This window comes from Bos taurus, chromosome 5 (genome assembly GCF_002263795.3).
Source record: "Bos taurus isolate L1 Dominette 01449 registration number 42190680 breed Hereford chromosome 5, ARS-UCD2.0, whole genome shotgun sequence".
Lineage (NCBI taxonomy): Eukaryota > Metazoa > Chordata > Mammalia > Artiodactyla > Bovidae > Bos > Bos taurus.
This window is the reverse complement of record NC_037332.1, coordinates 74,315,317-74,386,196: the sequence shown is the minus strand read 5'-3', so window position 1 is coordinate 74,386,196 and position 70,880 is coordinate 74,315,317. Positions and strand designations below refer to the sequence as shown.

Sequence of the window (70,880 nt, the reverse complement as noted above, 5' to 3'; positions counted from 1 at the left end):
GCAGGGTGTGGAGAACATGACCACCACAGGACCCTCCACCCAGGGCCCTCCAGCCCAGCATGAGGGGATCCCATCAGGGAAGAAAGAAATGTCCCCCCCTCCCACTCAGGGGACCTCTGCTAGGGACACAGCCCCTTCAGTTTGTGTCCTCGGGGCCCACTCTCCTCACTCTAGTCCTGGCCCTGCTGCCCAAACCTGCCTAGTAGTCCTCCAGCCTGGACTCTCTGCTCCACCCTGACCCTGGGTCTGACCCTGGTCCAGGCCTCCCTGGTCCTTATGATTGTACTTGGTTCTCCACGTCTAAACCTGCAGTTCACTCTGAGGCCATCACCATAGTCCATCAGATTGAACTGCTATTCCCACTGAACACAGGACAGATCTGAGACTCCAAGATAAGCCCAGAGCCCCAGAGCCGGGTAGGAGTAGAGCCAGGACCCCACCAGCTCCATCCAGTTCCTCTCCAGCCTCTCTATCTTATCAGCCAGCAGGATCCTGCAGGGTTGATACAGTTCCTAATCAAAGGGCTCAAGTCAGAATCCCTGGGAATGCAAAATAATGTTGATGTCAGGATTTCCTGACTTTTCACAAAGGAAGTTCTACTTGGTTCTCGTCTCCTGGAAGGAGGCCATTGGCCCCTGATTCTTCCCAACAAGGTTATTTTAAAAGTTAATACTAATTTAGCACATACTCTGTGTCAGCCATTATGCAAAGCACTTTGCATGCATGATCTCAGTGTCCTCTCAATAAAACTGAACAGATGAAGAAAGTAATGGCAAGGAGATCAGGAACTTGTCCAAGGCCACGTAACCTGCTCCCTCCTTACAGGTTTCATCTCTTCTTAGTCTGAGGCCATTCATGGGCAGTGAATGACATGGAGGAAACATTCTTCTTGGATTCTTGAGAAGGAACATTCTCAGCCCCACCACACCATAGCGTCCTGCCAGGAGGAGGTGTGCCTGCCAGGAGGAAACCAGCCCTGGGCCTGAGGATCTGGGAGACCTTCCTGGTGCACTGTGCTCTTTACCTGGACAAACTGACCTCAGCCACAAAACTCTCCCAGGCTTTGTCTTGAGCAAGCAGTTGTTGCAGTTTTTCCCTTGCTCTGTTGAGCAAAAATATTCTGAGCGCTAGACAGAAAAAAAAGAAAATTGGAGAAATTATGGTGGAAGGTAAATGGTACTGAGGATCAAGTGATTAAAGTTCATCTTTCGAGCAGCGATGACCTCGAGTACTCTTGGTGGAATCACCTGGGGTTACAGATGGAACTGTTTCCCCCACCCCACCCCTCAATTCATATGTTGAAGCTTTACCCCCCTGGTGACTGTATTTGAAGATAGGGCCTTTAAAGTGGTAATTATGGTAAAATGAGTCATAAGTATGGGGCCCTAATCCAATAAGACTGGTGTCCTTATTAGAAGAGACACCAGATCTCTCTCTCTCTCCTTCTCTCTTTTCGGCAACATGAAGTGTTCTTAGTTTTCCTCTTTTTCCTGGGTCTCTGAGGGAGAAAGGAACCTAGGGCTCACATGGAGGGAAGCCAGAACACTGAATCTGTGTACTGATTGATTGGGGAGGGGGTGGGCAGGGTAATAACTGAGCACCTGGGGATCTGCAGGGATATTTGCGATCAAAAGGACCCGCATGAGGCAATGACTTGGTAAGCAGGTGCTTATCTACGGGAGCACTGTACAGGTGCCCTCACACAGCTAGGGGAAGGGGTGATTCTGGGGGAGGGGAGAAATTTCCAGCTGGAACTAACATATTCCAGGTAGAGGGGACAGTACCACACCTAAGCAGACCTACTGTGTGGCAGGCACTGGCCCAAGCCATGAACATACATTACATTTCATCCTCATAACAATAAAGGGATATATTATTCCCATTTTATAGGTGAGGTCAGATAACTGTGCTCCAGGTCACACAGGTGGGAGGAAGAAAAGACCAGATGGGGGTTCAGGATCTGCTGACCCTTGCAGAGCAGCTGGGTGGGTAGCAGGGAAAGAGCTGGAGGAAAGGTCTCTGTGTTGATGCCCTAGGGTCTGGGAGCAGGAGGAGGCTCAGACCAAGGGAGAGGGCAGGAGAAGCTCCAGGGACCCTGGGGGACCTCCTCTCCCTGCCCCGTCTGGCCTTCAGGACTTCCTCTGCTGTCCCCCTCCCCATGGGCTGTCCTGGCCTCACTTCTGAGTCACTTGCTATAGGGCAGTGGGTGAGGAAGTGAGCACCTTGAAAGTGGCTCCCCAAGGAGAGGACTGGGAAAGAGTATCTGTGGACACACCCCCATTGGGGGAACTTCACGCGGCCCCTCTGGGGGGCTCCAAGATGCATATCCATCCCCTTCTTGGTTCTTGATTCCTCTGTATGTTAACTCTGCCTGGAACCACCACCCTCAATTCTAGGTCACAAGTAGGAACCATCCAGAGAAGAGGCAGCCAATTACCTGGCGGGTAGATGTTAAAGCTCGTGGTGGCAGCAGCAGGGTTTCAGAGATGTCCCTTCAGCTCTTTGAATCAGGCTTGAAGGAGGTGTGGCTTCACCCTTGGGGATGAGAAAACAGATGGTGGGCTCCATCACCAGTGAGCAGTGGCTGCAGAGAGCAGTGAGGGGCAATGTGGGTGGGTTCCCCTGGGACGGCCACAGCCACCAGTGCCACCAGGGACTTAATCCAGCATGGTTCGCTGTCTCCCGGGCTCTGCTGGCCACTAGTTAAGAAAAGGCAATGGCACCCCACTCCAGTACTCTTGCCTGGAAAATCCATGGACAGAGGAGCCTGGTAGGCTGCAGTCCATGGGGTCGCTAAGAGTCGGACACGACTGAGCGACTTCACTTTCACTTTTCTCTTTCATGCATTGGAGAAGGAAATGGCAACCCACTCCAGTGTTCTTGCCTGGAGAATCCCAGGGACAGCGGAGCCTGGTGGGCTGCCGTCTATGGGGTTGCACAGAGTCGGACACGACTGAAGCGACTTAGCATAGCATAGCATAGCATAGCATAGCACTCATCTCCCACCAGATCTCTCCAAGTCAGAGTCCTGTTGGGGCACAAGGAAAAGGTAATCAGAGAGGAGACAGCCATCTGTGAAGTCATAGGAGCAATAAAATCAAAGACAAGAACAGATAGAAGGAATACTCTGGAAATTCCATGAGGTTGGGAACATTTTCTTTATTCTTCAGTAATAACTAATACTGATCCAGAGTCTATGACATGCAGGCTCCTGAAATTCACCTGAACTTCAGTTAGTCCAAGTTTTCATGTTGGTGCCAGAGCCTGGACTTGAACTAAAGTCTTTCTCATCCAAATCCCAGGTTTGTGATGACTATGCTCTACTCCCTTTAATGTGGGCTTCCCAGGTGACCCAGTGGTAAACAATCTGCATGCCAATGCAGAAGACCCAAGAGACTCAGATTGGATACCTGAGTTGAGAACTTAGATCCCCTGGAGGAGGAATTGGAACCCACTCCAGTATTCTTGCCGGGACAGAGGAGCCTGGTGGGCTACAGTCCACAGTTCACAAAAAAGGACTGAGCTTGCACTCCCTTTAATATAGAAAAATTTTGTTTGTGGATAGCTGTTAGTTGGCAAGTGACTCGTTTTATTCCCAAATGATATCTTCCTTCCTTGAAGGCTTGAGCCTCTACCTTGATAAAGTTCCTGCTTTATCAGGAACACAGCTCCCACAGCCCACACCCTCCTTGTTTCTGCAAGAGCCTTTATGCCACAAGGGCCTGGAGTCCGCCCAGCCCTGCCCTGGATGCTCTGAACCTAGATGGGGCCAAGTCCTCTCTACGGTCCTCTACTGACTGTTGAACTTTAGCTTGTTTCTAATTCTTTACATAAATAATAGTGCAAGCAACACTCTTCTTATATAAAACTTTGCTTGCATTTTTGTTTTCTATGTCAGATCTTATTATTCCCAAATTAAATGAAAGGGAATATACTTCCTCAAGGGCAATGAGGTCCTTGTTTCATCTACTCTGATCTCTAATTTTCTTCAGTCTCCTTTCTAGAAAGTTCTGTGTGTGTTTCACTGGGAATGGGACTTAATCTTCACCACTCTCTTGAAGGTTTGTACCTTCATCTTGCTTGATGGAAGGAAAACCCAACTGGCTCACAGGCCCCAGAGAAGGAAAGGAGGCTCTCAAGGAAAAATTACCAAGATGGAGATAGGAGAAACAACAGGGGAGCTAAACCAACAAGAAACAGAAGTCAAGAAAAAAAATTAACAACAAAATATATTTAAAAACAGACTTCTCCAGTTAGCATTTAGAATGAAATAGCTACCAGTTAACTCCAATCCTTTGTACTGTGTCTCTGCTCCTGGAGTTCTCTTTAAGCTGTACATCTGGAAACTCTGGCAGCAGCACAAGACATAAATCTCCTAAGAGAGAGATATTATTAAATCTTTTGGTGGTCATTTTTTTCTCAACACAAATGGACAAATTCTTAAGCTCTGTTACCCATTTTGGTTTCCCTGGGGCTCAGTCAGAAAAGAATCCACCTGTAATGAGGGAGACATGGGTTTGATCCCTGGGTTGGGAAGATCCCCTGGAGGAGGGCATGGTAACTCACTCCAGTATTCTTGCTTGGCAAACCCCCATGGACAGAGGAGCCTGGTGGGCTGCAGTCCGTGGGATCTCAAAGAGTGGGACCCTGTCTCTTCTCTGCTACTCCTCCTGTCCAGGACAAGCAGGGCACCCTCTGCCCTCCTGGATACAGCCTGGCTAAAATATGAGGCATTCAGTTCAGTTCAGGTGCTCAGTCATGTCTGACTCTTTGCAACCCCATGAATTGCAGCATGCCAGGCCTCCCTGTCCATCAGCAACTCCCGGAGTTCACTCAAACTTATGTCCATCATGTCGGTGATGCCATCCAGCCATCTCATCCTCTGTCATTCCCTTCTCCTCCTGCCCCCAATCCCTCCCAGCATCAGAGTTTTTTCCAATGAGTCAACTATTCCCATGAGGTGGCCAAAGTATTAGAGTTCCAGCTTTAGCATCAGTCCTTCCAAAGAACACCCAGGACTGATCTTTAGAATGGACTGGTTGGATCTCCTTGCAGTCCAAGGGACTCTCAAGAGTCTTCTCCAACACCACAGTTCAAAAGCATCAATTCTTTGGCACTCAGCTTTCTTCATAGTCCAAATCTCACATCCATACATGACCACTGGAAAAACCATAGCCTTGACTAGACGGACGTTTGTTGGCAAAGTAATGTCTCTGCTTTTGAATATGCTATCTAGGTTGGTCATAACTTTCCTTCCAAGGAGTAAGTGTCTTTTAATTTCATGGTTGCAATCACCATCTGCAGTGGTTTTGGAGCCCCAAAAGATAAAGTCTGCCACTGTTTCCCCATCTACTTGCCATGAAGTGATGGGCCCAGATGCCATGATCTTAGTTTTCTGAATGTTGAGCTTTAAGCCAACTTTTTCACTTTCCACTTTCACTTTCATCAAGAGGCTTTTTAGTTCCTCTTCACTTTCTGCCATAAGAGTGGTGTCATCTGCATATCTGAGGTTATTGATATTTCTCCCAGCAATCTTGATTCCAGCTTGTGTTTCTTCCAGTCCAGGGTTTCTCATGATATACTCTGCATATAAGTTAAATAAGCAGGGTGACAATATACAGCCTTGACATACTCCTTTTCCTATTTGGAACCAGTGTGTTGTTCCATGTCCTGTTCTAACTGTTGTTTCCTGACCTGCATATAGATTTCTCAAGAGGCAGGTCAGGTGGTCTGGTATTCCCATCTCTTTCAGAATTTTCCACAGTTTCTTGTGATCCACACAGTCAAAGGCTTTGACATAGTCAATAAAGCAGAAATAGATGTTTTTCTGGAACTCTCTTGCTTTTTCCATGATCCATTGGATGTTGGTAATTTGATCTCTGGTTCCTCTGCCTTTTCTAAAACCAGCTTGAACATTTGGAAGTTCACGGTTCACGTATTGCTGAAGCCTGGCTTGGAGAATTTTGAGCATTACTTTACTAGCATGTGAGATGAGTGCAATTGTCAGGTAGTTTGAGCATTCTTTAGCATTGCCTTTCTTTGGGATTGGAATGAAAACTGACCTTTTCCAGTCCTGTGGACACTGCTGAGTTTTCCAAATGTGCTGGCATATTGAGTGCAGCACTTTCACAGCATCATCTTTCAGGGTTTGAAATAGCTCAACTGGAAATCCATCACCTCCACTAGCTTTGTTCGTAGTGATGCTTTCTAAGGCCCACTTGATTTCACATTCCAGGATGTCTGGCTCTAGGTGAGCGATCACAACATCGTGATTATCTGGGTTGTGAAGCTCTTTTTTGTACAGTTCTTCTGTGTATTCTTGCCACCTCTTCTTAATATCTTCTGCTTCTGTTAGGTCCATACCATTTCTGTCCTTTATCGAGCCCATCTTTGCATGAAATGTTCCCTTGGTATCTCTAATTTTCTTCAAGAGATCTCTAGTCTTTCCCATTCTGTTATTTTCCTCTATTTCTTTGCACTGATGGCTGAGGAAGGGTTTCTTATCTCTCCTTGCTATTCTTTGGAACTCTGCATTCAAATGCTTATATCTTTCCTTTTCTCCTTTGCTTTTCGCTTCTCTTCTTTTCACAGCTGTTTGTAAGGCCTCCCCAGACAGCTATTTTGCTTTTTTTGCATTTCTTTTCCAAGGGGATGGTCTTGATCGCTGTCTCCTGTACAATGTCATGAACCTCCGTCCATAGTTCATCAGGCACTCTATCTATCAGATCTAGTCCCTTAAATCTATTTCTCACTTCCACTGTATAGTCATAAGGGATTTGATTTAGGTCATACCTGAATGGTCTGGTGGTTTTCCCTACTTTCTTCAATTTAAGTCTGAATTTGACAATAAGGAGTTCATGATCTGAGCCACAGTCAGCTCCCAGTCTTGTTTTTGCTGAGCCTTTCCATCTTTGGCTACAAAGAATAAAATCAATCTGATTTTGGTGTTGACCCTCTGGTGATGTCCATGAGTAGAGTCTTCTCTTGTGTTGTTGAAAGAGGGTGTTTGCTATGACCAGTGAGTTCTCTTGGCAAAACTCTATTAGCCTTTGCCCTGCTTCATTCTGTACTCCTAGGCCAAATTTGCCTGTTACCCCAGGTGTTTCTTGACTTCCTACTTTTGCATTCCAGTCCCCTATAATGAAAAGGACATCGTTTTTGGTCTTAGTTCTAAAAGGTCTTGTAGGTCTTCATAGAACGGTTCAACTTCAGCTTCTTCAGCATTATTGGTTGGGGCATAGCCTTGGATTACTGTGATATTGAGTGGTTTGCTTGGAAACGAACAGAGATCATTCTGTCGTTTTTGAGACTCAATCCAAGTACTGCATTTCGGACTGTTTTGTTGACCATGATGGCTACTCCATTTCTTCTATGGAATTCTTGCCCACAGTAGTAGATATAATGGTCATCTGAGTTAAATTCACCCATTCCAGTCCATTTTAGTTCACAGATTCCTAGAATGTCGACGTTCACTCTTGCCATCTCCTGTTTGACCACTTTCAATTTGCCTTGATTCATGGACCTGACATTCCAGGTTCCTATGCAGTATTGCTCTTTACAGCATCTGACCTTGCTTCTATCACCAGTCACATCCACAACTGGGTGTTGTTTTTGCTCTGGCTCCATTTCTTCATTCTTTCTGGAGTTATTTCTCCACTGATCTCCAGTAACATATTGGACACCTACCAACCTGGGGAGTTCCTCTTTCAGTATCCTATCATACTGCACCACGGTGGCTGCACAGGAGCAGGAGGGCCAAGAGGAGCTACTCCAAGTTCAAGGTCTGGAGGAGCTGCCATGAGGAGATACCCCTCGTCCAAGGTAAGGAGCAGCAGTGGTGCTTTGCTGGAGCAGCCATGAAGAGATACCCCACATCCAAGGTAAAAGAAACCCAAGTAAGACAGTAGGTGTTGCGAGAGGGCATCAGAGGGCAGACACACTGAAACCATAATCACAGAAAATTAGTCAGTCTAATCACATGGACCACAGCCTTGTCTAACTCAATGAAACTAAGCCATGCTGTGTGCGGCCACCCAAGACAGGAGGGTCGTGGTGGAGAGGTCTGATAGAATGTGGTCCACTGGAGAAGGGAATGGCAAACCACTTCAGTATTCTTGCCTTGAGAACCCCATGAACAGTATATGAGGTGTAGGGACCCCTTATGGGGTCATAAAACAACCAGCTTCTCAAAGACACAGCACAATCCCTGTTTTACCTGCAGTGCAGTAATTCCATATGTTTTCCTTGTCTGTCTGGATGAAAAGCTCTTTCTGACAGACAGTATTATCAGATTTCTGAGTGTATTCCCTTTATAGGCATCCCCTGCTTTCCAAAGGATTAGCCTCTGCCAATAAACTGTGACGTGAGACCTAGATTGTCTATGCTCTATGCCATTTTGATTTGCGAAATTTTCATAGGAAAATTTCGGTGGCATTTCGGTGTACATTCAGGTGGCAGGAAACACCTGTATTCCCTCATGTCTCCTTACTCCAGCTATGATATTATTACATGAGGAGACGAAGAGAGAATTGTGGAAAAACACAGGACTTATCTAAAATCTGATACATGCCTGACCCTTGATTCAGACATTCCAAAGCCTGGGACAGGCTTCTCCAAAGTCCTCCTGTTTCCCAGAAACATCCTTTCCAGGAAGTGGCCTATTAGAGACTAACAGAGAATGCCCCATATTGTAATCCAGGGCCAAGCGTGGCTGTGGGGCCCAGCTCCCTCCAGCCTCTTGCTCTCTGTTCCCTTACTGCTGCTGGGGACTTTGAGGGAAGAGAGTGGAGTCATACCCTGACTGCCATGAAGGCTGGTTTGAAGACACAAGAAAAGGTGTGCTCCTTTTTGACTGAGCACTGGAGTGGGTTGCCTTGTCCTTCATCAGGGGATCTTCCCGACCCAGGAATTGAATCCATGTCTCTCATGTCTCCTGCATTCACAGGCGAGTTCTTTACCAAGAGCGCCACCTGGGAAGACCTTGACTGAGAAAAGTAACTATTAAATATGCCCTGCTTGAAAGAGAAGGAGAAAAGGAGAAAGGGGAAGGAGGAGGAGGAAGAGGAAGAAAGAAAAAGCTTCTAATCAATCAATCACCAAGTCCCAAAGAGATCTAAATGTAAGCCAGAAAGAAAACACTACGAAGGCCCTAGAAAAAAAAATGTTAAAAATAAGATTGACTGAGGAAACCTTTCTAGTCAAGACACAAATCCCATAAGCCATAAAGAAAAGTCTGATTTATTTGTCGTCTAAATATTAAAAGATGCAAAAGACACCATAAACCAGGTCAGATTACAAGGAGAGACCAGCAGACACTGTTTGCAATATCTAGAGTCAACAAGGGGGAAATCCACAAGACAGAGCCTAAAACCCACAGAAGAAGACTGAAACCAGTTTTTAAAATTTGAGTAACAGGGACTTCCCTGGTGGTTCAGTGGTTAAATCGCCTTGCAATGTAGGGCACACGAGTTTGCTCTCTGGTCAAGGAACTAAGATCCCACATGCTGTGGAGCAACTCACCCCATTTGTTTCAACTAGGACCTGACACACTAAAAAAAAAAAAATATATATATATATATATATATATATATATATATATATAAAATTTGAGTAAGAAACTGAAGAAACAATTCCAGGGGAGGTGACTTGCCCAGGGTCACACGGCTTTCCATGGGCAGAGTGGAGGCCCACTCTGACTTTCTGACATGGATATGTGAGAGGGGGAGCATGGTTTTAGTAACCCAAAAGTTTCCAGCATTGTCCTTGCCTGTAAAACACATACATCAAAGCCTGTGTCACTCCTGTTACACTGATGTGTTCACAGCTTGACTTTTTGTCTTAAAATTATAAAACCGAGATCATAATGTAGGCATTGTGTAGCAAGCCCTGCATCTCCCCACTTGCTCTCCTGTTCCTCTCCTCTCAGGCCTCAGATGCCCCCGCAGAGACTGGCACTGAGCAGGCATTCAAGAGACAAGGTGATGATAAACCTGGATTCCTTGTATTTCAAGAGGAACCCTTTCCTCCATCAGCTGCAGTGCAGCACCTGCGGGCAGCCTCAAGGTGGCCAGGCCACAGCAGGAGAGGCTCTGACTCCTCTTTCCTCCTCCACCCCCTCTGTTTCTTCCAGTTTCCCAAAGGGCTGAGCACCTTCAACATACATCTTCTGGGGTGTCAGCTCTCATCTCAGGAGCCCATCTTCCAAGTGGAGCCCACCTGAGCAGGTGTCGCCCTCCCTCTGCACTGTCCAGGGGCCCAGGGGTGGGAGGAAGCTGCCAAGCACACCTGCCTCCACATGCAGGCTCTGCCCCTGCTTAACCTGCTGCCTTGGCCATGATCTCACCTCTCTGCACTTCCATTCCTTCTTCTGTCAACTAGTGACAATCATCCTTTTCTCAGATGGTTGTGAAGATGGGGAGATGGGTGGGGGTCCTACGTCCCTGCTTACCCAGGAATCTTCTCTGGCTGAGTGTGAACAAGATCCAGTTGTTCTCAGCATTGCAGGTGTAGCCACAAGCTGTGTGTCTCTGCAATAAACCACACATTTTGTGGGTCCAGATAAACCCGGAGAACCGAAAAGGGAAATTGAACACTCTCAATTCTGAGTCACTTGCATCAAATATTCTGCTCACCAGGCCCCACCCTGGGCTTTTCCCACCCTTCCACTGCTCCCCTTAGAGAAACAAGCCCAGTCTTGACATTCTAGGTCATTCTTGGCTCAGTTCATCTGGCTCTGTGCTCCTTGAAAAAAGACCTGCCACCAACACACTATGAGGCCCTTGGCCTCAGCCCACAGGCTTCTTCCCAGCCCCCTCTGCCTTCTCTACCCACCCACACTCACTAGCCTGCTTGCCTTATTCACCTTCATGCCACCAGCATGTGACCCAATCCCAGAAAATGCCACCTGCTCACTGCATACTAGTCATACTTCTGCTGCTGAGTGTCACATCCATGTGGAATCTAGGCACTTACTTACAGAGGACCTTCTGCTAGGGTCACCTGCTGCAACCACCTGGAAGATGGTGTTCATGCAGCGAAGCCCAAATCTGACATCACATCCTCTGAGAAGCCCTCTAGGACCTTCCTCTGTAGAGTCCACAGTCCCCTGCTCTGCTCCCATGATACTTGGGTGAGGGGCCCAAGGCCACTCCTCTGACACTCTGTCCATGCCCCTCCCACCCCTTTTGATCAGATCCCTCTTGACTTAGCCCTGCTGGGGGGGATGGAACTAGTGTCTATGGTCCCAGTAGCCCACAGGAGGAGCCCTGGCCTTGGTGGTCACTGCCATTAGGTGGACGCAGCAGTTCATGGGGAGGGCTGAGAGCACGCTGCCTTTTTCTCCCCTGGCTTATCTCCATCTGACAACTTGATATTTTCTCTCCAAATGGAGGACTTTTATCAGAAAACCACTGTCCTGGCGACTCAGAGAAGTCTACAACAGAGAGCTGGCCCTGCCTCCGTTTGGTTCCTGAGCAAAGAGCCTCTGTGGACGGGGCTGAGCAAGTGCCAGGCGCTGTGCCTGCACCGTCTACGCCTTTCCTGTTGAATCTCACATCAGCTCTAGGAGTGTTGGCTCTGTTTTACAAAGAAATGGAGAAGAAAATGTAACTCAGCCTGAGAGTCTTGCAACTCAACTGCTGTTGGACTTTTTCTTTTTTGCCCCCAAGCAGAAGAGGCTGCAATGGGCCTATGCCCTTCACCGAGGCCAGCCTGACCTTCCATTGGGTTGCTTCATTCTAGAAGATATCCCTTGGCCATCATGGTCACCTCCTCCCAGGTTTTGAGGGACAGACAGAAGAGTGATGGGTGTTATTCCCTGAGGACCACACACTGCAATTTGGTCTTACAATCACCCATAACAAAGGCCAGGAATTTGATCTAATTTTGCAGATAAGGCAGCCATGGTCCGGGGAGAGGCGGGGGCTTTCGTCAAGCAACTCAGAAAACCACTGTTGTTGGGCAGAAGAATATCAGCAGCTCATGTCCTGCAAACGTCCATCTATCCAAACATCACACTCTCACGCTTTCACCCCAGCACTCAGGGCTCAGGCTGGAAGCACTGACACAGAGGGGTCAAGGGGCAAACGTGCAGCTGCCCCTCCTGCTGTCCTGCACAAGCCTGCCCCTGACCCCACAGGAGCTGTCAAGACTTAAGGTTGCCTTCTCCCTGGAGCTCGGGATCCTCTAGGGACAAGCAGCTCTGGGTGTCTCCCCTACAGGAGGGACACAGGGAGGAAAGGCGGTGGCCAGGGGCTTTCCTGGAAGGAAAATCTAAGCACAGTCACCCCTCCCTCCTGCTCACTTTAAAACTCTGGCAGAAATCCAGGAAGCAGGGGGGCAGGGAAAGGCACGTGGCCTCCCCGGGGAACACTTGCCAACATGAGGGTGCCCAGGCCCCACTTCCTCAGTGCCCTCTGCTACAGGAGAGTTGGGGGTCCCGAGCAAGGTGTGGGGGTCCCGGGACTCACTTCCTGGCAGGTAGCCCCTGCAGCAGTCCTGGAAGCCAATGATGACGTCCGTGATCTTCAGGTCCCACTCCTCCTCCAGGTGGGCCAGCATGCTGGCCTGGAAGAAAACCTTGCTCTGGCCAATGTGGTATACATTGCTACAGAGCTTCGATCCAGGGGATGAGAGCTGGCTGCTGACCATGGGGCCACCATGGAGCCCTGGAGCAAGGCCAAGGCTAGGGGAGGGGCCAGGAGCAGGGGTTGGCCCTGATGATCAGTGGGCAGCCTCCTCCTGGTGAAGGCAGAGTGGGAGTAGGGGGGTGCCAAGAGGGGGCAGGTAGGGGCCAGCAAGGGGCAGGTAAAGAGTCAGACTTGCAGAGAAATGCAGAAACTCAGCCCTGAAGGACCTTACCTGTGGACGTCTCTGCCCAAATGCATTTCTCACAAAGGTGGCAGTGGACATGGAGGCTCAGGTAACATTGCTTGAGGTGACTAGAGAAACAGGATTGCTTTTTTAAAAGAGGCAGTTCAAAGTCAAGAGTGACCTAACATACTTAGGAGCCAGATGAGCAAAGCGCAGGAGGATAAGTGTTGCCAGGCCTGATGTGGAAGCAGAGGGCGAGAACCACACGAGGCATGTGAATAGCACTGTGTCAAGAGAAGGGTTCCCCATCAATGGGGAGGCAAAGGGCAGCCTTGTTCATCAAGGAAAGGGAAACAGCTTATCTGAGATCTCAGAGATATAAAGTAAAATAGAAGCCCAGGTCTGACTCTAAAGTTGGGATCTTCACCATCCTGATTTATGTCCAAGGGGAAGGGGGTGGGAGGGGGGCTGAAACACCGAGGTCCAAGTTCTCCCTCCCCGTAAGGGCCTGCTTCCCTAGGATAGAGGTCATGGGGCACCCTGGACCCTGGAGAGCCTGTGGAAGGACAGGAGGAGCGAAGGGTATGATTCTATCAGAAGAGCACTTGGCCATTTGCAATTCATTTACTTTTTTATCATGTGATTCTTCTGAAGAGGGGCAGAGTTACTATTTTATTATGTAGATAGGGAAACAGGCAAAGGCAGGGATGCGACTTCTTCCAGATCACACAACAGGTCAGCGAAAGAAGTAAGGCTCAAAAATCATTTCAGACAAGCTCCTGACAAGCAGACTCTCCTGCAGGCAACAACCACACACTCTAGACCTGGTACAAAGTACAAAACACAAAAGTGCAGAGTGCAGAACCGCCACGTGAGGGCTCAGGAGAAGCAGAACAGGAAGACTTTGAGGAGAGTCAACATAGATTGAATGATGGGCAAAGGATGAGACAGTCATTTTTTGTGGATTTCCCTTGAAGGCAGCTGCAGTTCTTGGATGGATAGAAGTGACTGAGATTCTGATAAGTCTGCTACTCTTCTGGCCTGAAAAAACCCCAAGGACAGAGCCCAGAATTGCCAGCAATCCTCAGCCTTCCCCAGCATCAGGCTCTTTTCCAGTGACTCGCCTCTTCACATCAGGTGGCCAAAACATTCATTCCGCAAGAACCCCATGAACACGAACAGTCCGAACCGGATGAGAAGGTGGTGCACTTACTGTCGCGTGTGGGTTGCTTGGACCCAGAACAGGGTGAGGAGAGTCATTTTGTTGGTCGGAGAAGAGGGCACGTGTGCATCCAGGAAGCACTCAATCTGGAGCCTCTTGACCTGAGACTTTCCCGCAGGGTCCAGGTCCTTATTACCCGTTCATCCTTCTCATCCTTCAGCCTGACCTACTGGTCCAAGAATACAGTCTCCCAAGCCAAGCTCTCCTGTGTCCTGGGATTTTGACTCTGAGATTCTAGGTGCCAGGACCTAAGCCCCGCTGCTGGCAAGGGCCTCAGGGGACAGACCGTGAGCTCCTGGAGGGGGCCCAGACCTGCTTCCTGTCCTTCCTGAACTGTGCAGGTTTGGGGGCTTCTTTCCTTTCTCTGACCTGCCCCGGTTCCCTCCAGTGGGCCCTCTTCTGTGCTCACTTAGCCAGATGCAGTTTCTGTTGCTCAGAACCACAGGAATCTCACCTGAGACAGGGGTCATGATGGGATGGGAGCCTGTTAGGTGCTCACATGCTCCACAAGGAAACAGAAAGTTGGTGCCCCATGGAGCAGGCCCGTGAGGGTGAGAGCAACACCCAGATGCTCCCCTTTCCTCCCTGGACTGGAGGAGCCTGAGGCCATTCCATGAAGGCTCCTCAGAAGATCGTGGCAGGTGCAAGCCCAGATGGGTGACCAGGTCAGAGCATGGCCTTGTATGGGCCTTCCCTCCTTCCTGCCCACTCTCCCCAGCCCCTCAGTCCTGCCTCCGGAGATGGATTGAGCCTGGCGTCCACCTCTGCCTTCGAGGGACCACAGGCTCCAACAGAATACTTTGGGCTGCCTGTTTTATTGAATGCAAGTCCATATTCCCAACACACAGTGAGGCCAAACAATACCAAAATGTTGGAGTTTGGAACCGAAGAAGATTCATTGCAAGGCCATGCAAAGAAACGGGTGGCTCGTGCCTTAAAATCCCAAGCTCCCCAAAGCTCTCAGCAAAGCCCTTTTATGAGAAAAGTAAGCGAGGGACCTGGTTAGTTGTTGCAACCTTCTTGGTGTCAGAACCTTTTCTTGATGTCAGGTCATGATATTCCTGTGAACCTCCAGCAAAACAAATTATTCTCTTTTATGATAAGAAATAGCAAGGTCCCAAAGCTCAGTCTTCACCCTCTGAGGTCCAGGCTCTGGCCAAGAGGAGAGGGGAGGCTCCTGCAGGAGTCCTGGTGAAACATGAAGGAAACCTGGGTGAGGTGTGTGCTCTCTCTCTGCCCCTCTGTTTACAGCTGACCCTCTCTCACACCTACACACAAGCCCTCTGCTCTCAATCATCCTTGGGTGCCCGATGTCCATCCTGGTCCCTGGGGCTGGAGGAGAAGTATCCCCATACTCAACCCAAGTCAGATGACACGGGCACCCCCGTGCATCCCATGGGGCCTGGGGGCTCCAGGGTCTGAGGGAAACTACTGGATGGGAGCCCAGTGGGCAGGCAGGAGAAGCCATGGAGGATGTGTGCCCTGAGATCCTGGGAGACATGCTCCTGGGGAAGGAGGTCAGGCATCTGGAGCCCAGCTGAGCCCCTCAGTCAATGCAAGGAAGCCTCAGTGAATCAGCTCGTATTTATTGAACCAGAGTCTGGAGAACAAAAGGTGGGGAGAGACAAAGGAACCTGAAATGTCTTACCCAGCCCCACCCACAGCTGAAGAAGAAACCGAGGGTCTGAGAGGCTGCGTCTCTTCACCTCAGGCTGGTTGATCACCTTGACACACCACAAAGTTCTGTTGTTGCCTTCTGGTGTCATTGTTTCTTTCTTTTGTAATTTTTTTTTTTTTTAATCAACCTCTGTTTCACACAGCATTTGGAATTTCATAGGAACTTCATTAGTCACTCAGTGTATCCTGGTCCCAAATATCACAGGCATCTCGACAAATGTTCCACCCACTGAGTATTCATCGCTGCCACCACCACCACCACCACCACCATCTTCATCAAGAAGTCACTGCCTAACTAAGATAAACCTGCTGGGATCAAAGGTGCATTGATGCTGGAGAAGGAGGGCTAGAGACCACCACCAGGGGGAGACTCTTCTTGCTGGGACAGCAAACCCTGGGGAGGGCGATAGAGGAGCCCAGGCTACTTCTCCTGGATCCCAGCTATGGTTCCTCTTTGACTTTCTCCCATTTTAAAGCCTTTCATATTCCTGGCCTCTCGTTGTTAGTTGCCGTGCAACAAGGGAACTCTTACCCCAATGTGTTCTTTAGTCCAAAATAAGTGGTTTCTCCCTTCCCGTCAATCACTAGTCCCCCTCCTCCTTAGTCTAGGCCCCAGGCTCCTTCCTTCTCTCTCCCCTCTTCCACCTGTATGTATTCCTCCCCTGCTGTGCTCAGCTGCAGAAATGCCAGATTCCTAACACCCAGCTCCATCAGTGTTGTCTCCCCTCCCTTCCCCTCTAACAAGGTGCTCTCAACCTTGGTCTCACGTGTGTCCCTGGTTCCTGTACTGCTCTGGGGGTGGGGCATCGGGCCTTACTTCAGCCTCTCATAGGTCTGTATGACCTGCTTAAACTTCTCCTCCAGCTCCTTGGCCAGCTGCCTCAGCTTCTCAGCCAAAGCTGTCTTTACCCTCTCATGTAAGTGCATTGCCTCTTTTATCAGGAAGCCCACACCCACTAGAAGGGAGAGTCCTGCAAAGCTTCCAGCAATGATCCGGGCCTTTTTGGTCATTGCCAGAGCCATGCCTTTGAAAGCTTCACTCACCTCCTTGCTGGTTTGGACAGAGACTTGCCCAGTGCTCGTGAAGCTTTTAGCATGGGCTGCTGAGAGTTGTCTTTCACCAGCTTTGCAGCATGGACATTGTTCCTAACCCCTTTCATGGATTTGTAGACTCAATGGCACCCCACTCCAGTACTTTGCCTGGAAAATCCCATGGATCGAGGAGCCTGGTAGGCTGCAGTCCATGGGGTCGCTAAGAGTTGGATACGACTGAGCGACTTCCCTTTCACTTTTCGTTTTCATGCATTGGAGAAGGAAATGGCAACCCACTCCAGTGTTCTTGCCTGGAGAATCCCAGGGACAGGGGAGCCTGGTGGCTGCCATCTGTGGGATCACACAGAGTCGTCGGACACGACTGAAGTGACTTAGCAGCAGCACCAGCCGTAGAAAAAGCGATCCCTAGTGCACACAGACATTGAGCTCCCACAGACACCTTTCTTTGATGCTAGTTGACAACAGCCCACTGGCTTCCATTTCCTCTGATGACCTACTAAAGTGTTCCACGATGCTGGTGGACACAGAGGTCACCGCAGCTGCTGCTCCCAGCCCTAACCCAGTGGTTGAGAGCGCCACCTGGCCCCTGCTGTCCAGGGTGCCAGAGCCAGGCCAAGGGTGTTCAGAGCACCAGACACAGTGCCGGTAGAGCTGGCCACCACCTTGAAGATGGTACAGTCCCTGTGCGACTTGTCAACCCTGTCTGCAGGTGCGTAGAGCTTTCTTATGCTCTCTTCCAGCTCTTTTTTTACCGAGGAAACTCTTTTAAAAACCTCTCCCTGTCTAGCAGGTCCTGTTGGAATCTCTCTTGGTCTTCCATAGCCAAGTCTGTCTTCAACTCATTCAGAAATTCATGCAATGCCTCCACTTCTTCCCTGTAACAAGGAACATCAAGGGATTAAGAAAAAGACTTTGTTTGTCTGTAAAATAAGCTGAATGGATCTATTCCGCATAAATCACAGAGATTTTATTATAAATCACAAGGGAAGAATTTTTGCAAATGTAAATTATTTTCAACATTAAACACATGTTTGTACCTCATGGATAATCCATTATTCAATCATGAAATAAACAAGCAAAAGCCATTTTAAGATAGTCTTAAGAGAGGTATTTGATAAAAATGCTCAGAGGCAGGTCAACAGCGTCACTTCCAAAGGACTTGTGGGTGGAAAGTCCACAGAGAAACTAACACAAGTGGGATTGGGGGAGAAAACCTTCATTCAAGGGCCTTAGTGTGCAGTGAGGAGTCAACCTGCTCTTTGCCCTTGGCAACTGGGAAGTGGCCCCTAAGCTCCTGGAATATTCTGGCTGATAGGAGTGTGCTTGACTGCTTGGCAACTGGACAGTTTGACAAAGTGACATACAATGGTGGCTTCGGGTCATGTAATATCTGCACTGCCCTCCAGAGGAGCTGGACACTAGGGCATTAGTCTGACCTCTGGGAGTACTCAGAGACAACAGGCCAGGGTATTAGTAATTTGTTTTTAATTTTTTAGCTTGGAAATGGTCACAGTAATAGACAAATAAAGCATCACGATAATAAATAAAAGACAGAGGCCTGGTCCTATTCTCATTCAACATCACAAAAGGGCTTTTGTTGTCGTGCATTTAAAATTCTTTAACTCCGAATTAACTTACTGGCAACTAACAGAAAAGAAAGACTATGACCATACGAAGAGAGGCACAAATTGAGCACTGCAGACATTGCACGGATAAGCAAAATACACAGTACACATACCCAGAGCTTTCTAGAAATCGCATCCTATGACAGCTCCCCAACTTATTTGATGCTATATTTCAGGCAAAATGAACATTTTAAAAAACATCACGATCTGTTTTGAGCAGGGTGAGCACCCCTGGGCAGTGCTCTGTGCGCCCTGCTGCACACTGAATCCAGGGCAGTTACTCGTCCTGAGGACAATGGAGGCTTCATGTGTGAAACCCACCCAGACACTGTCTGGGAGCTGACGGAACCTGAATTCCGCTCTGCAATAAACCGTAACTGGAATCCTGACATCCTTCAGTGCCCAGCACCCTGACCTCTCGGGGGTCACCAGCCTAACTCACACCTTACCTGGCGACAGCGTCACATACCTGCACCCTAAGGCTGTGTGCAACTTTATGGAAACTCTAAAGACTCAAGAGACTTGAGGAAACACCCATCTGAATGGCTGAACCTGAATAAACTGGCACTTGCACAGCTGGTGGAGGAAGTGTTTTCCTCTTTGGTGGGGATGTGTGAGGCTCCTCAGAATCCCTCAAATGACACACAATCGCAGCCACTCACTGTGACCCTGGAGGGCTCCCTGAGCCACATGGCCTTCCACTGTCAGGGCGGCTCCACGTAGACTAGAAGAGGGTCCCAGATGGAGGGAGAAGCCAGGTCCCAGGCAGCGTTTGCAGACACAGTCACCCAGGGCCCTCTAGCCCAGTTTGAGGAGATCCTGTCAGGGAGGGAAGAAATGTTCCCCTCCCACTCAGGGGACCTCTGCCAGGGTCACAGCCCCTTCAGTTTGTGTCCTCGGGGCCCACTCTCCTCACTCTAGTCCTGGTCCTGCTGCCTAAGCCTGCCTACTAGTCCCCCAGCCTGAACCCTCTGCTCCACTCTGACCCCTGGAGGAGGCCTGCCAGGAGAAAGCTAGCCTGAGGTGGGGGGATGATGCACCCATGTAGGTTACCTGGACAAACGGGCCTCAATCACAAAATTCTCCTGGGTTTTGCCTTAGTGAGCAGGTTTTGCAGCTCTTTGTTGCTTACTCTCTTCTGGATATACTCAGTGGTATCCTCAAAAAAGCTTTTACCCTAGCTGGATAAAAGACTAAGATGAGAAGAAATTATGGTGTAATGTAAATGGTAAATGGTACTGAGCATGAAGTGGTTAAAGTTAATCTTCCTGAGCAGCAGTCACCTGGGGGCACTCGTGATGGATTCACCTGGGGTTATGGGTGGACTGTGTCCAACCGCCCCAATCATATGTTGAAGCCACAGCCTCACCCCCACCTCAATGAGTCTATTTGAAGATAAGGTCTTTAAGGTGGAAATTACAGTGAAATGAGGTCATAAGTGTGGGGCCCTAATCCAAGAAGATTTGTGTCCTTATTTGAAGAGGAAGAGATACCAGCTCACTCTCTCTCTGTCTATCCTGCAGCATGAAGGGTTGTTAATTTTTTTCTTTTTCCTGTTTTAGTAAGAGTGAAAGGAACCCAGGTCTCATATGGAGGGAAACCAGAGCACAAAATCTGTGTGTTTTTGATTGGGGTGTGGGTGAGTGGAGTAAATAATAGAGCACTTGGGTATCTACAGGGGTGTTTGAGATCAGTAGAGCCAGTACCTCCCTGAGGTATCAGACCTGGTAAGCACATGCTTATATATGAGATCCCTGGGCGGGTGTGGTGACACAGCATGGAAGGAGAAGTGATTCTGGGGGAGGGGGAGTTTTCCACCTGCATCTAACACAGTCTAGGTAGAGGGGACAGTTCCACACTCAGCAGGACCTACTGTGTGGCCCAGGCCACAGAGCACATTACATTTCATCCTCATAACAATATAGGGAAATATTCTTCTCATTTTATAGGTGAGGTCAGATAACTGTGATCCAGGTCACACAAAGGGGAGGCGACAAAGGCCAGACTGGGGTTCAGTTCAGGGGTGCTGATCTTTGCAGAGCAGCTGGGCAGGCAGCAGGGCGAGAGTTGGAAGAAACAGCCTCTGTGGTGATGCCCCAGGGTTTGCGAGAACGAGGAGGCTCGGACCAAGAAAGAGGGCAGGAGAAGCTTCAGGGATACTGCGGGACCTCCGCTCCCTGCCCTGTCTGGCCTTGGGGCCTCCCTCTGCTGTCCCCTCTGGCCGTGAGCTGTTCTGGCCTCACTTCTGAGTCATGAGCTGGGATCTGGGGGACCACGAGGGAGAAACCGAGGACCTTGGCTGGATGCTTATCCCATACCACACCCCACTCCCCATACCAGCACACACCACTGAGCTCTGGAGCAAGGCCAAGGCTGGGTGAGGAGCCTGGAGTCACGGTCTGTCCTGCTGCACTATGAGCAGGCTTTTCCAGATACAGGGAAAGCAGGACCTGGGGGTATAGTGGGGAAGGGGTTGGGAAGGGAACAAGTTGCAGTCAGCAAAGGGGAAGTAATGAGTTAGACTTGCAGACAAACACAGAACCTCAGCCCTGAAGGAATCTTACATCTGGGTGTCTTTGCTCATGTGCACTTCTACCAACGGTCACAGTGGACATCGGGGTTCAGGCAGCTTTACCTTAGGGAAATAGAGAAAAAGCTTTTTTTTAAAATTTTTTTATGTTTAACAGGTAATGTAAAGTCAAAAGTGGGTTTAGCAGCCTTAGGAGACAGAGGAGCTAAGCAGCAGAGGCTGAGCATGGTGCAGCCACAGGCAGGAGGACCAGCTGGGACTGCACGTGGTTTGGAAGCAGGGCTGTGACAGAACAAGTCTCTTATCACCGATAGCCACTGACAGGGAGATGGGGCCCAGCCCAGCTCATCACTCATCTGCATGTAAACACTTGGTAGATATTCTGTGCAAGCAACACGACTTGCTGAAAAGAAGCAGCTTTAGTGTAAATACTGACCTCTGCAACTTAGAACAACACTGCTCAGTTAGTTTTAAGCCCCAGGAACAAGCCAACAGGAAGCTGTGTGCAGCTGGTGTGAAGGCAGCTCTGTGAATTGCAAGGTACCTCTGAGACATGGGAGCAGCAGCTTAAAACCACCCAGTGCCAGGGCCTGCAGAGAAACTAGAAACCACACCAGAGGCCCTGCTGGGAGGGACTCGGGTCCTGGGTGGTGGGCATGTGAGTGCCGCACAGACCCCTGCCAGTCTCTCCCCACGCGGGACAGGACAGCAGGTGGCGACAGACAGCCGCGTGACCTGGGCTCCAGGAAGGCAGGTACACTGGCCCGGACCCAGGACAGCTGTGCTACAGAAACACCACGTGCTTGCTTCACTTCCTCCTGGGACAGGACACCCTGTGTCCTCCCAACCAATCAGCTCAACCTGGATGCACGAAAGAGGCTGGAAGCACACAGAGGCCCCTCCCCAGACAGTCCTTCCCAGGCAGAGGATGTGGACATGTTCCTGGACCCGGGGCCCAGCTTCCTCCTGTTCTCCGTGGGGGTGATACCACCTGCTCTCAGAGGTGCAGTGAGGATCCGATGAGGATCCAGGTGACAGTGCTGTCACAGCGATGGCCCAGCCCAGGCTCCACAGGAGTGAATTTCCCTGCAGGAAAGAGGAACAGGGAGTGGGATCCCAGTGAAGACTGGTATCAGGGGAGCAATATTCGTGGAGGTCGGGTCCCTACTGCACCTCCCTGTTGCCTGCACATGTATAACATACATGCAGAGTACTGAGAAAGGGGCTCAACAGAGCAGGAGAAGCACTGGCATCGCGCTGGGGCCCTTCACCCCTGACATCCCTGCGACATGCACCAGGTGGAGGAGATTCATGTTTGTTTCCAGCTGGGGAAGTGAGCGGTGCACCTACTGTCGTGTGTGGGGTGCTTGGACCCAGAACAGCGTGAGGAGAGTCATGTCTGTTGGTCTGGGCAGAGGGCACACGTGCATCTAGGAAGCACTCCATCTGGAGCCTCTTGACCTGAGACTTTATCCCCAGGGTTCAGGGTCCCTGTTACCCATTCATTTTCCTCATCCTTCAGCCTGACCTACTGGTCCAAAAACATAGTCCCTGGACCCAAGCTATTTTGTGTCCTGAGAATGTGACATGGGATTCCTGGTGTCTGGACCTAAGGCCCCTGCTGGCAGGGGCCTCAGGGGACAGACCGTGAGCTCCTGCAGGGGGACCTGTCCTGCTTCCTGTACTTCCTGAACTGTGCGAGTTTGGGGGTTTCTTTCCTTTCTCTGACCTGCCCTGCTTCCCCCAGCACCCTCTTCTGTGCTCACTTAGTCAGACTCAGTTTCTGTTGCTCAGAACCACAGGGATCTCACCTGACACAGGGGTCACTGTGGAATTGCATCCACCACACACTGAGCTCAGTGGGGTCCAGCTCTAAGGGTTCAGGGAGACATGGGGGTGGACACTGAATGGTTCTGTATCCAGTGCCTGAAACCCTGCCCAGAAGTCTGTGCAGGATGGGAATTCTCCAGGAACTGATGAAGAAATGAACTCCTATTTCTGAAGGTCAGGCAGGCGATGGCCATGACTGCTGATGGTTCGATCCCTGAGTTGATCCTTCTCCAGATCCCCTGGAGAAAGAAATGGCAACCCACTCCAGTATTCTTTCCTGGAAAGTCCCATGGATGGGAGAGGCTGCAGGCTACGCTCCATAAGGTCACGAAGAATCAGACATGACTGAGCGTCTCTACTTTGCTTTTTTTCTTGCTGACATCTTCAGGAAGGAATGGAAGGGCCAGTTGAAGCCTCACGGTAACACTGGATGAGAGGGAGTCAGAGTCAGAGGCACTGAGGAAAGTCTTCCAAGGGAGGTTTGGACAAAAGTGCAAGAAGGCTCTGCAGCACGTGGGGAGGGACTGAGGAGTTGTCCTGGGATCATTTCCAGGTCCCGGGTCTCTGGCTTCCTACCCTGGGCTCCAGAAATAGGAGCCTGTTTGGTGCTCACATGCTCCACACATGGAAACACAGAGAGTTGGTGCCCTGTGGAGCAGGCCCGTGGGGGTGAGAGCCACACCCAGATGCTCCCCTTTCCTCCCTGGAGAGGAGGAGACTGAGGTATCCCATGAAGGCTCCTCAGAAGGTCCAGGCAGGTGCAATCCCGGATGGGAGACCAGGTCAGAACATGTCCTTGGACGGATTTTCCCTCCGTCCCTGCTCCCATCCCCCAGCCCCTCAGTCCTGCCCCTAGGGATGGAGTGACACTGGCCTCCAGCTCCACCCTCAGGGGGAACCCGGGCTCTTGCACACTGCTTTGGTCTGCAGTTAAGGTTTGGCATCTGTGCTCAAGTCATGGGCAGCCAGAGAAAAGCTGGAGGCAGGTACTGCAAAGATCAATATACGTAAGGGTCATTCTAGCCCTGTGTGGGGAATAGATGAGTGGGTCAGGGCAGTGTCCCAAGGTAAATACAGGAAGGTGGTTCTGGAACCTCCTGCAGGAGCCCTGGTGAAACGTGAAGGCAGCCTGGATGAGGTGTGTGCTGTCTCTCTCTCCCCTCTGCTTGCGGCTGACCCTCTCTCACACCTGCACTCAAGCCCTCTGCTCTCAATCACGCTTGGGTGCCCCATGTCCATCCTGGTCCCCGGGGCTGGAAGAGGAGCATCCCTGAGCTCAGCTCAAGTCAGATGACACAGGTATCCCCGGGCATCCCACAGGGCCTCTGGGGATCCAGGGTCTGAGGGAAACGATTGGATGGGAGCCCAGCGGGCAGGCAGGAGGAGCCATGGAGGACGTGCTCCCTGTGACCCGGGGTGACAGGCTCACGGAGAAGGAGGTCAAGCATCTGGAGCCCAGCTGAGCCCCTCAGTCAATGCAAGGAAGCCTCAGTGAATCAGCTCGTATTTATTGAACCAGAGTCTAGAGAACATGAGGTGGAGAGAACTAGAACCACCTGAAATATCTCATCCAGCCTCACCCCCAGCTGAAGAAGAAACCGAGGGTCAGAGAGTCGTGTCTGTTGGCCCCAGGCTGTTTCATCTCTTGACACACCGAAAGTTCCTTGACCTGTTTCTGCCTCCTTGTTTCATCCTTCTTTCTTTCTTTCTTTTAATCAACCTCTGTTCCTCCTCCACATTTGGATTTTCATGGAAACTTCACTGGTCTCTTGGTGCACTCTGGACCCAAAGAGCTCCTGGCAACGTGTCAGATGTTCCATCCACTGTGTTGTCACACCACTGCTGCCACCAACCTCATCACCACCATTGTCATCAAGAAGCCACTGCCTGAAGATCTACACAGACAATTCTTCATGAAGACGTACAGATGGCCAGCAGGTACATGAAAACATACTCAACATCACTAATTATTAGAGAAATGCAATCAAACTACATTAAGTTATCTCCCCTACAGCGATCACAGGGGCCATCACCACATCTACAATGCTCTGAGGCTGTGGAGAAAAGGGAACCCTCCTACACTGTTACTGGGAATGTAAATTGGTGCAGCCACTATGGAAGGCCATATGGAGTTTTCTTAAACAACTAAAAATAGAGCTACCATATGATTTAGCAATCCCACTTCCGGACATATTTCTACAAAAAAAATTAAAGCTCTAATTTGAAAAGATACACATACCCTGATGTTCATAGTAGTAGTATTCATAACGGCCAAGACACGATATTAACCTAAATGTCTGTTGACAGATTAATGAGTAAAGCAAATGTGGTACATGTATACACTCCATGGAATCCTACTCAGCCATAAAGAATAATGAAGTAATATTATCTGTAGCGATATGTATGGATCTACAAATTACTATGCTGAGTGAAGTAAGTCAGATGAAGATAAATATGTGTTATTAACTTACATGTAGAATCCAGAAAATAATACAAATGAACTTACCTACAGAATAGAAACAGACTCATAGACATAGATGATGAACTTTTAAACCAAGTTTTGTGGGGATAGGTGAATTAGGAGATGGGATTAACAGATACACACCAGATAAACAAGGGCCTGCCTACTGTAGTAGCATAGGAACAGTATTCAATACTTTGTAATAAACTATAATGGAAATGAACAAAAAAGAATATAGACATATACATACTGAGATGCTCTGTCACAGCTGACTCTTTGCAACACCATGAACTGTAACATGCCAGGCTCCACTGTCTATGGGATTTCCCAGACAAGAATATTGGAATGGGGTATCATTTCCTCCTCCAGGAAATCTTCCCTACCCAGGAATCAAACCTGTGTCTCTTGCTTAGCAGACACATTGTTTACCACCTGAGAAGCCTAGATAAATAAATCGATACCTGTATAACTGAATCATTTTGCTGTATACCTAAAATTAACAGTGTTGTAAATCAATTATCCTTCAATAAAACAAACAAAAGAAGTCACTGCCTAAGTAAGACACAGATGACCAGTATACCTACTACTGGAGGCAGCAATCCCTTAGAAGAAATGGAGTGGCCATCATGGTCAATAAAAGAGTCTGAAATGCAGTACTTGGATGCAATCTCAAAAACAACAGAATGATCTCTGTTCGTTTCCAAGGCAAACCATTCATTATCACAGTAATCCAAGCCTATGCCCCAACCAGTAATGCTGAAGAAGCTGAAGTTGAACAGTTCTATGAAGACCTACAAGACCTTTTAAAACTAACACTCAAAAAAGATGTCCTTTTCATCAGAGGGGACTGGAATGCAAAAGTAGGAAGTCAAGAAACACCTGGAGTAACAGGCAAATTTGGCCTTGGAATACAAAATGAAGCAGGACAAAGACTAATAGAGTTCTGCCAAGAAAATGCACTGGTCATAGCAAACACCCTCTTCCAACAACACAAGAGAAGACTCTAGTCATGGACATCACCAGATGGTCAACACCAAAATCAAATTGATTATATTCTTTGCAGCCAAAGATGGATAAGCTCTATACAGTCAACAAAAACAAGACCAGAAGCTGACTGTGGCTCAGATCATAAACTCCTTATTGCCAAATTCAGACTGAAATTGAAGAAAGTAGGGAAAACCACTAGACCATTCAGGTATGACCTAAATCAAATCCCTTATGACTATACAGTGGAAGTGAGAAATAGATTTAAGGGACTAGATCTGATAGATAGAGTGCCTGATGAACCCTGGCCAGAGGTTCGTGACATTGTACATGAAACAGGGATCAAGACCATCCCCATGGAAAAGAAATGCAAAAAAGCAAAATAGCTGTCTGGGGAGGCCTTACAAATAGCTCTGAAAAGAAGAGAAGTGAAAAGCAAAGGAGAAAAGGAAAGATATAAGCATCCAAAGAATAGCAAGAAGAGATAAGAAAGCCTTCCTAAGCGATCAATGCAAAGAAATAGAGGAAAACAACAGAATGGGAAAGACGAGAGATCTCTTCAAGGTAATTAGAGATACCAAGGGAACATTTCATGCGAAGAAGGGCTCAATAAAGGACAGATGGTATGGATCTAACAGAAGCAGAAGATATTAAGAAGAGGTGGCAGGAATACACAGAAGAACTATACAAAAAAGATCTTCATGACCAAGATAATAAAAATGGTGTGATCACTCACCTAGAGCCAGACATCCTGGAATGTGAAGTCAAGTTGGCCTTAGAAAGCATCACTACGAACAAAGCTAGTGGAGGTGATGGAATTCCAGTTGAGCTATTTCAAATCCTGAAAGATGATGCTGTGAAAGTGCTGCACTCAATATGCCAGCACATTTGGAAAACTCAGCAGTGTCCACAGGACTGGAAAAAGGCAGTTTTCATTCCAATCCCAAAGAAAGGCAATGCCAAAGATGCTCAAACTACCCGCACAATTGCACTAATCTCACATGCTGGTAAAGTAATGCTCAAAATTCTCCAAGCCACGCTTCAGCAATACGTGAACCATAAACTTCCAGATGTTCAGGCTGGTTTTAGAAAAGGCAGAGGAACCAGAGATCAAATTGTCAACATCCGCTGGATCATGGAAAAAGCAAGAGAGTTCCAGAAAATCATCTATTTCTACTTTATTGACTATGCCAAAGCCTTTAAGTGTGTGGATTACAATAAACTGTGGAAAACTCTGAAAGAGATGGGAATATCAGACCACCTGACCTTCCTCTTGAGAAACCTATATGCAGTTCAGGAAGCAACAGTTAGAAATGGACATGGAACAACAGACTGGTTCCAAATAGGAAAAGGAGTACGTCAAGGCTGTATATTGTCACCCTGCTTATTTAACTTATATGCAGAGTACATCATGAGAAACGCTGGGCTAAAAGAGGCACAAGCTGGAGTCAAGCTTGCCGGGAGAAATATCAAGAATCTCAGATATGCAGATGACCCCACCCTTATGGCAGAATGTGAAGAGGAACTAAAAAGCCTCTTGGTGAAAGTGAAAGTGGAGAGTGAAAAAGTTGGCTTAAAGCTCAACATTCAGAAAACTAAGATCATGGAATCTGGTCCCATCACTTCATAGGAAATAGATGAGGAAACAGTGGAAACAGTGTCAGATTTATTTTCGGGGGCTCCAAAATCACTGCAGATGGTGACTGCAGCCATGAAATTAAAAGACGCTTACTCCTTGGAAGGAATGTTATGACCAACCTAGATAGCATATTCAAAAGCAGAGACACTACTTTGCCAACAAAGGTCCGTCTAGTCAAGGCTATGGTTTTTCCAGTGGTCATGTATGGATGTGAGAGTTGGACTATGAAGAAGGCTGAGCACCAAAGAATTGATGCTTTTGAACTGTGGTGTTGGAGAAGACTCTTGAGAGTCCCTTGGACTGTAAGGAGATCCAACCAGTCCATTCTGAAGGAGATCAGCCCTAGGATTTCTTTGGAAGGAATGATGCTAAACCTGAAACTCCAGTACTTTGGCCACCTCATGCAAAGAGTTGACTCACTGGAAAAGACTCTGATGCTGGGAGGGATTGGGGACAGGAGGAGAAGGGGATGACAGAGGATGAGATGGCTGGATGGCATCACTGATTTGATGGACGTGAGTCTGAGTGAACTCCGGGAGTTGGTGCTGGACAGGGAGGCCTGGCATGCTGCAATCCATAGGGTCGCAAAGAGTCGGAACCGGATGAGCGAATGAACTGAACTGAACAGAAGTAAGACACATCAGCTAGGGCCAAAGGTGAGTTGATGTTGGAGGAGAGGTCTAGAGACCACCACCAGGGGAAGACTCTTCTTGCTGGGACATCACAGCCTGTGGAGGGCGATAGAGGAGCCCTTGCTACTTCTGGATCCCAACAATCCTATCTGACGTTCTCCCATTTTCAACCCGTTCGTATACCTGGCCTCTCATTGCTAGTTTGCCTGCCTCTCCCTTTATTCTGCCTCCAGTGTCACCTTTAGTCCAAAGTAAGTGGTTTCTGATGGGAGGGGAGTTTGGGGGAGAATGGGTATGTGTATATGAATGGCTGAGTCCCTTTGCTGTTCACCTGAAACTATCACAACATTGTTAATCGGCTATACTCCAATACAAAATAAAACGTTCTTAGTATGAAAAAAAGTGGTTTCTCCCAGCCTCTCATTCTCTGGTCCCCTCTCCTCCCTTAATCCAGGCTCCAGGCCCCTTCTGTCTCTCTCCTCATCTATCACCTACATCCATCCCTTCCCTGCTGTGCTCAACCAGAGAAATGCCAAATTCCTAACACCCAGCTTCATTAATGTGGTTTCCCTCTCTTTCCCTCTAACAAAGTACCTCTGCACTTTAGACCCTCACATGTTCCTGGACCCAGCACTGCTCTGGGGGTGGTTAAATCAGGTCCTCCTGCAGACTCTCATAGATCTGGGTGAGCTCCTCCAACTTCCTCTCCAACTCCCATGCCCGCCGCCTCAGGCTTTCAGCTGCTTCTGTCTTTGCACCATCATGCAGGTGCATTGACTCCTTGACCATAAAGCCCACATCCACCAGAAGGAAGACCCCTGCAGTGGCCAAACCCCCGATCCGGGCTCCTTTGGTAATTGTTAAAGCTGTGGCTTTGAAACCTGTCTCTATCTGCTCGATGGCTGGATATGAGATTCTCCCAGCACTCACGCCTATGTTTGCATTGGCTTCAGAGCCAGGAATGGCTTGGCCTGTCTCCATGGCATGGATGTGCATTTCAATGCACTGTACAGCTTTTGTGACTTTCTCTGTTGTGGGAATGCTCTTGAGTACCTCTAGGAGAACCTTCCATTTCTTGATGAGACTTGACATCATGCGACTGGCTTCGGTTTCTGCTGATGACCTATTCACATGTTCGATGATACTGGTGGACACACTGGTAACAGTAGCTGCTGCTCCCAGCCCTATCCCAGTGGCCAAGAGCACCACACTGGCCCCCATTGTCACGGGTGCCAGAGCCAGGCCAACGATGGTCAGAATACCAGACACAGCACCGGTGCTGTGGACCAACACATTGGAGATGGTACATCCCTTATGGACCTTCTCAACCTTGTCTGCGAGGTCACGGAACCTGCTTATGCACTCCTCCAGCTGCCGTTTCACCCGACGAAACTTATTCAGAAACCTCCTCCTGTCCAGCTGCTCTTTGGAGAGTCTTTCTTTGTCTTCCTCAACCAAGGCTCTTTTCAATTCATTCAGATATTTGTGTAGTTCATCCACATCTTCCCTGTAACGATAAAGGTCAAGGGATTAGAAAGGCAGTTCGCTCCTCTGTAAAATTGGCTCCATAATATCTATTCTACATAAATACAGATATATTACTATAAATCATTAGAAAAGAATTTTATAAATGTAAACTTTTCTCTTTCAACCTTAAACACGTTTCATACTTTATAGATGCTCCATCTTGAAATACCTAAACTTGGAATAGGTAAATGAGGTCACCTTTGGATACTGCAACTTAAGAGAGGTATTTGAGAGAATTCCCAGGGGGTCCAGAGGTTTCAACTCTGCACTCCCACTGCTGGCCTTGACTCAATCCCTGGTTGGGGAATGAGGATCCCACAGGCCATACAGCTCAGCCAAAGAAAAGGTATGTGGTAAAGACACCTCACAGGTGAGTCAACACCACCACTTTGAAAGAGTTTTTGGAGTGGGAACTCCACAGACAAAGACAAGTAGGACTGGAGGAGAAAACCTTCATTCAAGGGCCTCAGTGTGTAGTGAGAAGTCTCCCTGCCCTTTGCCCTTGGCTACTGGGAAGTGGTCCCTAAGCCCCTAGAATTCTGGCTGATAAGAGTGTCCTTGCCTGCCTGGGCCTTTGGTCACTGGTCAGTCTGAGAAGGTGACAAGTGACCCAGGGTCCCTGGGTCTCATGGTATCAGTTCTGTCATCCGGTAGAGCTGGGCACTAGGGTACAAGTCTGACTTCCAGGAGGGGCTGGAGATGACAGGTCAGGGTAACTTGGCTTTTAAGCAAGGGGTGTGTCCCTGATGGGCAGTACTCCGTGCATCTTATCACACACCGAATCCAGGTCAGTAACGTGTCCTGAGGACAATGGAAGCTTCATATGTGAAACCTGCCCAGTCTCTGCCCTATGGCTGGTGGGAACTTTTATCCTTCCCTGTAGTAAACTGTAGCTGGGATCTTGAAGATTTCAGTGAGTCCTGTCCATTCTATAGGGAATTCTTGAACCTGAGAGTTGTTTTGGGGATCCCCTAAATTTGCCATTGAAGTCAAAGTAAGGGCAGTCCTGGGCACTGTGCCCTAACAATTTGCAGATTGGCTGTCTCTATGACTTAGAATTTTTTAAACCCAAAAACTCGAGCTAGAAGGCACCTTATAACCATTTGGTCTGCCATCTGCTGTCTTCTAAGCATCATGCCCTTGACCTTCTCAGCAGAAGGTCACTGGGTCCACCCACTGCCCCAGTTGACAGGAAACAGAGAGATGTGCTATGAGCCCTGGTTTCCCTTGGACTCTCCAGCTCACCTCACTGACTCCTGATCTGTCACCCAGCACTCTCAACTGCTCAGGGGTCACCAATTTAACTCACAATTTACCTGGCAACAGCTTCATTGCCTGCACCCCAAGTCCGTGTGCAACTTTGTGGAACCTCTAAAGATTCAAGGGATTTGAGGAAATATCCATCTGAACAGCTGAGCCTGAGGAGACCGGCACTTACACAGCTGGTGAAGGAAGTGTTTTCCTCTTGGGTGGGGATGCGTGAGGCTCCTCAGAATCCCTCAAATGTCACACAATCACAGCCACTCATTGTGACCCTGGAGGGATCGCTGAGCCACACGGCCTTCCCACTGTCAAGGGGACTCCACCTAGACTAGAAGAGGGTCCCAGATGGAGTGAGAAGCCAGGTCCCAGGCAGGGTGTGCAGACACGGTCACCCAGGGCCCTCTAGTCCAGCATGAGGGGATCCCATCAGGGAGGGGAGAAATTTTTCCCCTCTCCCACTCAGGGGACCTCTGCTAGGGTCACAGTCCCTTCAGTTCTGAGTCTTTAGGGCCCACTGTCTTCACTCTAGTCCTGGTCCTGCTGCCCAAGCCTGCTTACTAGTCCTCAAAACTGGATCTGCTGCTCCACCCTTACCCCTGGGTCTGACCCTGGTGCAGGCCTCCCTGGTCCTTTGGACGAGATGATTGCACTTGGTTCCCCACCTCTGACCCTGCAGTTCACTCTGAGGCCATCACCATAATCCATCAGACTGAATGGCTATTCCCATTGGACACAGGACAGATCTGAGATTCAAAGTCTTAAGCCCACAGGCCCAGTAGTTGGGCAGGGCTAAATCCAGGATCCCACCAGCTCCTCCAGTTCCTCTCTAGCCTCTCTGCTAGAGAGGAGCTGTACCAACCCTCCTGTATGGGCCAGGAGGGTTGGTACAGTTCCTAACATGGGGAATAGAAAGACTGTAGGCAGAAGCCCAGGACACAAATGGTGGTGTCACGATTTTCCAACTTGTCCCAAAGGAAATTCTGCTTGGTTTTCCTCACCAGAAAGAAGACCCTTGACCCCTGTCTCTTCCCAACAAGTTTTTTAAATGTTACTAGTGATTGAGTAACATTTCTTCCAACAACACAAGAGAAGACTCTACACATGGATGTCACCAGATGGTCAACACCAAAATCAAATTGATTATATTACTTGCAGCCAAAGATGGAGAAGCTCTATACAGTCAACAAATACAAGACCAGGAGCTGACTGTGGCTCAGATCATGAAATCCGTATTGCCAAATTCAAACTGAAATTGAAGAAAGTATTGAAAACCACTAGACCATTCAGGTATGACCTAAATCAAATCCCTTATGATTATACAGTGGAAGTGAGAAATAGATTTAAGGGCCTAGATCTGTTAGATAGAGTGCCTGATGAACTATGGAATGAGGTTCATGACATTGGACAGGAGACAGGGATCAAGACCATCCCCCTGGAAAAGAAATGCAAAAAAAGCAAAATGGCTGTCTGGGGAGACCTTACAAATAGCTGTGAAAAGAAGAGAAGTGAAAGTCAAAGGAGAAAAGGAAAGATACAAGCATCTGAATGCAGAGTTCCAAAGAATAGCAAGGAGAGATAAGAAACCCCTCCTAAGCGATCAATGCAAAAAAATAGAGGAAAACAACAGAATGGGAAAGACTAGGGATCTCTTCAAGAAAATCAGAGATACCAAGGGAACATTTCATGCAAAGATGCGCTCGATAAAGGACAGAAATGGTATGGACCTAACAGAAGCAGAAGATAGTAAGAAGAGGTGGCAAGAATACACAGAAGAACTGTACAAAAAAGATCTTCACGACCCAGATAATCATGATGGGGTGATCACTCACCTACAGCCAGATACCCTGGAATGTGAAGTCAAGTGGGCCTTAGAAAGCATCACTACGAACAAAGCTGGTGGAGGTGATGGATTTCCAGATGAGCTATTTCAAATCCTGGAAGATGATGCTGTGAAAGTGCTGCACTCAATATGCCAGCACATTTGGAAAACTCAGCAGTGTCCACAGGACTGGAAAAGGTCAGTTTTCATTCCAATCCCAAAGAAAGGTAATGCCAAAGAATGCTCAAACTACCGCACAATTGCACTCATCTCACACACTAGTAAAGAAATGCCCAAAATTCTCCAGTCAGGCTTCAGCAATACGTGAACCGTGAACTTCCTGATGTTCAAGCTGGTTTTAGAAAAAGCAGAGGAACCAGAGATCAAATTGCCAACATCCGCTGGATCATGGAAAAGCAAGAGAGTTCCAGAAAAACATCTATTTCTGCTGTATTGACTATGCCAAAGCCTTTGACTGTGTGGATCACAAGAAACTGTGGAAAATACTGAAACAGATGGGAATACCAGACCACCTGACTTGCCTCTTGAGAAATCTGTATGCAGGTCAGGAAGCAACAGTTAGAACTGGACATGGAACAACAGACTAGTTCCAAATAGGAAAGGAGTATGTCAAGGCTGTATATTGTCACCTTGCTTATTTAATGTCTATGCAGAGTACATCATGAGAAATGCTAGGCTGGAAGAAGCACAAGCTGGAATCAAGATTGCCAGGAGAAATATCAATAACCTCAGATATGCACATGACACCACCCTTATGGCAGAAACTAAAGAGGAACTAAAAAACCTCTTGGTGAAAGTAAAAGTGGAGAGTGAAAAAGTTGGCTTAAAGCTCAACATTCAGAAAACTAAGATCATGGCATCTGGTCCCATCACTTCATGGAAATAGATGGAGAAACAGTGGAAACAGTGTCAGACTTTATTTTTCTGGGCTCCAAAATCACTGCAGATGGTGACTGCAGCCATGAAATTAAAAGATGCTTACTCCTTGGAAGGAAAGTTATGACCAACCTAGATAGCATATTCAAAAGCAGAGACATTACTTTGCCAACAAAGGTCCATCTAGTCAAGGCTATGGTTTTTCCAGTGGTCATGTATGGATGTGAGAGTTGGACTGTAAAGAAAGCTGAGCGCCGAAGAATTGATGCTTTTGAACTGTGGTGTTGGAGAAGACTCTTGAGAGTCCCTTGGACTGCAAGGAGATCCAACTAGTTCATTCTGAAGGAGATCAGCCCTGGGATTTCTTTGGAAGGAATGATGCTAAAGCTGAAACTCCAGTACTTTGGCCACCTCATGCGAAGAGTTGACTCATTGGAAAAGACTCTGATGCTGGGAGGGATTGGGGACAGGAGGAGAAGGGGATGACAGAGGATGAGATGGCTGGATGGCATCACTGGCTTGATGGACATGAGTCTGAGTGAACTCCGGGAGTTGGTGATGGACAGGGAGGCCTGGCATGCTGCGATTCATGGGGTCTCGAAGAGTCAGACACGACTGAGCGACTGAATTGACCTGAACTGAATTGATTGAGTACTTACTCTGTGTCAGTCATTATGGGAAGCACTTTACATGCATGATCTCAGTGTCCTCACAGTAAAAATGAAAAGATGAAGAAACTAAAGCAGAGAGTAGTTCAGTAACTTGTCCAAGGTCACATAACCTGCGCCTTCCTTGCAGGTTTCATCTCCTCTCAACCCACAATCATTCACTGTCAGCAAATGACATGGAGGAAACATTCCTGATGGAATCTTGAGAAGGAACACCCCTGGCCCCAACAGTAGGGTCCTGCCTGGAGGAGGCGTTACTCCAGGAGGAAGCTGGCCTGGTGCTGGGGGACGTGGGTGACCTTCCTGGTGCACCTGTGCCGGTTACCTGGACAAACTGGCCTCAGCTTTAATTCTCTCCAGGAATTCATTCAGCAGGAGTAGCAGTGTCTCTCTGCTCAGTATGTCCCAGAGACACTCAACGACATCCTCAAAAAAGATCTCAATATCTAGATGAAAGGAAAGGGAATAAGATTAGAAGAATTAGTGGTGGGACATAAATGTTAGAGTATAAAATAGTTAAAATTCATCTTGCTGAGCAGCAGTCACCTGGAGTGCTCTTTTTGAGGTCACCTAAGGTTATGGATGGACTGTCCCCCCTCCCCCCACCCAATTTGTGTTGAAGAGTTAACCCCCTGGTGACCTTTCTGAAGAAAGGCTTGTAAGGAGGTTAGGTGAAATGAGATCCTATGTGGGATTCCCAGGTAAATTGAGGTCATAGGTGGGATTCCCAGGGAATTCTAGTGGTAAAGAACCTGTCCAACAACTCAGGAGATGTAAGAGAGGCAGGTTTGATCCCTGAGTCAAGAAGATCCCTTGAAGGAGGGCATGGCAAGCCACTCCATATTCTTGTTTGGAGAATCCCACAGATAGAGGAGGCTGGCAGGCTGCAGTCCATGCGGTTGCAAAGAGTTGGACATGACTGAGCAACTGAACACACACACATAAAGAAAAGAGAGAGCAAGTGTGATTTGTTAGTTACCACTTCCAGAATAGACTGGCAGCACCCTATAAATGAATGCTTTCATGTTTGGGCAGTGAAACAATTGAATACTCACGTTAAATGGGATAAAGAATATAATGACTACAAATAGCCTCAGATCACTCCTCAATGAGTTATCAAAATCCCTGAGTGATTTCAGAGATCTGGACGTTATGGAATTGTAGGTAAGATATTGGTGGCCAGGCTATATATGTGTGTGTGGGCTGGGACTTGATATCAAATGTGTTTCTTGGTAAATCCATACAAAGAGGCATTATCCTTATCTCACAGAAGAGGCAAGTGAAACTCAGACAGGAAGAATGGACAGCCCAAGGCTACAGAGCTGAAAGCTCTGAGGTTGAATCCAAGGTCAAGTGTCAGACATTTCTTGGACAAGACTTTGAATCCTCCTTCCATTTAAAACTCTTGTGATTTGTTCATTCTACTCTATAGCACACAATGGGGATTCTTTGCGACTCATTTTTGGTGGTGAGCATGCAGTAGCATATATAGAAGTAGAAATATAATGCTGTAATCATGAAACTTAGAAAACATTACAAACTCATGTTACCTAATTTTACAAAAGACTTTAGGACCACATGCCATTGAGTAAAAATACTATGTGAGAGGATTCCTGCTTCTGACCACAGACTGTAGGATGGGCAGGGGAGGTGATCAACCAGTGGAGGAGGGGTGGAGCCAGATGTGATCCTCATCACCCCTCCCCTCCAGGTGTGAGGTGGCAAAGGCCAGACTGGGGTTCAGAGCAAGGTCCACTGACCCTTGCAGAGCGGCTGGGCTGGTGGCTGGGAAGAGCTGGAGGAAACAGCTTCTGTGGTGATGCCCCAGGGTCTGGGAGCAGGAGGAGGCTTGGGCCAAGGGAGAAAGCAAGAGAAGTCCAATGATGCTGGAGGACCTCCTCTCCCAGGCCTGCCTGGCCTTGGGGACTGCCATCTGCTGTCCATGCTCCGCGTGTGCTCTCCAGGCCACCGTACTGAGTCACTTGCTGGGTGTTGGGAGAGGCAGGAAGTCAGCACCTTGGTCATGGCTCCTTGAGGAGATGGCCGGGAAGGAGGCTGTGGGCAGACCCCAGGGTGAGGGGAATCTCCTGGTCTCTTGGAAGCTCAAGGATGCTTATCCATCCTCTTCATGGTTCTTGATTTCTCTGTAGTTTAACTCAGCCTGGAAAAACCTCCCTCAATTCTGGGTCACAAGTAGGAACCTTGCAGAGAAGAGAGAGCTGACTACCTGAGGAGTATCCGAAGTTTTCTGAGCTCATGGTGGCATCAGGGGGTCTCAGGTATCTCCCTTCAGCTTCTTGTCTGCGTCAGGCTGGAAGGAGGTGTGACCTCACCCTTGGGGAGAAAAAACAGACTGTGAGCTCCACTGTGAGGGAGCAGAGGCTGCAGGGAGCAGCGAGGGACAAGTTCTCCGGTGGGTTCCCCCGAGACGACCACCAGTGACTCCAGGAATTTAGCCCAGTGTGACTCTCTGTTCCTGGGCTCTGCTGATTGTTAGTTAAGAAAAGTCATTCACCTCCTACAGCTCCTTCCAAGCCAAGTCAGAGTCCTGCTCTCCTGTTGGGGCACAAGGGGAAGGAAATCAGACAGGAGACAGCCATCTGTGAAGTTATAGGAACAATAAAACCAGAGACTACAAGAACAGATAGGAGGTGATACTCTGGAAATGAGGTGAGGTTGGGACACCTGTGTTTTTGAATTGATAATAACTAATATTAATGACAACATTGATCCAGTGTCCTTGACCTGCAGGCTCCTGAAACTCACTCAAACTTAGCTGAGTCCAAATTGTCACGCTGGTGCCAGAGTCTGGACTAGACCCTGAGTCTTTCTGATCCAAATCACATGTGTGTGATGACTATGCTCTCCTCCCCATATATACAGAAAGATTTATTTGTGGATATATGTTAATTGGTAAATGACTCTTCCTTCCAAAATGATGTCTTGCTCCCTATCAAGTCTCTCCTTGATAAAGTTCCTGGTGATACGGCTCCCATAGCCCAGGTCTTCCTTGCTTCTGCAAGAGCCTTTTTCCCCACAAGGGCCTGGAGTCCCACCAGCCCTGCCCCAATTCCTGTATCCCTGCTCTGAGTGGCTGAGACCCCTGCAGCTGTTCTGTCCTCCTTGCCTTCCCCTCCTGAATATTGGACTTGATGTAGTTTCTAATCCTTTATGTAAATAATAGTGCAAAGAACATTCTCCTTGTGTAAGGCTTCACCTACATCTGAGACTGTATCCTTAAGCTATATCTAGAAGTAGAATTAAGATCAGATGGCATCAACACCTAAAATATTTCCGTATCTAGAGCTACCATGCTATGCAAAGAAACTGTAGCAATTTATGTTCACACTTATAATATATGAGGGTGTCCATCCTTTCAGACATACCGATTCTCAGTGGTCTTTCTTTAAAAAAATTCAGATCTTTATAATTAAATCATTTATTTTGGTTCTGCATGTGATTATCTTGCCATGGGAGATGAGGAAGGAAAGCAAGTGTTGATGATGTTTAGCTAGTCTTTTTAAGAAAGCAAAAGAGCTTCTGTCAACTACTCCTCCTGAGACTTGACTGAAATGATGGTAAAGGTATATATAGGTATAATACCATCTACTGATAAGAGTGCATGGTTTCCATACTGTAGTTGTTATCATATTCACCTAACACGCAAAAGGTCCCCGGTTCAAAAACGAGTGGAAACAGCTTCACTTGGACTTCCCTTGTGGCTCAGTTGGTAAAGAATCCACCTGCCATTCAGGAGACGTGGGTTCGATCCCTGGGTTGGGAAGATCCCCTGGAGAAGGGAACAGCTACCCACTCCAGTATTCTGGCCTGAAGCATTCCATGGACTGTGTAATCCAAGGGATCACAAAGAGTCGGACATGACTGAGCAACTTTCACTTTCACTGATAAGAGCAACTTGTGTTTGTGATTATAGCTCTGCATTGGTATCGGCTCTGAAACTTTACTAATGGTACCTCATATGTTCTTCCATTAGCTTTTGAGATGTGTACCATTGTATCCTCATTTACAAATAACGAAGCTGACACATAGATGTTAGCTGACTTACCTAAGGTCAGAAGGCTTGCCCTTGGTACACTGGTTCCACCCCACTCACGGGCTCAGGAACCCATAGCCTGCCTCTCCTCCCTCTGCTGCTAATAAAAACAAGCATGGGAGCAACAGGAAAGCAGAGTCTTGAACAAATGTCTGAAGACTCACTGGATGGAGAAGTGATAGCTGAGTAAAGAGGAATGCAGTAGAGGGAGAGAAACAGGGATCGTGTTGACAGGAGAGAAGAACGGTCTGCTGGGCAGAGCCCCAGAGGGAGTAAGATGAGAGGGAGGCCGAGGGGAGAGCAGGGGACAAGCCCACCTTCTCCACGTCCCATCCCATATTCACAGCAGCTTTCACCCTTCACCAGACTTTTAGAAAGTTACTCAAAATGAGATGCAGGAAAAAAAAAAAATAGATTACATGTATGTTTAATTATGGAGGAAAGTAAAGGATACCCACGAGAGAGGTAGACGTGGGATCCAGGAGTCAGGAACATCAACCCCGTGGGAAGGGAATCCAAGGATCCCAGCTGGGTGCGCAGCAGACCTAGAGAGAAACCAGTCCCGAATGGGATAAGAAGTCCAGAGTCTGCGGGGACAGGAGACTCGGTATCACATGAGGCACCGTTGGAAAGAAATGGAGGAAATGCTGAAGATAAACAGTGAAAGGGGTGTAAATGAAGCCAATTAGAAACATTAGGAAAAGCTAAAGCTCAGGAGGAGAAGGGGACGACAGAGGATGGGATGGTTGGATGGCATCACCAACTCAAAGGACATGAGTTTGGGTAGGCTCTGGGAGCTGGTGATGGACAGGGAGTCCTGGCGTGCTGCAGTTCTTGGGGTCGCAAAGAGTCGGGCATGACTGAGCGACTGAACTGAACTGAAGTGAACTGCTGAACAGCATGTGCAGCTATATGGTACAAGTTAGCTCTTTAAAAATGTATTATAATATCACAAAAAAATGTAAATACTTTTGTTTGATTTTTTTAAAAATCTAAAATAAATGTATCTATGTCCAAGTCCTTTGGAGACTGTTTGAAAACTGAAGTAATATTAATATATATAATACGATATAACTCATAGGTGTATTATAACTCACAGGTGTATTAACTCACAGGTTTATTAGTGAATCAAAAATCTTAGTTTTATTTTATTTATAGTCTTTATAAAATAACCTTTATCTTAATAAAATAACCTTTATCTTTTAAAAGGAAACAGAGTATTTAAATATGTGAAGTAAATGTACTTGTTAATATAAAAATTAAACTACAGTTCTAGAACTTGGGAGCCGAAGCACTGAAGGGAGGAGAAGGATTAATATCTCAGTTTACAAAGCTGGGAATCAAGAAATAGTAGGTCCAGTCTAGAGCATAAGAAACAAAGATGTAAATAAAGTGCTTACAAGTACAAAGCTTCGTAACAGAGGATATACAATTAGTGGAATAATGATAAAAGGCGAAGAAGGGGAAAGGTATAACAGAAAGTATAATAATAAATGAAATCCTTATTTTTCCTAATAAGAAGTAAATCAGATCAGTTCAGATCAGATCAGATCAGTCGTTCAGTTGTGTCCGACTCTGTGACCCCATGAATCGCAGCACGCCAGGCCTCCCTGTCCCTCACCAACCCCCGGAGTTCACCCAGACTCACGTCCATCGAGTCAGTGATGCCATCCAGCCATCTCATCCTCTGTCATCCCCTTCTCCTCCTGCCCCCAATCCCTCCCAGCATGAGTCTTTTCCAATGAGTCAACTCTTCACATGAGGTGGCCAAAGTACTGGAGTTTCAGCTTTAGCATCATTCCTTCCAAAGAAATCCCAGGGCTGATCTCCTTCAGAATGGACTGGTTGGATCTCCTTGCAGTCCAAGGGACTCTCAAGAGTCTTCTCCAACACCACAGTTCAAAAGCATCAATTCTTCGGCGCTCAGCCTTCTTCATAGTCCAACTCTCACATCCATACATGACCACAGGAAAAACCATAGCCTTGACTAGATGAACCTTTGTTGGCAAAGTAATGTCTCTGCTTTTGAATATGCTATCTAGGTTGGTCATTACTTTCCTTCCAAGGAGTAAGCGTCTAAGAAGTAAATAAATACTATCAAATTTAAGTCAAGAAAAAGCAAAATGCAATACTTACCACTTACTAGCTATTGTGGTTGATGACTTTCCACTTTACACCAGGCACCTTCCCAATTGCTTGGTATGAATTCACTTCCTTTTAGTTCTCACAATGATCCTATAAGAAGGGAAACTGAAGCTCAGAGAGGTGAAGCAATTAACTCAAAGCACACAGCTAGTGCTAGAGCCAGACCCCAAGTCCAGGTTCCTGTTTCCTGTGCACACATTCTCACACTATTGCAGCTCCCAATGTAATAATATCATTTAAAGACATTGATTAACTATTTAAAGAAGAAGGTTTTCCTTGGCAAGGAATGAGCAGAACGCTCTGTACAAATTGATCTGTTCTAAACATATGCACTTTTAGGACTGGATTGTTTTAACTCTAAAACAGCAGAAGTCACTTTATAGCAGTCAGTAACCCACAAGAATGGGGTGGTTTCTAGTGCCACCACCTTAAAGATGATGGAAGAAGCTGAATTAAATGCCAACAAGAAATGTTGACTCCTGCTGTGAGAACTGTCAGTGTAGGAGACATGTTCATGTTGATGAAACCTAGTTCTCTAGAAAAGTAGGCATGAAAACAGGGTTAAACCATAATAATGAGAGTGAACTGTGACCTTAAAGAGATATTGTCCAGCAGCATCTTGCCCACCCACATGTGCAGCCATGGGCTTCCATCCACTCAAAGGAAGGAAGACCCTTGCAGGGGAGGTGAATTCCAGAGACTGGCATCTCTGCTGCTGCAAAGACAAGGATGCTCTTGAAGATGATCAGAGAAGTGGTCATAAGGGGGCATCCACATATAATAATAACAATAAAAGATAATGATTGCTATGAATGTTTCATTGAGACAGGCTGAGTCTGTGAAAGGCCATGTGTTCATAATAACATTCAAAGGAGAGGACTTTAGAAAAGTGTGGCCAAAAAGAGAGACATAAAGGTTAAAAAGAATGCTAGTGGTTATGCAGGAGATGCAAGACGAAAGAGATGTGGGATTGATGCCTGGGCAGGGAGGATTCCCTGGAGAAAGAAATGCTTGCCCACTCCAGTATTCTTGCCTGGGAAATCCCATGGACAGAGGAGCTGGGAGGGCTACAGTCCATGAGGCTGCAAAGAGTTGGACACAACTGAGCTGGTATCTTTCTTTTGTTTCTATGGTGCAAAGAAGAGTAAATATAATGGGAAATATTTTGTTGTTAATTGAATTTAATAATAAGAGGAGTCTTGAAGTCTATGGGTATGTTCCTTTCTGTTTATTCACACGAATGTTTATAAAGGATTGAGAAAGAAAGAACCCCTCCCATCCGGAGGCTGGCCTGGTGTCACTTCTTCTCTTCTCCTGTTGGATGTAAGACTCTCACAGAACTCCAGCCTCACGCAAGGTCACCCTGAGAGCAGGAGCGAAGGAGAAGGCAAACACCTGTCACTGCACCCCCACCAACACCACGCCCCCTCCCCTGGCTGAAAAGAGGGACTGCTCCTTCTTACCAATCACACCTTCAGCCTCACTCTGCTCTCCCCTCTCCATAGATGAGTTACTGAGAGTCCGTTGGTAGTGCTGCCTCCCATTCTCTGCAGTTCCCAATCTAGAGCAGCCCCATTTCCTTAGAGCTTCCCCCAAATCCCCTCACCTATGCTCCAAACCTAGAATCTTTCTTTCTGCACCTTCCTCTGCGATGTTCACAACTCTCCCTCAGGAAGAGTAACCATCACCTCGTTTTTAGGGAGTGTGCCTGGTGGCGAAGGCTGGAGGCACCGTCATGTGGATGGGAGAGAAGTCACAAAGGCAGGCCCTCCTTTAACTAGATGGAAGAGGAGAGCTGGCGGGCTCCCTGCCCCTTCTCTGCCCCAAAGCTGCAGGACCCCAGGAGCCAGGTCAGCCTATTGAAATCATGAAACATGAGAACAGAGTCAAGTAGAAAGAAGAGGAGGGTCAGGCAGAAGGGCCGGATGCTGGATGACGACAAACAGTTGTAAGCGCGTTGAACACTGGACTCATCCTTCTGTCCTTCGGTCCCATTCTTGGCCTCTTCCTGACCCTCGTCTGGGGCCTCAGATGGGTGTGGATGCTGATAGTGCTTCCACTGCTGGATTCCTATCCAGGCTTCCTCCTCTGTGAGCCTCTGATTGGTCCCTTTCGGAAGGCTGTTGGTGGGAGAGGGGAGGACCCTGGAGAAGCCTGTGCCTGCCCAGCTGCATGGCCAGTCATGCATCCCTCCCCTCCTCGTGGGCAGACAGATTCTCCCCAACCATCTCCCTCCTGTGCCTGCAGTCACCCTCCCTGGGAAGGGAAAGGGGCGTTAAGAAAGTCCCTGGCCGAGCACCCGGACCCGCCTGACTGCCCCAGCTTCTGTCTTCCTCACACTCTCTGTCTCCACAGGGCCTGCTGGATGAGACTGACACCTCACTTGGTACAGGCTGCCCCTCCCCACGACATGTGCTTCCCCACTGGCCTCTCCGAGTGATGGGGTACTTGTCCCTGGAGGCCCAGCTCCAAGCCTCCCTCTGCCACCTTCCCCCAGTTGCTCTCCAGCTCCTCTTGAAGGCTTCAATTTCCTGGTCGTGGTCCCTTTGTGCTCAGTTTCTCCAGGTCTGAGGACCCTTCCCGCATCATCAGGGGCCCTGTCTCTGCTGCTCCTCCAGTCCAGGGCCTCTGGGCACCCTCTACCCTCCTGGGCACAGCCTGTTCAAAATATGAGGGGTGGGACCCCTTATGGGGACATGAAACAAGCAGCTTCTTGATGACACAGCACAACCCCAGTTCATCTGTTAAAATTAGAAAGATAGAGAGGGGAGAAGGGGAGAGAGAGGAAGAGAATGGAGAAGACACTAAAGATCCTAATCAATCAATCTCTCAAAAGGATCCAACATACACCAGAGAGAAAAAACTGAAGGGGCTGAAGGAAGCATTAAAAATAACATTGATTTGAGAAAGCCTTTCTAAATACACACATTCCACAAGATATAATGGAAATTCTGACCTACAGGACTCTTGGAAATTAAAATTTCCAAGGATCCCATAAACCAGGTCAGAAAAAACATCTGCATCCACAGGGAAAAGTGGAAATCAGCTTTTAAAAACTTAGTAAGAGAATAGAACAAACAATTCCACAGGAGGTAGCTTGCTCAGGGTCACACAGTTCTCTGTGGGGAGAGAGGAGGCCAAGACCAGGCCTTTGGACATGGGTACAAGGGTCAGTGGGAATGTGGTTTTAATACCCCAACGTTTCTAGGGTTGTCTCTGCCGGTAAAAAACATAGATCTAAGCTCATGCCCCTCCTATTATACTGTAGAGTTTGGCTTTTTATTTTAACATTGCAACACCGGGATGTATGTGGACCTTGTGCAGTGAGCCCTTCTCACTTCTTCCAGCAGGGCCACCTTCCCCACACAGGACCTCCCATCACCCTCATCCTGAGCAGAGGGCCTGGCAAACACAGGAAGCCAATGCCCTTCGACTCCCCACTTGGTTTCCTGTCTATTTCCAAGCCTCAGTGTCCCCAGGGCCTGGCACTGAGCCTGGCTCTCAGAGGTAGGGTTTTTCAACAAACCTTGATTCCTTGTAACTGAAAAAAATCCTCTTTCCCCCATCAGCCCCAGCCTAGCACCCTGGGGACAGCTTTAAGGTGGCCAGGCCATAGGAGGGGAGGCTCTGACTCCCCTGTCCTCCTCTACCCTCTCTGCTTCCTCCAATTTCCCAAAGTACTAAGCACACCCAACACCCACCTTCCTTCTGGGGTCGCCGCTCATGTCTCAGGAGACCACATCCTGAGCTGAGCCCACCTGAGCAGCTGTGGCCCTCCCTCTGCTCTGTTTAGGGGCCCTCGGCTGGGAGGAAGCCCTCACACACACCTGCCTCCACATCCAGGCTCTGCCCCTGCTTAACCTGCTGCCTTGGCCATGACCTCACCTCTCTGCGCTTCCAGTTCCCTTCTTCTGTCAACTAGTGACACCATCCTTTCTCAGACATTCATCCTGAGGATGGGGAGATGGGCAGGGTCCCTCCCCTCTGCTTACCCAGGGGTTTTCCTCTGGCTGAGTGTGAACAAGATCTAGACGTTCTCAGCTGTGCAGAGGCAGCCGCCAGCTGTGCATCTCTGCAATGACCACACATACTCTCTGTGCCTAGATATACTCTGGGAAGCAAAAGTGAAAGCAAAACTCTCACTTCTGAGTGGTTCAAGTCAAACAAACACCCTGCCCACCAGGCCCCGCCCTGGGACTATTTCCACCTCCAGCTGACCCGCTTAGAGAAAGAAGCCCAGTCCTGACATCCCACATCCTTCTTGACACAGTCCACTCTGTCTCAGGCTCCATGAAGGAAGACCGGCCACCAACACACCATGAGTCCCTTGGCAAATCACTCCCCACCCCTCCCCATTCCATCTTCTCACCCCTCCAACCCCACACTCACCAGCCTGCTGCCTCGTTCACCTTCGTGCCACCAGCATGAGGTGCAGTTCTAGAACAGACCAGCTGCTCAGTGCACACTGGTCACACTCTACTGCTGAGGGCCACGTCCAGGTGGCTTCTAGGATTCACTCACACTTCTAGGTTCTTCTGCCAGGGACACATGCTGCATCCAACCGGGAGAAATGTTTTCTGCAAAGCCCAAATCTGGCATCACCTCCTCTGAGAAGCCCTCCGTGACCTCGCCTATAGAGGCCACAGTTTCCTATTCTGCTCCCATGCTACCTAGAAGAGGGGCCTAAGGCCACCCCTCAGCCACTCTGTCCATGCACTTCCCCCCATCCCTTTTGATCAGATCCGTCTAGACTTAGCCCTGCTGGCAGGGACGGAACTAGTGTCTTTAGTCCCAATGACCCACATGAGGAGGCCCAGCCTTTGTGGTCACTGCCATACGGTGGATGCAGAAGTTCGTGGGAGGGGCTGAGAGCACACTGCCCTTTGCTACCTCGGCTTATCTCCACCTGACAACAGATTTTTTTCTCTCCAAATGGAAGACTTTTATCAGAAAACCAGTGTCCTGGTGACTCAGAGAAGTCTGCAACGGAGCGCTGGCCCTGTCTCCGTTTGGTTCCTGAGCAAAGAGCCTCTGTGGACGGGGCTGAGCGTGTGGCAGACGCTGTGCTCCCACCATACGTGACTTTCCTGCTGAATCTCACATCAGCTCTAAGAGTGCTGGCTCCGTTTCACAGATGAAGAAATGCAGGTCAAGTTCCCACAGTCTGAGAGTCCTGCAGCTGGACTGCTGGTGAACTTCTCGGTTTGCCTCAAGCAGAAGTGACTGCAGTGGACCTGGATGCCCCATGGAGGCCCGCCTGCCCTTCCCTCAGGGCTGCTTCACCCCAGGAAACGTCCTTGGGCCATTATGGTCCCTCCCCCCAGGTTTTGAGGGAGAGACAGGAGATTATTCCATGAGGATAGCCAACCATAGTTTGTTTTTAAAGCCAACTGTTATGTATCTGACGTGTTTTGCAGATAAGGGAGCTGAGAGGAAGGGAGAGGTGGGCACTTTGTTCCAGCAACTCAGGGACTTGTGTTTGGTAGGAGAATGTCAGCAGCTCACATCCTGCAAACATTCATTTGACACCCTGCTTCCAGAGCTCAGGGCTCAGGCCAGGACACAAGCCCCAGAGCCCAGACACAGAGGAGTCAAGGGGCAAATGGGCAGCTGCCCTGCCCACTGACCTGCACAAGTCTGCCTCTGACCCCACGGGAGCTGCTGGAACTCAAGAATGCCTCTTCCACAGAGCTCGGGGTCCTCTGGGGACAGCCAGATCTGGGTGTCACACCTACAGAAGGGACACAGGGAGGAAGAGAGGGAGGCAGGGGTTTTTCTGCAGGGAAAATCGGAGCACAGTCACCACTCCCACCTGCTCACTTTAAACCTCAGGCAGAAATCCAGGAAGCAGGGGGGCGGGAAAGCCACGTGGGCCTCCCTGGGGAACACCTGCCTCGGTGAGGGCGGCCAGTCCCTGCTTCCTCAGTGCCTCCACACAGGACAGCTGGGGGCCCTGAGCTGCTGGTGGGCATCCCAGGACTCACTTCCCGGCCAGGTAGCCCCTGCATCAGGCCTGGAAGCCGATGATGATGTCGGTGATCTTCAGGTCCCACTCCTCCTCCAGGTGGGCCAGCACAGCAGCCCAAAGAAAACCTTGCTCTGGCCCTTGTGGTACAGGTTGCTCTCGATCTCCAGGACCCTGATGTAGAAGAGGAGAGCTGGCCGCTGACCACATGCCACCCCAGCCACCACGGAGTCCTAGAGAAAGACCAAGGCCCTGGACCGGTCTTAATGCTCTGTGAACAGACTTCTCCTGGTGCAGGGAAGGCGGGGTGGGGGGCCCCCAGGAAGGGGGCACGTGGGGGCCAGCACGGGACAGGTAAGGAGTCAGACTTGCAGAGAAACACAGAACCTGGGCCCTGAAGGGATTTTACCTGCTGGCATCTCTGCCCCGTGCATTTCTAACCAAGGGGGCAGTGGATATCGGGGCTCTGGTACATTACCCTAGGTGATTAGGGAAAGAGCGTTTCTTGAAACAGGTGAAGTCTAGAGGGGCTTCAGCATACTTAGGAACCTAAGGAGCGAAGCAGGGGAAGCCAAGAAAGTGGGGCCAGGTGCAGGGTGGCGCACAAGGGCCACAAGTGCCTTGGGAGCAGCGCTGTGACAGGGCAAGTCTCTCATCAACAACTGTCATTGACGAGGAGGCTGGGCCCAGACTGGGTGTAACCCAGCATCCGAGTGAAACCAATTGTTAGCTACTCTGTGCAAGCAACACAATTTGCTGAGAAGAACCAGCTTTGATCTAAGCCAGGACCTCCACAGACTGAGGACACCCCCGTTCAATTAGGTCCACGCCCTGGGATCCAGCCACTGGAAGCTGTGTGCCAGGTGGTGTGAACATGCGCTCATAGGTGGCCTTGGCCACACCTCGATGGTGAAGTCAGCCTGCAGGGACACTCCAGGCGGGGGGTGGGGGGGTGGGGTGGGGGGTTGGCTGGAGGGGCGGCGGAAGGGGAAGGGTCAGACACAGGAGCCTTTAAGGGCTCATTCCCTTTACCCCAGCAATGTCATCTGCAGGGCCCACCCCCAGAAAAACAGCCTCAAAGATGAGGGGAAAACTTCATACACAAATATGTTCACTGCATTGTTATTTAAAAGGATGGAAGTTCCAAGAGCCTGAATTCCAACAATATGGGCAGAGCGAACTTAGACATTTGCGATGTGTTAGTCATTCAGTTGTGTTCAAGTCTTTGTGAAGCCATGGACTGTAGCTCACCAGACTCTTCTGTCCATGAAATTCCCCAGGCAAGAATCCTGGAGTGGGTTGCCATTCCCTTCTCCAGGAAGTCTTCCAGACCCAGGGATATGAATTCAGGTCTCCCGCATTGCGGGCAGATTCTTTAGGGTCTGGCCACCAGGCAAGTGAAGTGAAGTCGCTCAGTCGTGTCCGACTCTTCACGACCCCGTGGACTGTAGCCTACCAGGCTCCTCCGTCCATGAGATTCTCCAGGCAAGAATACTGGAGTGGGTTGCCATCTCCTTCTCCAGGGGATCTTCCCAACCCTGGGACCGAACAAGGGTCTCCCGCATTGAAGGCAGACGCTTTAACCTCTGAGCCACCAGGAAAGTTACCAGGCAAAGACCTTTTTAAAATATAGGGATGAACAGAAGTATGTACAGAAGAAATGACAAGATTTTTGAGATTTGCTTCTAAAAACACAGGGGTCTCAGCCACTCTCCTGGTCCCTGGGCCCAGCTTCCTCCTGCTCTTCACTGGGGTGACAAGCACTTGCTCTCAGAGGTGCAGTAAGATCCTGATTAGGACCCAGGTGACAGTGCTGACACAGCGATGGCCCAGCCCAGGCTCCACAGGGGTGAATTTCCCCACAGGAAAGAGGAACAGGGAGTGGGATCCCAGTGAGGACTGGTATCAGGAGAGCAATGTTTCTGGGGGCCGGGGTCTCTACTGCACCTCCCTGTTGCCTGCACATATATAATACACATGCAGAATACTGAGAAAGGAGCCCAATGGACCAGGAGATGCACTGGCATCACTCTGGGGCCCTTTGCCCTTGACATCACTGCAAGATGCAGCAGGGGGAGGGGATTCGTGTTTGTCTCCAGCTGGGGAAGTGGGCGGTGCACTTACTGTCATGTGTGGGGTACTTGGACCCAGAAGGGTGAGGAAAGTCCTGTCTGTTGGTCTGGGCAGAGGGCACCTGTGCATCCAGGAAGCACTCAATCTGGAGCCTCTCTACCTGAGACTTTCCCCCAGGGTTCAGGTCCCTGTTACTCATTCATCTTCCTCATCCTTCAGCCTGAAATATTAGTCCAAGGATACTGTCCCCAGGCCCAAGTTATTCTGTCTCTTGGGAACTTGACACTGAGATTCCAGGTGTCTAGACCTAAGCCCCCTGCTGCCGGGACCTCAGGGGACAGACTGTGGGATCCTGGAGGGGGACATGTCCTGCTTCCTGTCCTCCCTGAACTGTGCACATTTGGGACTTCTTTGTATCCTCTGACCTGGACTTCTTCCCTCTCAGTGCACCCTCTTCTGTGCTCACTTAGCCAGATGCAGTTTCTGTTGCTCAGAACTACAAGGATCTCACCTGACACAGGTCACCGTGGAGTTGCATCAGCCGCACATTGAGCTCAATGGAGTCCAGCTCTAAAGGTTCGGGGGGAGATGGGGGTGGACACAGAATGGTTCTGTACCCAGTGCCTGAAACCCTGCCCAGAGAAGTCTGTGCAGGATGGGAATTCTCCAGGAACTGATGAAGAAGCGCTGAAGGAATGAACTCACATTTCTGAAGGTCAGGCAGGCGATGGCCATGACTGCTGACATCTTCAAGAAGGAATGAGAGGACTGGTTGAAGCCTCAGGAAAACATGGGCTGAGAGGGAGTCAGAGGCAGTGAGGAAAGTCTTTCGAGGGAGGTTTGGACAAAAGTGTGGAGAAGGCTCTGCAGCACGTGGGGAGGGACTTAGAATATGTCCTGGGATCATTTCCAGGTCCCAGGTCTCTGGCTTCCTGCCCTGGGCTCCAGGCATGGGAAACTGTTAGGTGCTCACATGCTCCACAAGTGGAAACACAGAGAGTCAGTGCCCACAGGAGCAGGCCCATGGAGGTGAGAGCCACACCCAGATGCTCCCCTCTCCTCCCTGGGAGGAGGAGCCTGAGGCATCCCATGAAGACTCCTCAGAAGGTCCAGGCAGGTGCAATCCCAGTTGTGTGGCCAGGTCAGAACATGGCCTTGGATGGAACTTCCCTCCTTCCTGCCCACTTCCCCAAGCCACTCAGTCCTGCTCCTGGGGATGGAGTGAGCCTGGCATCCAGCTCTGCCCTAGGGAGGACCACAGGCCCCAGCAGGCTAGGCTGCAGCGAGGCCTTGAGCATCTGTGCTCATAGTCATAGGCAGCTGTGGAGGAGGGGAAGCAGGTAGGGCTAAGATCAATATTCTTAAGAGTCATTCTAGCCCTATGCGGGGAATAGATAGGTGAGGCAGGGCAGTGTCCCAAGGTAAACACAGGAAGACCGTTCTGGAAGTTCCTACAGAAGTCCTGGTGAAACATGAAGGCAGCCTGGGTGAGGCATGTGCTCTCTCTCTGCCCCTCTGTTTATGGCTGACCCCCCTCCTCACACTTGCACACAAGCCCTCTGCTCTGAATTACCCTCGGGTACCCCGTGTCCATCCTTGTCCCCGGGGCTGGAGGAGGAACATCCCCTTGCTCAGCCCAAGTCAGACGACATGGGTTCCCCTGGGTGTCCCATGGGGCCCGCGGGGCTCCAGGGTCTGAGGGAAACAAGTTAATGGAGCCCAGTGGGCAGACATGAGGAGCCATGGAGGATGTACTTCCTGAGACCCTGGGAGACAGGCTCATGGGGAAGGAGGTCAGGCATCTGGAGCCTAGCTGAGCTCATCAATCAATGCAAGGAAGCCTCAGCCAATCAGTTCATATTTATTGAACTAAAGTCTGTAGAACACAATTAGAAGAGAGGCAGATGGTCCTAGAATATCTTGTTCTGCTTCATCCTCAACTGAGGAGGAAATTGAGGGTCAGAGAGGCCTTGTCTGTTGACCCCAGGCTGGTTGATCTCCTTGACACACCGCATAGTTCCTTGGCCTGTTGATGCCTTCTGCTTTCATCTTTCTTTCTTTTTTTCCCAAATCAATTTCTGTTCCTACACAACACTGGGAATTTCATGGGAACTTCACTGGTCTCTCGGTGCACCTGAACTCAAAGGGCACCTGGATACTTGTCAGATGCTCCATCCACTGAGTTGTCATCACCACTGCTGCCGCCACCATCATCACCACCACTGTCACCAAGAAGCCACTGCCTGAAGTTCTACATAGACCATTCTTCAGAGAAGATATACAGATGGCTAGCCAGCATATGCAAAGAGGCTGAACACTGCTAATTATTCATTCAGTTCAGTTCAGGCGCTCAGTCGTGTCCGACTCTTCGCAACCCCATGGACCACAGCACGCCAGGCCTCCCTGTCCATCACCAACTCCCGGAGTCCACTAAGACTCATCTCCATTGAGTCAGTGATGCCATCCAACCATCTCATCCTCTGTGTATGCTAATCAAAACTACAATAAGGGATCACCCCCTACCAATCAGAAGGGCCATCAAGTAAAAGTCTACAGACAATCAGTATTGGAGATGATATGGAGAAAAGGCATGCCTTCTACACTCTTGCTGGGAATATAAGTTGGTGTGGCCGTTATGGAAAACAGTAAAGAAGTTCCTTAAAAACTAAAAATCAAGCTATCAGGTGATCCAGCGATCCCACTTCAGGGCATATATTTGGAAAAGAAAAAGTTCCAATTCAAAAAGATACATGCACCCCATGTTCATAGCAGCACTATTTACAATAGACAAGACATGGAAGCAACCTAAACGTCCGTCAACAGATGAAGGGATAAAGACAATGTGGCACATACAAACAATGGAATATGACTCAGCCATAAAGAGAATGAAATAATGCCTTTTGTAGTAACATGTATGGATCTAGAGGTGATCATAGTAAGTGAAGTAAGTCTGGCAGAAAAGACAGATACATAATATCACTTATATGGAGAATCTAAGAAACAGTCTAGGTGATTCCCTGGTGCTCTAGTGGTTCAAATTTGGTGGTTTTGCTGCTATGTCCACGTTTATTCCACGCCGGGGATCTGAGATCCCACAAACTGCTTGGCATGGCCAAAAGAAAAGAGTCCAAATCAACTTATGAACAAACCAAAACAGACTCATAGTCATAGAAAACATAACTTGTTGTTACTAAAGAGAGAGGAGGGTAAACTAGGAGTATGGGATTAACAGATGCACACTACCATACATAAAATGGATTAAAAAAACAAGGACTTTATGTATACCACAGGGAATAATAGTCAGTATCTTATAATAATCTGTAATGAAAAAAATTTTAAAGAATATAGATATATACATAGATTATGTATAATTGAATCACTTCAATGTTCACCTGAACTAACAAAATATTGTGAATCAACTCTACTTCAATTAAAGAAACAAGCAGACAAAAGAAGTCACAGCCTAATTAAGATAAAATGCTGGGATAAAAGGTGAGTTGTTGGAAAAGTCAGGCTAGAGGCCACCACCAGGGGGAGACTCTTCTTGCTGGGGCATCAGACCCCGGCAAGGGCGATAGAGCAGCCCCTGCTACTTCCCCTGGATCCCAACGATCCTGCCTCTCTGACTATCCCCCATTTTCAGCCCTTTTGTCTTTCTGTGTCTCGTTGCTAGTTCCCCTGCCTCTCCCTGTATTCTGCACCCAGTGTCGTCTTTAGTTCAAAGTAAGTGGTTTCTGAGCAAGGCTTTCTTATCTCTCCTTGCTGTTCTTTGGAACTCTGCATTCAGATGCTTATATCTTTCCTTTTCTTCTTTGCTTTTCACTTCTCTTCTTTTCACAGCTATTTGTAAGGCCTCCCCAGACAGCCAAGGAGAGATAAGAAAGCCTTCTTCAGCGATCAATGCAAAGAAATAGAGGAAAACAACAGAATGGGAAAGACTAGAGATCTCTTCAAGAAAATTAGAGATACCAAGGTAACATTTCATGCAAAGATGGGCTCGATAAAGGACAGAAATGGTATGGACCTAACAGAAGCAGAAGATAGTAAGAAGAGGTGGCAAGAATACACAGAAGAACTGTACAAAAAAGATCTTCACGACCCAGATAATCACGATGGTGTGATCGCTCACCTAGAGCCAGACATCCTGGAATGTGAAGTCAAGTGGGCCTTAGAAAGCATCACTACGAACAAAGCTAGTGGAGGTGATGGAATTTCAGTTGAGCTATTTCAAATCCTGAAAGATGATGCTGTGAAAGTGCTGCACTCAATATGCCAGCACATTTGGAAAACTCAGCAGTGTCCACAGGACTGGAAAAGGTCAGTTTTCCTTCCAATCCCAAAGAAAGGCAATGCCAAAGAATGCTCAAACTACCACACAACTGCACTCATCTCACATGCTAGTAAAGTAATGCTCAAAATTCTCCAAGCCAGGCTTCAGCAATATGTGAACCATTAACTTCCAGATGTTCAAGCTGATAGAACAGTCTTATGGACTCTGAGGGAGAGGGAGAGGGTGGGAAGATTTGGGAGAATAGCATTGAAACATGTAAAATATCATGTATGAAACGAGATGCCAGTCCAGGTTCGATGCACAATACTGGATGCTTGGGGCTAGTGCACTGGGACGACCCAGAGGGATGGTATGGGGAGGGAGGAGGGAGGAGGGTTCAGGATGGGGAACACATGTATACCTGTGGTGGATTCATTTTGATATTTGGCAAAACTAATACAATTACGTAAAGTTTAAAAATCAAATAAAATTTAAAAAAAAAAAAAAAGGCAGAGGAACCATAGATCAAATTGCCAACATCTACTGGATCATCAAAAAAGGAAGAGATTTCCAGAAAAACATCTATTCCTGCTTTATTGACTATGCCAAAGCCTTTGACTGTGTGGATCACAAGAAACTGTGGAAAATTCTGAAAGAGATGGGAATACCAGACCACCTCACCTGCCTCTTGAGAAACCTGTATGCAGGTCAGGAAGCAACAGTTAGAACTGGACAACAGACTGGTTCCAAATAGGAAAAGGAGTACGTCAAGGCTGTATATTGTCACCCTGCTTATTTAACTTATATGCAGAGTACATCATGAGAAATACTGGGCTGGAAGAAGCACAAGCTGGAATCAAGACTGCCGGGAGAAATATCAGTAACCTCAGATATGCAGATGACACCACCTTTATAGCAGAAAGTGAAGAGGAACTAAAAAGCCTCTTCAAGAAAGTGAAAGAGGAGGAGCTAAGATGGCAGAGGAATAGGACGGGGAGACCACTTTCTCCCCCAACAAATTCATCAAAAGAACATTTAAACGCCGAGTAAATTCCACAAAGCAACTTCTGAATGCCGGCAGAGGACATCAGGCACCCAGAAAAGCAACCCATTGTCTTCGAAAGGAGGTAGGAAAATATATAAAAGACAAAAAAAGAGACAAAAGAGGAAGGGACGGAGCTCCATCCCAGAAAGGGAGTCTTAAAAAGAGAGAAGTTTCCAAACACCAGGAAACACTCTCACTGCCGAGTCTGTGCCGAGGCTTGGAAGCACAGAGGGCAACATAACAGGGAGGAAAAATAAATAAACAATTAAAATCCACATATTAGGAGCCCAACGGTAACTCCCCCAGGGGATAAGCAGCGCAGACGCCTGCACCTGCCACTAGCAAGCGGGGACTGGGCAATGAGGCGCGGTGCAGGCTGCATCATTTAGAGTAAGGATCTGGCCTGAATGCCCCGAGCGCTATCTGAGGGAACTAATTTGGGCTAGCAAAATAGACTGTGGGATATCTACCACGTGAAAAGCCAGCCCTAACCTAAGACACCACCAGGCCCACGCAGGGAAAAAAGGACTGAACAGAAATAGCCAGCTGTAGACCATCCCCCTCTGGTGACAGGCAGCCAGAGCCAGAAGGGTGCAATTGCAGCCCCAGAGAGACATTATTTACAAAACTGTAAGCAGGCTTCTTTGCAACTGAGACTTCTTGGGGTTCTGGACGGTCAACATCCGCCTGAGAAGGTGCGCCAGTTGTACACCCAGAAAACCGAGCGGCGGGGAGGCGATAAGTCGCAGCAACCGCGCTCGCCAGACACCTCATCACCTGAGCTGCTCAGACCTGGGAAGGGCACAAAACGCAGGCCCAACCGAGTCTGCGCCTCTGAGGACTACCTGAGTGCCTAAACCTGAGCGTGTTAGACCTGGGAGGTGCAGGCAGCCCAGGGCCAGCCTCGGATGGTTCTCGGCAGAGCAACCTAGAGCCTGAGCAGTGTGGGCAGGGAGGCTACATGCGCCGTGAGCGGGGGCAGACCCAGTGTGGCTGAGGCACTACGAGCACATGCCAGTGTTATTTGTTTGCAGCATCCCTCCCTCCCCACAGCGCAACTTAACAAGTGAGACTAAAAAGAAAAAAAAAAAAAGTGTCCTCCACTGTCCCCTTTGTGTCAGGGCGGAAATCAGACACTGAAGAGACCAGGAAACAGAAAAAGCTATAACAGAGGGAACCGCCTTGGAAGCGACAGGCAATAGATCAAAACCCTGTCGTTAGTACCAACTACATAGGAAGGGGCCTATAGATCTTGAGAAATATAAGCCGGACCAAGGAACTAGCCAAAAATGAACTGACCCCACAATACCCACAACACCAGAGAAAGTCCTAGATATATTTTTACTATTTTTACAATCATTCTTTCTTTCTTTTTTTTTTAATTTTAAGTCCTCTATTACTCCTTTAATTTTCACTTTTATAACCTACTATTACTTTGCAAAAAAAAAAAAAAAGACCCTATTTTTTTAAAGCAAACTTCATATATATATATATATTTTATAATTTTTGTGACCTTGTTTTTTGTGTTTTTTTTGTTTGTTTGTTTTTTCCTCTTCTTTTCTTTAACATTGTATTTTTGAAATTCCAAACTCTACTCTAGATTTTTAATTTTAGCTTTTTGGTATTTGTTATCAATTTTGAACCTATATTTTTTTTATAATTGCTGTGACTTTTTTTTTCTCTCTTTCTTTCTCTTCTTCTTTTCTTTAACATTGTATTTCTGAAATTCCAAACTCTACTCTGGATTTTTAATTTATGCTTTTTGGTATTTGTTATCAATTTTGTACCTATATTTTCTTTATAATTTTTGTGACTTTGTTTGTTTCTGTTTGTTTATTTTTTTCTCTTTCTTTTTCTTCTTTTCTTTTTCTTCTTCTTTTCTTTAACATTGTATTTTTGAAATTCCAAACTCTACTCTAGATTTTTAACTTTTGCTTTGTGGTATTTGTTATCAATCTTGTACCTGTATTTTCTTTATAATTTTTGTGACTTTTTTTTTCTTTTTCTCTCTTTCTTTTCTTTCTTCTTTTCTTTAACACTGTATTTTTGAAGTTCCAAACTCTACTCTAGATTTTTAAGTTTTGCTTTTAGGTATTTGTTACCAATTTTGTACCTTTAAGAACCCAATCTTCAGTACCCATTTTTCACTTGGGAGCGAGATTACTGGCTTGACTGCTCTCTATCCCTTTGGACTCTCCTTTTTCTCCACCCTAACCCCTCTCTACTTTACCCAACTCTGTGAATTTCTGTGTGTTCCAGACGGTGGAGAACACTTAGGGAACTGATTACTGGCTGGATCTGTCTCTCTCCTTTTCATTCCCCTCTTTTATCCTCCTGGCCACCTCTGTCTCCTTCCTCCCTCTTCTCTTCTCTGTATAACTCCGTGAACATATCTGAGCGGTCCAGTTGTGGAGTGCACATACGGAAGTGATTACTGGTTAGCCCGCTCTCTCCTCTACTGATTCCACCTCATCACATTCGGGTCACCTCTAACTCCCTGCTCCCTCTTCTCTTCTCCATGTAACGTTGTGAACCTCTCTGGGTAACCCTCATGGTGGAGAAACTTTTCATCTTTAACCTAGATGTTTTATCAATGGTGCTGTATAGAAGGAGAAGTTTTGAGACTACTGTAAAAATAAGACCGATAACTGGAAGCAGGAGGCTTAAGTCCAAACCCTGACTCCAGGGAACTCCCGACTCCAGGGAACTCCCGACTCCAGGGAACATTAATTGACAGGAGCTCATCAAACGCCTCCATACCTACACTGAAACCAAGCACCACACAAGGGCCAACAAGTTCCAGGGCAAGACATACCAAGCAAATTCTCCAGCAACACAGGAACACAGCCCTGAGCTCCAATATACAGGCTGCCCAAAGTTACTCCAAAACCATAGACATCTCATAACTCATTACTGGACACTTCACTGCACTCCAGAGAGAAGAAATCCAGCTCCACCCACCAGAACACCGACACAAGCTTCTCTAACCAAGAAACCTTGATAAGCCACCTGTACAAACCCACACACAGTGAGAAAATGCCACAATAAAGAGAACTCCACAAACTGCCAGAATACAGAAAGGACACCCCAAACTCAGCAATTTAAACAAGATGAAGAGACAGAGCAATACCCAGCAGGTAAAGGAACAGGATAAATGCCCACTAAACCAAACAAAAGAGGAATAGTGAAATTGATCCAAAATCTTGAAATCAAAATGGAATCACAGATAAATAGCCTGGAGACAAGGACTGAGAAGATGCAAGAAAGGTTTAACAGGGACCTAGAAGAAATAAAAAAGAGTCAACATATAATGAATAATGCAATAAATGAGATCAAAAACACTCTGGAGGCAACAAATAGTAGAATAACAGAGGCGGAAGATAGGATTAGTGAATTAGAAGATAGAATGGTAGAAATAAATGAATCAGAGGGGAAAAAAGAAAAACGAATTAAACGAAATGAGGACAATCTCAGGGACCTCCAGGACAATATTAAACGATACAACATAAAAATCATAGGAGTCCCAGAAGAAGAAGACAAAAAGAAAGACCATGAGAAAATACTTGAGGAGATAATAGTTGAAAACTTCCCTAAAATGGGGAAGGAAATAATCACTCAAGTCCAAGAAACCCAGAGAGTCCCAAACAGGATAAACCCAAGGCGAAACACCCCAAGACACATATTAATCAAATTAACAAAGATCAAACATAAAGAACAAATATTAAAAGCAGCAAGGGAAAAACAACAAATAACACACAAGGGAATTCCCATAAGGATAACAGCCGATCTTTCAATAGAAACTCTTCAAGCCAGGAGGGAATGGCAAGACATACTTAAAGTGAGGAAAGAAAATAACCTGCAGCCCAGATTATTGTACCCAGCAAGGATCTCATTCAAATATGAAGGAGAAATCAAAAGCTTTACAGACAAGCAAAAGCTGAGAGAATTCAGCACCACCAAACCAGCTCTCCAACAAATACTAAAGGACATTCTCTAGACAGGAAACACAAAAATAGTGTATAAACTCGAACCCAAAACAATAAAGTAAATGACAACGGGATCATACTTAAAAATAATTAACTTAAACGTAAATGGGTTGAATGCCCCAACCAAAAGACAAAGACTGGCTGAATGGATACAAAAACAAGACCCCTACATATGTTGTCTACAAGAGACCCACCTCAAAACAGGGGACACATACAGACTGAAAGTGAAGGGCTAGAAAAAGATTTTCCATGCAAATAGGGACCGAAAGAAAGCAGGAGTTGCAATACTCATATCAGATAAAATAGACTTTAAGAGTGAAAAGAGACAAAGAAGGTCACTACATAATGATCAAAGGATCAATCCAAAAGAAGATATAACAATTATAAATATATATGCACCCAACATAGGAGTACCGCAATATATAAGACAAATGCTACAAGTATGAAAGGAGAAATTAACAATAACACAATAATAGTGGGAGACTTTAATACCCCACTTACACCTATGGATAGATCAACTAAACAGAAAATTAACAAGGAAACACAAACTTTAAATGATACAATAGACCAGTTAGACCTAATTGATATCTATAGGACATTTCATCCCAAAACAACGAATTTCACCTTTTACTCAAGCTCACACGGAACCTTCTCCAGGATAGATCACATCCTGGGCCGTAAATCTAGCCTTGGTAAATTCAAAAAAATTGAAATCATTCCAAGCATCTTTTCTGACCACAATGCAGTAAGATTAGATCTCAATTACAGGAGAAAAACTATTAAAAATTCCAACATACGGAGGCTGAATAACACGCTGCTGAATAACCAACAAACCACAGAAGAAATCAAAAAAGAAATCAAAATTTGCATAGAACCGAATGAAAATGAAAACACAACAACCCAAAACCTGTGGGACACTGTAAAAGCAGTCCTAAGGGGAAAGTTCATAGCAATACAGGCATACCTCAAGAAACAAGAAAAAAGTCAAATAAATAACGTAACTCTACACCTAAAGCAACTAGAAAAGAAAGAAATGAAGAACTCCAGGGTTAGTAGAAGGAAAGAAATCTTAAAAATTAGGGCAGAAATAAATGCAAAAGAAACAAAAGAGACCATAGCAAAAATCGACAAAGCCAAAAGCTGGTTCTTTGAAAGGATAAATAAAATTGACAAACCATTAGCCAGACTCATCAAGAAACAAAGGGAGAAAAATCAAATCAATAAAATTAGAAATGAAAATGGAGAGATCACAACAGACAACACAGAAATACAAAGGATCATAAGAGACTACTATCAGGAATTATATGCCAATAAAATGGACAACGTGGAAGAAATGAACAAATTAATAGAAAAGTACAACTTTCCAAAACTGAACCGGAAGAAATAGAAAATCTTAACAGACCCATCACAAGCATGGAAATTGAAACTGTAATCAGAAATCTTCCAGCAAACAAAAGCCCAGGTCCAGACAGCTTCACAGCTGAATTCTACCAAAAATTTAGAGAAGAGCTGACACCTATCCTACTCAAACTCTTTCAGAAAATTGCAGAGGAAGGTAAACTTCCAAACTCATTCTATGAGGCAACCATCACCCTAATACCAAAACCTGACAAAGATCCCACAAAAAAAGAAAACTACAGGCCAATATCACTGATGAACATAGATGCAAAAATCCTTAACAAAATTCTAGCAATCAGAATCCAACAACACATTAAAAAGATCATACACCATGACCAAGTGGGCTTTATCCCAGGGATGCAAGGGTTCTTCAATATCCGCAAATCAATCAATGTAATACACCACATTAACAAATTGAAAAATAAAAACCATATGATTATCTCAATAGATGCAGAGAAAGCCTTTGACAAAATTCAACATCCATTTATGATAAAAACTCTCCAGAAAGCAGGAATAGAAGGAACATACCTCAACATAATAAAAGCTATATATGACAAACCCACAACAAACATTATTCTCAATGGTGAAAAATTGAAAGCATTTCCTCTAAAGTCAGGAACAAGACAAGGGTGCCCATTCTCACCACTACTATTCAACATAGTTTTGGAAGTTTTGGCCACAGCAATCAGGGCAGAAAAAGAAATAAAAGGAATCCAAATTGGAAAAGAAGAAGTAAAACTCTCACTGTTTGCAGATGACAGGATCCTCTACATAGAAAACCCTAAAGACTCCACCAGAAAATTACTAGAACTAATCAATGAATATAGTAAAGTCGCAGGATATAAAATCAACACACAGAAATCCCTTGCATTCCTATACACTAATAATGAGAAAATAGAAAGAGAAATTAAGGAAACAATTCCATTCACCATTGCAATGAAAAGAATAAAATACTTAGGAATATATTTACCTAAAGAAACTAAAGACCTATATATAGAAAACTATAAAACATTGGTGAAAGAAATCAAAGAGGACACTAATAGATGGAGAAATATGGGAAGAATCAATATAGTGAAAATGAGTATACTACCCAAAGCAATTTATAGATTCAGTGCAATCCCTATCAAGCTACCAACGGTATTCTTCACAGGGCTAGAACAAATAATTTCACAATTTGTATGGAAATACAAAAAACCTCGAATAGCCAAAGCAATCTTGAGAAAGAAGAATAGAACTGGAGGAATCAACCTGCCTGACTTCAGGCTCTACTACAAAGCCACAGTCATCAAGACAGTATGGTACTGGCACAAAGACAGAAATATAGATCAATGGAGCAAAATAGAAAGCCCAGAGATAAATCCACGCACCTATGGACACCTTATCTTTGAGAAAAGAGGCAAGAATATACAATGGATTAAAGACAATGTCTTTAACAAGTGGTGCTGGGAAAAGTGGTCAACCACTTGTAAAAGAATGAAACTAGAACACTTTCTAACACCATACACAAAAATAAACTCAAAATGGATTAAAGATCTAAACGTAAGACCAGAGACTATAAAACTCCTACAGGAGAACATAGGCAAAACACTCTCCGACATACATCACAGCAGGATCCTCTATGACCCACCTCCCAGAATATTGGAAATAAAAGCAAAAATAAACAAATGGGACATAATTAAACTTAAAAGCTGTTGCACAACAAAGGAAATTATAAGCAAGGTGAAAAGACAGCCTTCAGAATGGGAGAAAATAATAGCAAATGAAGCAACTGACAACTAATCTAAAAAATATAGAAGCAACACCTGCAGCTCAACTCCAGAAAAATAAATGACCCAATCAAAAAATGGGCCAAAGAACTAAATAGACATTTCTCCAAAGAAGACATACAGATGGCTAACAAACACATGAAAAGATGCTCAACATCACTCATTATCAGAGAAATGCAAATCAAAACCACTATGAGGTACCATTTCATGCCAGTCAGAATGGCTGCAATCCAAAAGTCTACAAGCAATAAATGCTGGAGAGGGTGTGGGGAAAAGGGAACCCTCTTACACTGTTGGTGGGAATGCAAACTAGTACAGCCACTATGGAGAACAGCGTGGAGATTCCTTAAAAAACTGGAAATAGAACTGCCTTATGACCCAGCAATCCCACTGCTGGGCATACACACTGAGGAAACCAGAATTGAAAGAGACACATGTACCCCAATGTTCATCACAGCACTGTTTATAATAGCCAGGACATGGAAGCAACCTAGATGTCCATCAGCAGATGAATGGATAAGAAGGCTGTGGTACATATACACAATGGAGTATTACTCAGCCATTAAAAGAATACATTTGAATCAGTTCTAATGAGGTGGATGAAACTGGAGCCTCTTATACAGAGTGAAGTAAGCCAGAAAAAAAAACACCAATACAGTATACTAATGCATATATATGGAATTTAGAAAGATGGTAACAATAACCCTGTATAAGAGACAGCAAAAGAGACACTGATGTATAAAACAGTCTTTTGGACTCAGTGGGAGAGGGAGAGGGTGGGATGATTTGGGAGAATGGCATTGAAATATGTATAATATCATATATGAAACGAGTCGCCAGTCCAGGTTCGATGCACGATACTGGATGCTTGGGGCTGGTGTGCTGGGATGACTGAGAGGGATGGTATGGGGAGGGAGGAGGCAGGAGGGTTCAGGTTGGGGAACACATGTATACCTGTGACCGATTCATGTTGATATATGGCAAAACCAATACAATATTGTAAGTTAAAAAATGAAATAAAATTAAAAGAAAAAAATTGAAAAAAAAAAGTGAAAGAGGAGAGTGAAAAAGTTGGCTTAAAGCTCAACATTCAGAAAACAGAGATCATGGCATCTGGTCCCATCACTTCATGGGAAGTAGATGGGGAAACAGTGGAAACAGTGTCAGACTTTATTTTGGAGGGCTCCAAAACCACTGCAGATGGTGATTGCAGCCATGAAATTAAAGACGCTTACTCCTTGGAAGGAAAGTTATGACCAACCTAGATAGCATATTCAAAATCAGAGACATTGCTTTGCCAACAAAGGTCCGTCTAATCAAGGCTATGGTTTTTCCAGTGGTCATGTATGGATGTGAGAGTTGGACTGTGAAGACAGCTGAGCGCCAAAGAAGTGATGTTTTTGAATTGTGGTGTTGGAGAAGACTCTTGAGAGTCCCTTGGTCTGCAAGGAGATCCAACCAGTCCATTGTAAAGGAGATCAGTCCTGGGTGTTCTTTGGAAGGACTGATGCTAAAGCTGAAACTCCAGTACTTTGGGCACCTCATGCGATTAGTTGACTCATTGGACAAGACTCTGATGGTGGGAGGGATTGGGGGCAGGAGGAGAAGGGAACGAGAGAGATTGAGATGGCTGGATGGCATCACCAACTTATGGACATGGGTTTGGGTGAACTCCGGGAGTTGGTGATAGACAGGGAGGCCTGGCCTGCTGCAATGGGGTTACAAAGAGTCAGACACGACTAAGCAACTGAACTAAATTGACTGAAGTGCTTTCTGATGGGAAGGGAGTTAGGGGGAGAATGGATACATGTATGTGTATGGCTGAGTCCCTTCACTGTTCAACTGAAACTATCACAGCACTGTTAATCAACTAATCCTCACTACAAATAGATAGTTCATAGTGTGAAAAAAGTGCCCTCCACTACAGGATAGCTAGGGACCCCGAGGGAGGATCAGCCTGGGTGAGGTAGGTGTCCTGGGACTCACCTCCTGGCCAGGTAGCCCCAGCAGCAGGCCTGGAAGCCAGTGATGACATCCGTGATCTTCAGGTCCCGCTCCTCCTCCAGGTGGGCCAGCACGCCAGCCTGGAAGAAGACCTTGCTCTAGCCCATGTGGTACAGGTTGCTCTCGAGTTCCAGGGCTTCAATCCAGAGGAGGAGAGCCGGCTGCTGACCACGGGGCATCCCATCCACCACAGAGCCGTGGAGCAAGGCCAAGGCCAGGGAAGGGGCCTGGAGCCTGGGTTGGCTCTGCTGCTCTGTGGGCAGCCTCCTCCTGATTCAGGGAGAGTGGGGCTGAGGGGTCACAGGAGGGGGCAGGTGGGGGTTAGCACAGGACAGGTAAGAAATACAGAACCTTGGCCCTGAAGGACCTTACCTGCTGGAGTCTGTGCCCACGTGCATTTCTAACAAAGGTGGCAGTAGATAGGGGGGCTCAGGAGGCATTACCTTAGGTAACTAGGGAAACAGTGTCCTTGTTTGTTTATTTGACTGCCCTGGGCCTTCACTGCTGTGCGGGCAGGGGCTGCTTTCTCTAGTTGCAGAGAGTGCACTACTCTTGGTTGAGTACATGGGCTTCTCATTGCAGTGGCTTCTCTTTTTGCAGAGCACGGGCTCTAGGGAGCGGGCTCAGTGGTTGCGGTGCACGGGCTTAGTTGCTTCCAGCAAGTCGGATCTTCCCGGACCAGGGATCAAAGCCTTGTCCCCTGCATTGGCAGGCAGCTTCTTTACCACTGGACCACCAGGGAAGTCCCAAAAGGTTTCTTTTGAAAAAGGTACTTTAAAGTCAAGCCTGGCTTCAATGTCCTTCAGAAGTGCAGGAGCGAAGCAGGGGTGGCTGAGTAGTGTGGGGCCATGTGCAGGGTGACGGGCAACACCACAGGTGGCTTGAGAGCCTCACTGGGACAGTGCAAGGTGCTCCTCACCAATTGTCCTTGTCACGGAGGCTGGGTCCAGACCAGCTCCACAGACATCTGAGTGCAACCAGCTGTTAGATATTCTGTGTCAGCAGCACAACTTCCTGAGATAACCCGTGGATTCTAAGTATGGACCTCTGCAGACTCAAAACACCCCTGTTCTCTTAGGTCTAAGCCCCAGGAACAAAGCAGCTGGAGGCTGTGTGCCGCTTGCTATGAGGGCAACTCTGTGAACTTCAAGGCATTTGTGAGAACTAGGAGCTGCAGCTTAAAACCAGCAAACTCAGGGCCAAGAGAGGAGCTAGAAGCCTCCAAAACAGGCCCTGCCAGAAGGGACTCAGGTCCTGGGTGGTGGGACAGACCTGTGCCCATCTCTCCCCACATTGGGATGCACAGCAAGTGGTGACAGACAGCTCCGTGGTTGGGCTCCAAGGAGGTGGGTCCACCACCCTGGGCCCAGGTTGAGTTGTGTTACAGAAACACCACATGCTTGCTTCACTTCCTCCTGAAACAGGACACCCTGCATCCTCCTGACCAATCAGCTCAACAGGGACCCAGGGAAGAGGCTCAAGGCACCCAGAGGCCCCACCTAGGATGGCCCTTCCCAGGTCGAGACTGTGGCCACGTTCTTGGACATTGGGCCTAGCTTCCTCCTGTTCTCCATTGGGGTGACAAACACGTGCTCTCAGAGGGGCAGTGAGGTCTTGATAAGGACCCAGGTGACAGTGCTGACACAGCGATGGCCCAGCCCAGGCTCCACGGGGGTGAATTTCCCCTCAGGAAAGAGGAACAGGAAGTGGGATCCCAGTAAAGACTGGTATCAGGGGAGCAGTGCTCCTGAGGTCCTGGGGTTACTGCACCTCCCTGTTGCTGCACATGTATAACATACATGCAGAGTACTGGGAAAGGCGCCCACAGAGCAGGAGAAGCACTGGCATCGAGCTGGGGCCCTTCACCCCTGACATCCCTGCAACACGCAGCAGGGGGAGTGATTCGTGTTTGTCTCCAGCTGGGAAAGTGGCCAGTGCACTTACTGTTGTGTGTGGGGTGTTGGACCCAGAACAGTGTGAGGAGAGTCATTTCCATTGGTCTGAGAAGAGGGCACGTGTGCATCCAGGAAGCACTCAATCTGGAGTCTCTCTTCCTGAGCCTCTCCCCCCAGGGTTCGGGTCCCTGTTAACCATTCATCTTCCTCATCCTTCCGCCTGACCTATTGGTCCAAGAATATAGTCCTCAGACCCAAGCGCCTCTGTCTCCTGGGAACCTGACACAGATTCCAGGGACTTGGTCCTAAGCTCCCTGCTGGAAGGGGCCTCTGGGGACAGACTGTGAGCTCCTGCAGGGGGACCTGCCCTACTTTCTGCCCTTCCTGAACTGTGCAGGTTTGGGGGCTTCTTTCCATTCTCTGACCTGGCCTGCATCCCTCCAGTGCACGCTCTTCTGTGCTCACTTACCAAACTCAGTTTCTGTTGCTCAGAACCACAGGGATCTCAGCTGACACAGGGGTCACTGTGGAATTGCATCATCTGCACATTGAGCTGAATGGGGTCCAGCTCTAAGGGTTCGGGGGGACGTGGGGATGGACACTGAATGGTTCTGTATCCAGTACCTGGAACCCTGCCCAGGAGAAGTCTGTGCAGGATTTGATTTCCCCAGGAACTTACAAAGAATTAAAAAGGAATGAAAGTCATGATTTGGGGATCAGACAGATTCTGGCCATGACTGCTGACATCTTCAGGAAGGAATGGAAGGGCTGATTGAAGCCTCAGGGTAACACTGGATGAGAGGGAGTCAGAGTCAGAGGCACTGAGGAAAGTCTCCCGAAGGAGGTTTGGACAAAAATGGGGAGAGGGCCCTGCAGCACATGAGGAGGGACTTAGGAGACGTCCTGGGATCATTTCCAGGTCCTGGGTCTCTGGCTTCCTGCCCTGGGCTCCAGGCATTGGAGTCAGTTAGGTGCTCACATGCTCCACACATGGAAACACAGAGAGTTGGTGCCCTGTGGAGCAGGCCCATGAAGGTGAGAGCCACACCCAGATGCTCCCCTCTCCTCCTGCAAGAGGAGGAGCCTGAGGCATCCCATGAAGGCTCCTCAGAAGGTCCAGGCAGGTGCAATCCCAGATGGGTAACCAGATCAGAACATGGCCTTGGATGGACTTTCCCTCCATCCCTGCTCCCATCCCCTAGCCCCTCAGTCCTGCTCCTGGAGACTGAGTGAGCCTGGCCTCCAGCTCTGCCCTCAGGGGACCCCAGCTCCTGCACACTGCTTAGGTCTGCAATTAGGCTTCAGCATCTGTGCTCAGAGTCACGGTTAGCTGTGGAGGAGGTGAAAGCAGTTGTGTTAAGGTCAATACTCTATGGGTCATTCTAGCCCAAGCGGGGAATAGATGAGTGGGGCAGGGAAGTGCCCCAAGGTAAACACAGGAAGGCAGTTCTGGAAGCTCCTGCAGGAGTCCTACTGATACGTGAAGGCAGCCTGGGTGAGGTGTGTGCTATCTCTCTCTCCCCTCTGTTTACGGCTAACCTTCTCTCACACCTGCACACAAGCCCTCTGCTCTCAATCACCCTTGGGTGTCCATTCTGGTCCCCAGGACTAGAGGAGGAGCATCTCAGTGCTCAGCCCAATTCAGATGACATGGGCTCCCCTGGGCATCCCACGAAGCCTTCAGGGCTCCAGGATCTTAGGGAAATGATTGGATGGGAGCCCAGCAGGCAGGCAGGAGGAGCCATGGAAGACGTGCTCCCCGAGACCCTGGGAGACAGGCTCCCGGGGAAGGAGGTCAGCCATCTGGAGCCCAGGTTAACCCATCAGTCAACGCAAGGAAGCCTTAGTGAATCAGCTCATATTTATTGAACCAGAGTCTAAGTAAAACAAGGTGGAGAGAACCAGAGCAACCTGAAATATCTTATCCAGCCTCACCCCCCAGCTGAAGAAGAAACCGAGGGTCAGAGAATTGTGTCTGTTGGCCCCAGGCTGTTTCATCTCCTGACACATCGAAAGTTCCTTGACCTGTTTCTGCCTCCTTGTTTCATCCTTCTTTCTTTCTTTCTTTTAATCAACCTCTGTTCCTCCTCCACATTTGGATTTTCATGGAAACTTCACTGGTCTCTTGGTGCACTCTGGACCCAAAGAGCTCCTGGCAACATGTCAGATGTTCCATCCACTGTGTTGTCACACCACTGCTGCCACCAACCTCATCACCACCATTGTCATCAAGAAGCCACTGCCTGAAGATCTACACAGACAATTCTTCATGAAGACGTACAGATGACCAGCAGGTACGTGAAAACATACTCAACGTCACTAATTATTAGAGAAATGAGAATCAAACTACAATAAGTTATCTCCCCTACAGTGATCACAGGGGCCATCACCTACATCTACAATGCTCTGAGGCTGTGGAGAAAAGGGAACCCTCCTACACTGTTGCTGGGAATGTAAATTGGTGCAGCCACTATCGAAGGCCATATGGAGTTTTCTTAAACAAGTAAAAATAGAGCAAGCATATGATTTACCAATCCCACTTCTGGGCATATTTCTACAAAAAAAATTAAAGCTCTAATTTGAAAAGATACACATACCCTGATGTTCATAGCAGTACTATTCATAACGGCCAAGACACGATATTAACCTAAATGTCTGTTGACAGATTAATGAGTAAAGCAAATGTGGTACATGTATACACTCCATGAATCCTACTCAGCCATAAAGAAGAATGAAATAATATTATCTGTAGCAATATGTATGGATCTAGAGATTATCATACTGAGTGAAGTAAGTCAGACAAATACGTGATACTAACTTATATGTAGAATCCAGAAAAATAATACAAATGACCAAATGAATAGAAACAGACTCATAGACAAAGAAAACAAACTTTTTACCAAAGTTTTGGGGGGATAGGTAAATTAGGAGATGGGATTAGCAGATACACACCAATAAAGTAGGGACTGCCTACTGTAGTAGCAAAGGAACAGTATTCAATATCTTGTAATAAACTATAATGTAAAAGAATAAAGTTTAAAAATAAAATAAAATTTTAAAAAAATGAAAATAAAAATAAAAACACACACTCAAGTAAAAAAAAAAAAAAGAATAAAAAAGAATATAGATATACACATGCTCAGATGTTCTGTTGTGTCTGACTCTGTGCAACCCCATGGACTGTAACATGCCAGGCTCCACTGCCTATGGGTTTTCCCAGAGAAGAATATTGGAGTGGGTGTCACTTCAACCTCCAGGAATCCCTACCCAGGAATCAAACCTGTGTCTCTTGCTTCTTTAGCACTATGCCACCTGGGAAGCCCAGATAAATACATAGATATCTGTATAATTGAAGCACTTTGCTGTATACCTGAAATTAACAGAATATTGTAAATCAATTATCCTTCAATTAAACAAACAAACGAAAGAAGTCACTGCCTAAGTAAGACACATCAGCTAGGGCCAAAGGTGAGTTGCTGTTGGAGGAGAGGTCTAGAGACCACCACCAGGGGAAGACTCTTCCTGCTGGGACATCACAGCCTGTGGAGGGCGATAGAGGAGCCCCTGCTTCTTCGGGATCCCAACAATCCTAACTGACCTTCTCCCATTTTCAACCCGTTCGTACACCTGGCCTCTCATTGCTAGTTCGCCTGCCTCTCCCTTTGTTCTGCCTCCAGTGTCATCTTTAGTCCAAAGTGGTTTCTGATGGGAGGGGAGTTTGGGGGAGAATGGGTACATGTATATGAATGGCTGAGTCCCTTTGCTGTTCACCTGAAACTATTACAACATTGTTAATCGGCTATACTCCAATACAAAATAAAATGTTCTTAGTATGAAAAAAAGTTGTTTCTCCCCACCTCTCATGCTCTGGTCCCCACTCCTCCCTTAATCTAGGCTCCAGGCCCCTTCCTTCTCTCTTCTCATCTATCACCTATATCCATCCCTTCCCTGCTGTGCTCAACTAATGCCAAATCCTAACACCCAGCTTCATTAATGTGGTCTCCAGCTCTTCCCTCTAACAAGGTACCTCTGCACTTTAGCCCCTCACATGTCCCTGGACCCCGCACTGCTCTGGGGGTGGCTAAATCAGGTCCTCCTGCAGACCCTCATAGATCTGGGTGAGCTCCTCCAGCTTCCTCTCCAGCTCCCTGGCCCGCTGCCGCAGGTTTTCAGCTGATGCTGTCTTTGCACCGTCGTGCAGGTGCATTGACTCCTTCACCAGGAAGCCCACATCCATCAAGAGGAAGACCCCTGAAGTGGCCAAACCAGCCACCCGGACTCCTTTGCTAATTGTTAAAGCTGTGGCTTTGAAACCTGCCTGTATCTGTTGGATGGCTGGGCCTGAGATTCTCCCAGCATTCATGCAGATGTTTACAGTGGCTGCACAGCCAGGAATGGCTTTGCCTGTCTCCATGGCATGAATTAGATTTTCAATGCATTTTACAGCTTCTGTGACTTTCTCTGTTGCGGGGATGCTCTTGAGTACCTCTAGGAGAACCTTCCATTTCTTCATGAAAGTTGACATCATGCGACTGGCTTCGGTTTCTGCTGATGACCTCTGCACATGTTCGATGATACTGGTGGACACACTGGTCACAGTAGCTGCTGCTCCCAGCCCTATCCCAGTGGCCAAGAGCACCACACTGGCCCCCATTGTCACGGGTGCCAGAGCCAGGCCAACGATGGTCAGAATACCAGACACAGCACCGGTGCTGTGGGCCATCACATTGGAGATGGTACATCCCTTATGGACTTTCTCAACCTTGTCTGCGAGCTCATGGAACTTGCTTATGAACTCCTCCAGCTGCCGTTTCACCCGAGGAAACTTATTCAGAAACCTCCTCCTGTCCAGCTGCTCTTTGGAGAGTCTTTCTTGGTCCTCCTCAACCAAGGCTCTTTTCAATTCGTTCAGATATTTGTGTAGTTCATCCACATCTTCCCTGTAATGATGAAGGTCAAGGGATTAGAAAGGCAGTTTGCTTGTCTGTAAAATTGGCTCCATAATATCTATTCTGCATAAATACAGATATGTTACTATAAATCATTAGAAAAGAATTTTATAAATGTAAACTTTTCTCTTTCAACCTTAAACACGTTTCATACTTTATAGATGCTCCATCTTGAAATAGCTAAACTTGGAATAGGTAGATGAAAGTCAGCTTAGGATACTGGCAACTTAAGAGAGAATTCTCAGGTAGTCCAGAAGATACAACTCTGCACACCCACTGCTGGCCTGGACTCAATACCTGGTTGGGGAATGAGGACCCCACAGGCCATATGGCTCAGCCAAAGAAAAGGTATGTGGTAAAGATGTCTCACAGGGGGTCAACACCACCACTTTGAAAGAGTTTTTGGAGTGGGAACTCCACAGATAAACAAAGACAAGTAGGACTAGAGGACAAAACCTTCATTCAAGGGCCTCAGTGTGTAGTGAGAAGTCTCCCTGCCCTTTGCCCTTGGCTACTGGGAAGTGGTCCCTAAGCCCCTAGAATTCTGCCTGATAGGAGTGTCCTTGCCTGCCTGGGCCTTTGGCCACTGGTCAGTCTGAGAAGGTGACAAGTGACCCAAGGTCTCTGGGTCCCATGGTATCAGTTCTGCCATCTGGTAGAGCTGAACACTAGGGCACAAGTCTGACTTCCAGG

At 47.5% G+C, this 70,880-nt stretch overlaps 2 protein-coding genes, 1 long non-coding RNA gene and 1 pseudogene across 14 annotated transcripts in view; 1 reads left to right on the top strand and 3 right to left on the bottom strand.

The window, feature by feature from the left end:
• LOC112441524 (apolipoprotein L2-like) overlaps positions 1-15,798 on the bottom strand; it is a 19,191-nt pseudogene extending 3,393 nt beyond the window's left edge.
• An 8,441-nt stretch (positions 15,799-24,239) lies between these two features.
• LOC531557 (apolipoprotein L3) lies at positions 24,240-45,123 on the bottom strand. Of its 10 annotated transcripts, none has more exons than XR_001500363.3 (9): positions 44,829-45,123; positions 41,429-43,494; positions 40,828-40,926; positions 37,153-37,193; positions 36,865-36,971; positions 36,398-36,692; positions 34,963-35,083; positions 29,058-29,970; positions 24,240-24,642 (listed from the first exon to the last, which is right to left on the bottom strand). XR_001500363.3 is itself a non-coding variant. In XM_015471183.3 (9 exons), exons 7-9 carry the CDS (start codon positions 36,660-36,662, stop codon positions 29,112-29,114), a joined length of 1,245 nt encoding a protein of 414 aa, XP_015326669.1. In that variant the 5' UTR covers positions 36,663-36,692; positions 36,865-36,971; positions 37,153-37,193; positions 40,828-40,926; positions 41,429-42,956; positions 43,324-43,494; positions 44,829-45,122; the 3' UTR covers positions 24,240-29,111. The 10 variants fall into 10 exon arrangements, 8 of the variants coding, with proteins under 8 accessions (XP_015326669.1, XP_015326674.1, XP_015326675.1 ...); XM_015471183.3 differs by having other exon boundaries at positions 24,240-29,970; positions 41,429-42,956; positions 43,324-43,494; positions 44,829-45,122; XM_015471188.3 differs by having other exon boundaries at positions 29,394-29,970; positions 44,829-45,081.
• Positions 45,124-67,081: 21,958 nt separating this feature from the next.
• The window catches only part of LOC515697 (apolipoprotein L, 3-like), a 15,612-nt gene continuing 11,813 nt past the window's right edge, over positions 67,082-70,880 (bottom strand). For 2 of the 3 annotated variants that reach the window (XM_005206803.5, XM_005206804.5), the window contains one exon: positions 67,082-70,178. In XM_005206803.5, the coding sequence (XP_005206860.2) occupies positions 69,320-70,178 (859 nt within the window). In that variant the 3' untranslated portion in view covers positions 67,082-69,319. The remainder of the gene's footprint in view (positions 70,179-70,880) is intronic. The other variant, NM_001102030.2, reaches the window with a different exon arrangement.
• Positions 67,445-70,880, top strand: part of LOC132345316 (uncharacterized) — an 8,320-nt gene continuing 4,884 nt past the window's right edge. Inside the window, exon 1 of the long non-coding RNA XR_009494597.1 lies at positions 67,445-67,532. This is a non-coding gene — a long non-coding RNA (uncharacterized lncRNA). The remainder of the gene's footprint in view (positions 67,533-70,880) is intronic.

Bases quoted from the DNA above. Each gene is read 5' to 3' on its own strand.
- LOC531557 (XM_059886993.1), bottom strand. From the start codon at position 36,662: ATGACCAAGGTGCTGACTTCCTGCCTCTCCCAACACCCAGCAAGTGAC. The intron at 35,084-36,397 runs GTCAGTGGACCT...CCTTTCATCTAG, and splicing joins AGCCCAGCCGCTCTGCAAGG to ATATTGAGATCTTTTTTGAG. The intron at 29,971-34,962 runs GTAACCGGCACA...TTATCGTTACAG, and splicing joins GCTGAGGCCAGTTTGTCCAG to GGAAGATGTGGATGAACTAC.